Source organism: Myotis daubentonii, chromosome 2 (genome assembly GCF_963259705.1).
Source record: "Myotis daubentonii chromosome 2, mMyoDau2.1, whole genome shotgun sequence".
In the NCBI taxonomy this organism is placed as follows: Eukaryota; Metazoa; Chordata; class Mammalia; order Chiroptera; family Vespertilionidae; genus Myotis; species Myotis daubentonii.
The window spans coordinates 163,040,513-163,112,601 of NC_081841.1; the positions used below are offsets into that span (position 1 = coordinate 163,040,513).

At 42.2% G+C, this 72,089-nt stretch overlaps 1 protein-coding gene and 1 long non-coding RNA gene across 8 annotated transcripts; both read right to left on the reverse strand.

Annotated features, from left to right (window-relative positions):
* Window positions 1-4,619: 4,619 nt before the first annotated feature.
* KCTD12 (potassium channel tetramerization domain containing 12) lies at window positions 4,620-50,410 on the reverse strand. Of its 7 annotated transcripts, none has more exons than XM_059684863.1 (3): window positions 49,184-50,410; window positions 14,827-14,852; window positions 4,620-7,568 (listed from the first exon to the last, which is right to left on the reverse strand). In XM_059684863.1, exons 1-3 carry the CDS (start codon window positions 50,134-50,136, stop codon window positions 7,393-7,395), a joined length of 1,155 nt encoding a protein of 384 aa, XP_059540846.1. In that variant the 5' UTR covers window positions 50,137-50,410; the 3' UTR covers window positions 4,620-7,392. The 7 variants fall into 7 exon arrangements, 6 of the variants coding, with proteins under 6 accessions (XP_059540846.1, XP_059540845.1, XP_059540851.1 ...); XM_059684862.1 differs by lacking the exon at window positions 14,827-14,852 and adding an exon at window positions 27,206-27,240; XM_059684865.1 differs by lacking the exons at window positions 4,620-7,568; window positions 14,827-14,852 and adding exons at window positions 25,939-26,078; window positions 27,206-27,240 and having other exon boundaries at window positions 49,184-50,408.
* LOC132228450 (uncharacterized) lies at window positions 35,939-42,161 on the reverse strand. The gene is made up of 3 exons (XR_009451350.1): window positions 41,969-42,161; window positions 37,590-40,630; window positions 35,939-37,347 (listed from the first exon to the last, which is right to left on the reverse strand). It is a non-coding gene; the product is annotated as an uncharacterized LOC132228450 (long non-coding RNA).
* Window positions 50,411-72,089: the final 21,679 nt, after the last annotated feature.

Consider the following 72,089-nt stretch of genomic DNA (forward strand, 5'->3'; position numbering starts at 1 on the left):
CACTTCCAGGGCTACCAGGTAAGGCCCATTCTACAGGCTGACCACAATTTACCTCTCTTCACTCATCTCTGATGTCACTCAGACCTAGGGTTTCACCAGTCCCACCCACCTATACCCTCAGTTCCATCCATTTCTCCAAACCACCCTGACAAAGGAGACAGTAGGTAAACCCTCAAATCAATCCTGTTGCAAGACCACCAATATATAGTGTGCCTGGGAAAACTCTGGGAACCAGAGCTGAGCTGTCCCTTCTCGGACACTGACCCTACCCTACCACTGAGCATATGTGTGGCCTCCTAATTCAGTTTCTGACTGAGCGTTCTGTTCCGTTACTGGAGGTGAAGCTCTGTCCCAAGCCCAGACACTTAACTGAGGCCCAAACAACTTTCCCAGACCATCTCTAGAAACTGTTATTCAGTTACCACCCAGGATTCTGCCATCAGCCGAAAATCTCCAAGCATCAAGCCACCAGCCACGACACGTTCCCTATCATCATTGCCGCCTAAGGATCTCCCAGCACATTAGAGATTGGGCTCAGATTTACCCTGGGTCTTTCAACATCACAATTTGAACTGCTAAGAAGAAATATGCAAACCATGTATAAAAAGCCTTGCCTTCCTTTTCTGAGGCATAAAAGGAATCCCAAATAAATGAAGATGCAAGCCATGTTCCTGGGTGTGGCCAGGAATCAAGGCAAAGAAGTGCTGAGAATCCAGTTGAACCCACTGAGCTTTCGTGGCACCTCTCTACTTATGAGGAGTCTTTCATAGTTTTGGTTAAAGTAAAATGTTTTCAACAAGTAATTTACAAGTATGTTTCTGACTACTATTCATACACTAAGTTTATAAAAACTTGGAAATAGACTATTTCTTCAGTTGGGGGAGAGGGGAAGAGACTGAACAAACTATCTCTGACTCGTGGGCATTTAATTTCTACTACAAAGTAAAATTCTACTTATCTTGTTCATTTATACCTCAGACCTCCTAACACTCTACAGTTGTATACCATATATAACATCAGTATATATGAGTATATTTGAGCAACTGACTGTATAAGAGAGAGGTAATTATGGTTGCCCACATCCTCTGCTAAGGTCAGAGCACTGTTACTGCTACCAGAGAAATTAGGGGGTCCAATTTCCCCGACACAAGTGGGCGTGGGGTGGCTCTTGTGATATCTTCAAAAAAAGAATATTCTAAGATTCACATGGGAGAATGAATGGATTTTATTGGCATGGAGTTATATTCCTCAGGTTGCAAAGCCCCGTGCGCTTTCACTCAGTCTTGGAAAAGAAGGGCCAGTATCCATGTTTCAACTGGATCCAGTCCAGCATCCAGTTAACTAAAGTCCATTAGTCCATCGTGTGGAGTCCCCATGGCCCACGGGCCTTGTGGGCAAATGCGGAGGGGTGTTCCCCTGCAGCTGGAGTCCCAAGGGGACCAAGAGCCACAAGAGGGAACGCCCTTTGTTCAGAAATTTAAATATCAGAGTTTCACGTGCTTGCAGTGGCCAAGCTTATTCTGGCCAATTCCCTGTTCCCAGGTGTGATTGGAAAACAGGTAAGCACCTTCCCAAGTCACCAGACCTTATTGAGCATGCGTCTGTTGTCCAGTTTCTTCCCCCGGTGATTTGCAGGGAACAGACTTGGAGAGTGTTAAATTAGCAAAGCTGTATTACCTAGTCTTCCCTTTACTCCTTTCCTGTTAAATAATAAACAGATTATGCCCGGCCGGCATGGCTCAGTGGTTGAGTGTTGACCTATGATCCAGGAGGTCATGGTTCGATTCCCAGTCAGGGCACATGCCCGGGTTGTGGGCTCAATCCCCAGTGTGGGGCATGCATAAGGCAGCCAATCAATGAGTCTCTCTCATCACTGATGCTTCTATCTCTCTCTCCCTCTCCCTTCCTCTCTGAAATCAATAAAAATATATTCAAAATAATAATAACCAGATTATTACAATAGTATCACCCCACGAATTTACCATGGAGAACAAGGATCTTCATCACAGTTCTGGTAGAACCAGGATTCCTGGCAGAAAAACTTTTTTAATACTTATCTTACTATGCAGTTCCCTCTGTTAAACTTATGGTTCGGCCTATTATTCTTTTTAACTTGAGAAACAATTTTTATTCACCCTGCTTTCATATTTTGTACATAGAGATGGAGACATTAAATTCTAAGTACAAAAACTCTTAAAATGAATAACAATTTAATTGTTGAGGGCTCATAAACCTTAACAGGTGAGTCAATTTTTGATAATGAGGTTTGAAATGAGTTTCAATTTTAAAATTACAACTAATTATGCAAAATAACAAGAAAAAAAGTATACACACACACAAAGAAGTTTTTGTTTTATTCTTCTAATTCCCAAAGGGACACAGATACTACCTATCAATCAGTTTATTTCTGGGTAGCATGTAAGTATGCCAATATTTTCCTCACATTGAAATTTTGAGGGGAGAATGGACATTTTTCTATTAGCTTCAAAAATTGAGGAGGGGAAAATGGGGCAAAAAAAAAAAAAGACCAAGTGGAGATATATATATATATTTGCAGAACAAAATAAAGAGTTGATGTGTGTGTGCTGCAGAAAAAAATTAATTATACCTTTTCACCACGCATCTCAGGAGTTAACTCAATGGTGTGTGCTTTTTCTTTCAATGCAATTACTATATTATATTAATTTAATTTAATTTCTTGGGGTGACATTGGTTAATAAGATTATACAGGTTTCAGCTATATAATTCTACAATACATTAACTGTATATTATATTGTGTGTTTACTACCCCAAGTCAAGTCTTCTTCATCACCATTTATCCCCCCTTTACCTTCTCCTACCTCCCTCCACTTCCACTTCCTCTGACAGTCACCATCCTGTTGTCTGTATCCATGAGTCTTTCTATTTTTTCTGTCCTTCATCTCAATTTTTAAAAATATTTTCACAAAAGATTACCCTCTCACTTAAAAATGAGAAAGCTGAGCATAAGCAAAACTGTATTTATTCCATGTTTCATTCTCTGAAATAAACATAAAGCTACTTTTCACCTTGACACAGTAACAGTTAAACCATCACAGAAAAGAATTCTGTAACCTCTCTGTCTTAATTTGGCAACTTAATCTCCAAGATTCGGTCTGGAAGACTTGCTGACCAAATTTTTTATGACCTATTCCTGGAATTATTTGAAAGGAAATAAAACATATCATCACACTGAGTAATTTTTCTTTCTGGAACACCAGAAGATTCTATTGAACACCAGTGTCCCTCTGGAGATAAATTTAGCAAAGATGCTTTGACCAAAAAAATCTTTTTCTGGCAAGATATATAAGAAGAGATATGAAGCAGTAAGTATTCATTTGTCCTTTTCCCCCCTACGGTGACAATGTAAGAAGGTTTTATCTACCTGTATTCTTGATTGCAGCATAAATTTAAGATAAGCTGTTCCCCTTGTAGAAAATCCACTTGTAGATGCTTTGGCCCTGACACCTCTGATCCTCCAAATTTTTGTTCTAAAAATAAATTATTCATGCTCAGAGAAAATTTGTCACAAAGTAATGCACACATGGAAAGTGTGAATATAACTCAGCATTTTTTCCTTTAAAATTAGTCACTCCAGAAGAAGAAAAACTATTAAACCTTGCCCTAAATACCAAGGTTTTTACTTCAGCAAAATATTTTGAGATTCATGAGTGAATCAAGTAGGTAATGATTAGATTTTAAATCAAGGACGACAAAGCATTAGTAAAAATGGTGGAGAGCAAAGACGAGAGATGAACAGATAATACCAGCAAAACTACTGCTCACAAACAAGTATTTTACTTTTGTGAAAGCTTCAAATACAGTCATACTAATTTGCCGGGAGCCGGTCCATGCTTGCTGTTTCAAGGGACCTGGCATATATGGCATACGGTTCTTAATATGTTTGCTCCCCTTAGCGCTGTGTGTTTTAACCAAGGTCACCTCTCCGAGAAAGGTTGAATCCCCAGGTTGGGATTTTCCCCTGAAGTTAGGGAGGGAATAAAACCCCTCAACTAAGTGCCAGGCGGGTAATTAATCCCTTTAACTACGAACAATCATGCTTAAACTACATAATCTTTTCTCCCTGGAATGGAGATAAGAAACGCCCTAACCTTTGTAATAGAGATTGATAGGATTGAATCAACTGGTATAAATACAGTTGTAACAAGACAGAAAGACTCAGAACTCAGGAGACAGAATTCAGAAGACAGAAACTCTCAGAACTTAGAACAGGATCAAGAAGACAGAGCCTACACGGAGCCTAGAGACAGAAGAACTTCGCTGGAGAGAGCATACCGGAGGATCCTGGAGAGGGACTGGCCTCGGAGCCTAGAGACAGAGCCTAGCGGGAGAACATGGCAAGGGATCCTGGACTGAACCTGACTACAGAGATTGGCAGGAGAACCTGACTGGAACCTGGACACTGAACCTGACTGGAGTACCTGTACAGAACCTGGCTGGAGACCCTGACAAGCGAACCCGGCTATGATGATCAACTGAACGCTATCTCTGTATCGTTCCTTCTTCGCCGACTCCGTCCACACCTTTGGGGACCCCTGGACCCGCTGGGGTTGGACCCCGGCACTAATTCGATTTGATTACAATGACAGTTTCTCTATATGTCAGAGTAAAAATAATCAAATAGCTTTGCCTTTAAACATCTTATATGTTATCAAGAGAGTATCAATTTATACCTTTAGTCTTGGAACAAGATTAGATTTTCAACCAGAATGTGACTAGCAGAATCATAAAGATTGAGGAGAAAGGTACATTCACTTTGAAAATATACTGCTCCACATTTTCCAAATTCCCTAGCTTACTTTGTTCTTGCATCAACAAAGCATTTCAATCTTGTCTGACTTCCTTCAATAAAACCAATGAAACATTACATACACAGACCAGCAAGACTTATTCTTTAGAAATGTGAAGCTTTGGTGTTAATCCTAGCCAGAATGTGTGCTCCCACGGACAAGTAGAAATCTATGGGCAACGGGGTCAAATACTTCTTCTCCAACAGCGTTTCGTCCTTCTCCAACTCCAGAGCAAAGACCTTTTTGAGTGAAGTTGCTGAATAGATAGGCTCAGGATAAAGGACAAATGCAGACATTTTTGTAGAACTGACCTGTATTTCTTTAAGTGAGAAGCAAACTAATTTAGAATTTGAATGTAAAAGTCAAAGAGATTTATTTTTCTTTTTTTTAATGTACTTTTCAGCCAATTTTTGAAGGAAATATTACTGGAATAAGACCTATGAATTTAACATATTGAACTAAGTAAATTCTGAAAATATATTTTCATACAATTTGTTTATATTTCCCATGTATTACTTTCTCTCATTTTTCTATCTCTTTCTTTGTTAACTTTCTACTCTTCTCTCTTTTATTTTTTTCTTTATACCTATCCTTAGTTTGGGGATATTTCCAAGATTCAACCTTCTTCCAATTTCTTTTCTCTCCTCACTTTATATTTCATAGTAGGGTCCTGTTTGTTTATAATAGTTATCACATTTGGTTCTCACAGCCATCCTATGACATAGTCCTGAAATTTATGATTACCTTCCATTCCACACCTACATGTAACATAGAAACTCACAAGAATTTTCCAATTGCTTTTGCCCCCTGTAGAGACCACACAAACAGGAACCTGTCTTTTTCATCAATGTGACCCTAGCAATTAGCATAGTCTGTAGAATCTATATATATAAAACCCTAATATGCAAATAGACTGAACAGCAGAACAACCGGTCACTGACATGCGCTGACCACCAGGGGGCGCACGCAGAACATGGCAGGCGTGGGCCACAGTGGGATGGGGGAGCAGGTGAGCGGGGGTGCCAGACCAAGGTGGGGTGCCAGTCGCTGTCATCGGGCAAGCTTCTGGTGGTTATTGAAAATTCTTTGCTCCCACGCACCACAGTCCCACCTGGCACTCGTGCCTGCTGCCGGCACCGGCCCCGCTCGCACCCACTGCCAACGCCCGGTTCTGGTCCCAATCGCTCAGTGCCATCAGCAGGTGCAAATGGCGGATGCCGGCCCCTATCGCCCCTGAGATCTTCTCCACCTCCCCCTGCTCCTGACGTGCAATCAGGGCAGCAGCCGCTGCTTGCACCTGCTGATGGTGCTGGCCCCACTCGCACCCATTGCTGGAGCCGGCCCCAATCACTCCGCACCATCAGTGGATGTGAGTGGGACCAGTGCCATCAGAGCATGGAAGTGATGGCGGCAGGAACGGGGCTGCCAGCAGACAGGGGACCAGGGGCATGGCAGGAGGGGCGAGGCGGGGATGTGGAGGATGGGCCGAGACCCAGTCCTGTGCCCACTGCAGCCTCACAGCCCACAGTTCCTTTCAAGGTGCATGAATTTGTGCACTGGGCCTCTAGTATAATATAATTATACATATGTGAACAATGTAATATATGCAGTAGATTTAATAAATGAATGAATGAAATCTTGCTTTACTTTTTATATATGTACTAAAAGCCCAGTGCATGAAAGCCGTGCATGGGTAGGGTCCCTAGGCCTGTCCAGCGATCAGGGTCAATCTGTGGGGTGACCAGTGGGGCAATCGGGGGACCCCTGCTGGCACCCGCCTTGGCTGGCCTAGGGCCTGTGGGCTGGAGGCAGCTCCTGTGGTGAGAGTCTGCCCCATGGTGGTCAATGCACATCATAACGACCGGTCATTCCTCAGGTCATTCCACCTATCAGTCTATTTGCATATTAGGCTTTTATTATATAGGATGAGGTGTTACACTTTTCAAAGTAGTTTTTTTTTTAATATGAACTTATCTGATGAATACAATATTTTATGAATTGGAAAGATCAACTACCTTGGTTCCCATTTTTCTGATGAAGAAATTATGGCTCAGAAAAACTGAAGAATTCATTAATAAATTGTCAATAGTAGCTTCAAGCTTAGAGCCTTAAAAATATCAATTTGAGAAGAATTTTGACTCCCATGTAAACCTGTGGACTATTCTTTACTGTAAGATTACAGTTAGGGGAAGTGAGTTATAGTTATACATTCTGATAGTGTGTACCTGTTGATGTCATGTGTGCTAGATTATTGGGATGTGGGGGAAAATCTTATATATTTTTGCCTTTAAGCAGTGCATTGAATTAAACCTAACTATTCAGTTCCTTCTAAATTTTAAAATATATAGTTGAAAGATCAAAGCTTTCGAATATTATTTAGGCCAACAGTCCCCACATCACTATTCCGAGTTAACACTCCTTTAAATTAAAAATATTCATGACCTGAAAAATTCCTAACACTGACATATGTGTTCATACACGTGTGATGCACACACTGCTTCTTGCAATATTCATCATGAGTCACCGCCTTGCCTTTTGGCCTCCAGATGGCCCATTGTTGTGTTCACACTGAACTCCAAGATGCCTCTTTCCTAATTGCTGGCTGCCAGAGGGAGCGGTTTGTGACAGCTGTTCCTCCACGGTCGATTGCAACATTCCATTGCTTGGGCCTAAGTTTCAATATCATCCTCAGGTTCATCTTCTGCTTACCTAGTTCACAGTCAGACACTTCTTGACTATCTATGCAGAAAGAGGAAAGGGCAACAATCATTTAAAATATCAGCATCAAAGAAAAGTATTTGAAAGAACAAGAATGATTATACGAGGTGAGATCTGTGATATCAGTATTTTGATTTCTAAAGGCAGCAACAAACCACAGCCCCACTTCACTGTGCCTTCCACTCTCATCTATTATTACAGTAGGTCTAATTTTATATTGTAAATATTTTATATTCTTATTTTTGTTATCTTTAAAATACATTTTTTTAAATATATTTTTATTGATTTTTTACAGAGAGAAAGGGAGAGAGATAGAGAGTCAGAAACATCGATGAGAGAGAAACATCGACCAGCTGCCTCCTGCACACCCCCCACTGGGGATGTGCCCGCAGCCCAGGTACATGCCCTTGACCGGAATCGAACCTGGGACCTTTCAGTCCGTAGGCCGACGCTCTATCCACTGAGCCAAACCAGTTTCGGCTTTAAAATACATTTAATGCATTATTATATAAGACATTGTACTTAATCTTATGTAATTATTATACTTAATAAGTGTATTATTATATATTTTAATTATTTACTCTGTCTCCCCAGAACTATTCAGTGGCTAGAGATGGACTGCTAATCTGTTGATCTGCCCTGCCTTGTATATTCTGCTCACTCATAGCTTCTGCCTTTTCATCTTCCTCATCATTCCTGCTTCCTCTTGACCTTGGTTTGTCATGATCCTCAGGGCGCCAACACTAACGTACTCCATGGCTTTCTTCTAAGCAATCTTTCAGTTTCTGCTCCCACAGATGACCTCTCCCCTACCATTATAATTCACAGATCACATTCCTGACAGACAGAATTGAGATGGCACACACAGCTTATCTTTGGAGGCCAGAACATGGTGTAGGCCTCTGCAAAGCCTATGAATTGTCTGTCTTTAGGACAGGTGCCCACCGCTGGGACAATGAGCCAAGACTGGAGATAAGAATCATGTTGTGCCTAGCATGGTCATCTAAGAATGTTTCTCATGGGGAACTATAGCAATGTTTCCTCTGTAAGGAGATGTGAGTACATGCTGACATGTCTAGGAGAGAAAAAAAGTACATTGGCAGAAAAGAGAGCAGAGACAGATGATTAGAGTAGGCGCTGTCTTGCCCACCCTTGTGGAAGGAGCAATCAGCACCATCAATGACTACAGCGTGAATCGCTTCAGACCTGTACTCTGTCACTATCAGGGACAGAGAAGACTTGGAAGCTCTAATGGTTACAATAATGAGAGGGATTGAGTCAGAGATGATGACAGTTATTCATAGTATTATTATGAATAGTATAAACATTAGTATTCAGTGTTCATAGTACTGTCCTGATCCCTCTTATTTTATTTTATTTTTTAATTTAAATTCTTTATTGTTTAAAATATTACATGAGTCTCCTTTTTCCCCCATTGACCTCTCTCTGGCCGCTCCCATCGCCCCCCCCCCCACAGCACATGCCCTTACCCCCCTACTTTCTGTGCCCATTGGTTATGCTCATATGCATGCATACAAGTCCTTTACTTGATCTCTTATCCCCACACCCCCCGCCTTCCCTCATAGGTTGGACAGTCTGTTCAATGCTTCTGTGTCTCTGGTTCTATTTTTGGTCATCAGTTTATGTTGTTCATTATATTCCACAAATGAGTGAGATCATGTGATATTTATCTTTCACTGACTGGCTTATTTTGCTTAGCATAATGCTCTCCAGTTCCATCCATGTTGTTGAAACTGGTAAGAATTACTTCATTTTTTTACAGCAGCATAGTATTCCATTGTGTAGATGTACCACACTTTTCTAATCCACTCATCTGCTAATGGGCACTTAGGCTGTTTCCAAATCTTAGCTATTGTAAATTGTGCTGCTATGAACATAGGGGTGCATATATCCTTTCTGATGGGTGTTTCTGAGTTCTTGGAGTATATTCCTAGAAGTGGGATCACTGTATTCTTTTATGCTTACATTAGGTTGAAGACCCTTCAGAAATGTTTATAATCTTTGGAGGAGAAGGGGTTTCGCCAGAAGTAGTCCAAATTCTGGTGTAGTTTTTATCTACACCACAAACTAGCTGCCCCCTCTGAATTCAGCTCCTTGAGACTGTGGAAAATTGCAGCGAGAGATTTAAATGATCTCAGTGAGGTCAATGTGGGCCCTTACAGACCATCCCTAACTGGGGAAATGTTGCTGGACTGAACTCTGACAACAACTTCACTGTGGCAATGGCATCACTGAATAGACAGATTTTATCGCCAATGGGTTGGTACAAGGCTGTACCATTGGTCAGTAACTGCTCACTGTACGTGGCTACTTACATTTAAATGAAGTTAAATTCAATTAATTGAAAATTTACTTCTCAGTCATATTAGCCAAATTTCACGTGTTCAATAGCCACATGTGGCAAATGGCTATGATATTGGACAGCACAGATGTAGGACATTTCTATCATCACAGAAAGGTATATTGGATGCTCACTGTGATGTTCAGGGTGAAGGGAATGGGGACATAGTCTTATGACCACTTTCCTTACAGAAGGATGACCATAAGATTTCTAGAAATATACTTGTGAAGAGAGCTCCAGGAAAAAGCATTTTGAGTCCCTTGCCTCACGCACTGAATTTTTCAAGACGTTGACCCATTTCCTAGAAAGTAAAATGAATATGCTGTAAAATAGGGTCAAAGCACTAGAGTATGAAATCACCCTTGCAGTACTAAGCTCTATTGTATTATGAGAAAGGTATGTCCAGATATTGGGGCACAAGTGGGGTGCATAATTCATCAAGGCTCTTATAAAAGCCACAAAAAATAAAAAAATTGGTGATTTTCCAGAGAAATCATATGAGTCTCTGAGAAAGATTTTTTTTTCATAGCTGGCTAAAGGAAACAGCTAAGATGAGGGACAGCAACTTTCAGGAAGGAAAACCATGCCTGGAATTTAATAGTTGGTGAGCCTTCTTTAAAAGGCAGTCATGTTCTCACACAATACTAAGGATTCCTACCCAGGCGTTGGGAGATGTGAGAAACTTAACCACTTCAGCAGGACAAAGAAAAAAGGTTAGAAACATTACAGGACACAATATAATGAAGAAGACTTGATAAGTAACTGGAAGTTGGAGAGTTTCTGGACCTACAATTTCCAGCATTGACAGTTACAATTACCTCAGGACCCCACCACAATCAGAAGGGACAAGAGGCAGATGGGGCCACAGGAATGTGCTGTACTGACGTGAGGCCAGGTCCTCACATTTTTTATTGTTTAGTCAACACTATTCTGAGTCACCTCCTTTTACTCTTTTAACCTTCTCATAAGGGGAAAACGCCTAATTATATATAATTGTAGGCTAAAATACTTATTTAAAAATTTTCATTGTAATATTTATCAGTCAAATTATTTTAACCCTTTGGGTTGGAAACTGGGTGGCCCATAATTAGTACATATATCCTGGTTTGCCTCAACGGTTTTGGCTTATGTTGTTTCTCAGAAGTAATTATTCATACAGCCCCCTTTCATTCACAAAAGTCCTACTTTGGACAATAAATAGGTGATTAGCTACCCATAATGTTATTCTCTAAATGTGTTCCAAAATGCCAAGGGCAAAATGTGTTGTTTTTCAGAGGCCTCTGTGTTTAGTGCCACTTTCCATGTCAGCAAATGTCACCTTGAAAAGACATTACTTCACCAAGTTGGCATTGTTGACCATTTTCAAAACTATTTCATTTCGATGCCTTTTTTAAGCTCTCAAATTCAATTTTAGTGTCAGTTTTGCTTAGCACTGTCTTCTTCCTGTCCTTCATTCTTCAAGATTTTTTCCCCTTGAGTTTTCTATTTTCTTAGCTCTGTTGTCTATTTTTCTACATTGACTGTAATGTGTGGCTCCTGTTTGTGGCTCCTAATGTGTGGCTCCTTTCTCCCCACATTCAATTTGTCTGTCATGTTCTAAATGACTACTAGTATTTTTGAGTAGATGGTAGCATTTCACAAACAACCGCTGGTAGAATGTGCAATACCTGATAACTAACCTTTTATCTTACTCTAAATATGTTAAACTTGGCCTGATAGGTTAAAACTTCTAGTGCCTTTACTAGTAAAAGCAGTGGCCTGTTGGTAAATGTTTACTAACCAGCTTGGGGTGAGGGGAGTTGGCGCATGGGTGGGGGAACAACCTCATTGTGGTGTTTGCTGATTACCGTGGTGTAAATAACTCCACCATGGATGATTTTAAGCTACCAACATGGCCTTAACCAATGTGTGAAAGTAGCAATTGCCTCTGATTGAGCCTGTGCAAGTCAAATCCAGCAGACCACTGTAAAATCCTTTACAGAGATACAGAAATTAAAGTTCTGAAAAACAAATCACTTCATAAATAATTATTCTAATTATTTGAATTTTGTTTTGTCATAAAAGCTTATATTGAAAAAATATATATATAAATAAGCTTATATATGAAGCTTATTAAATAATAAAATAAGCTTATATTGAAAATAAGCTTATATATTAAAAATAACATCTAAGTTCTATTTGGTAACTAAGCATTCAGAAGAGGCTATTTCAGGTACATAAATGTGCCAGGTAAACAAACTTGGCTCTATCCCCCCAAAGATTACTCTCAAACTCCACCAACATTATTATGTGAGGGTTGGACTCCAGGCTCCATGACTGCCTGACTAAAGCAAATCCATGGGCTGGAAAACTTTCATGAGCTGGAACTGAGCCTCAGGGTACAGAGTAAAAAAGTCAGACACAATCAGAGCTAAGAAACACCTTACTAGTTATTGAAAATCCTTTAGCATTCAGCAAATTTATAAGATTGCCTTTCCTTTGTTCTGAGAGCTTCCAGAAGACATAAAGGTTACATTTGGGATCAGTGATTTTTTTCACAGATCTAAGCATTATTTTTATTCAAAGCCAATCTATAGCTTTGTTTAGTCCTAGTGGTTTAATATATAAAAGAAACTAAAGTAAGTTAAAAGTGGGAAAAGTCCTTTGAGGAATAAATAGTTTAAGAACTGCTCACATTTATATAAATGTTTTAATCAAGTGTTCGAGATTCTACACAGACTGTACTAGCTAAAGACACCCAGTGAAGGGTAAAGCAAATATATTTTAGAGAACATTCTGTGGCCAACACAATGTTACATCTGAACCTGAGATATTTGGCCTAGGGGGAAAACCTGAAGGCTAAAGATGTACTGATCCCAAAGTCATTAAGATAAGTGTCTTTGAGAACATTAGCCATAGATTTTATTGTATATTTTTTAAACCCATATCTTAAACTTGATAGCTAGTAGATTAAAATAAAATAGACTCTGCTGAAAGTCTTAAGTTGATGCACCATCTCTAGAAAAGGTTCATATTTATCATTAAACACTGTAATAAAAGCACTTTATAAATATTTATTTAGCTTATTAAGGGCCCTGTGAGCTATATATTATGATCCATATTTTACAGATTAGAAAACTAAGACTTGGGTCAGTTACTTATGCAAAGTCACACATCAAGAAAATGCCAGAATCTGAGTTCGAACCAAGCACAACCCAGAGCACATATATTTAACCAAATCGCTGCCCTGCCAAGAACTTTGAAATCATTTTTTGTTCTTTGACCCATTCATCCCATGGCAACAAACCTATCTCAAGATAATATGTCATAGACAGACACAAATACACAATAAAAAATTGGAAGCAATTTAAATGTTCAACAACTGAAGAATATTCAATGATCTATTCATACAAATAGAATGTATTCATAATGTATGTTTTATGAGATGACAACTTGTCAAGAAAAAGGAGGTCATAAAACAGAATGTATAGTATTTTGCTATCTACACTAATAAAAGAGAAAAATGGTAATTGGCGTACGACGATACCCTTTTCATTGGCTAATCAGGGCTATATGCAAATTAACTGCCAACTAAGATTGGCAGTTAACTGCCAACAAGATGGCGGTTAATTTGCATATGTAGGCACAATGCAGGGAGGCGAAAGGGAAAGCAGGAAGAAACTCCCTGCCACTGACAGTGATCGGAAACCCAGGGAGGAGCTAAGAGCTGGGGGGCAGGGCAAAGGCGGCCCTGGGGCCGCCTTTGCCCTGCCCCCCAGCCATGATCAGAGAATCAGGCGCCTTTGCCGCCCTGGCCAGTGATAGCAGGAAGTAGGGGTGGAGCCAGCGATGGGAGCTGGGCACGGTCTAAGCTGGCAGTCCCAGGAGCTAGGGGTCCCTTGCCTGGGCCTAAAGCGGAGCCCACGATCGCGGGACCGCTGCAGCTGCAGGTCCCCGCTGCCCGAGCCGGACGCCTCAGCCAGAGGTGTTAGGCCTGGGCAGGGGCGGAGCCTGCAACCGCGGGGAGCTGGGGGTCCCCTGCCCAGGCCTGACACCTCTGCCGGAGGCCTCAGGCCTGGTCAAGGGGCCGATCCGGTAATTGGTGATAGGAGGGTGATGAGGGTCAACTCCTCTGGCTGAGGCATCAGGCCTGGGCGGGGGGCTGAGCCGGGGATTGGGGGGATATGATGGTCCCCTTGCCCAGGCCTGAAGCCTGGGTCAGAGGCGTCAGGCTTGGGCGGGTGGTGGAGCAAACGATCAGAGGGAGATGGGGGTCGCCTGCCCAGGCATGATTCCTGGGCCAGAGGCCTCAGGCCTGGGCGGGGGCCAGAGCCAGTGATCGGGGGGAGATGGGGGTCCCCTGTCCAAGCCTGACACCTCTGGTGGAGGCATCAGGCCTGGGCAAGGGGCCGATCAGGTGATCAGAGGGTGATGGGGGTCTACGCCTCTGGCTGAGGCATCAGGCCTGGGCAAGGGGCAGAGCCAGCAATCGGAGGGGTCTGGGCGTCCCCTGCCCAGGCCTGATGCCTGGGCCAGAGGCATCAGGCCTGGGCTGGGGGCAGAACCAGTGATGGGGGGAAATGAGGGTCCTGTGATTGGAGGGTGGTGGGGGTCAACGCCTGAGGGCTCCCAGTATGTGAGAGGGGGCAGGCTGGGCTGAGGGACACGCCCCCCCCACACCCAGTGCACAAATTTTGTGCACCGGGCCCCTAGTATAAAATAAATATATATGTGGTTGGGGGGAAAGCTAAAGGAAAAACATAGCTATATGTTATCTCTCATTATTTCTGTGAATTAGGATCATATATATTTTTTCATTCTGCATCTTTTCCACTTTTGTAGTTTTTGTGATGAATAGATATAATTTTATAATGAGGAAAGAGTCATTTAGACATTAAACAAAAGCATATATAGGATGTTCAAAAAATGTATACACACTTTGAATGTTTTCCAATGGGTTAAATCTGAAAAAAAAAAGAAAGAACATCAATTGAGCTATCAGAAGAAAAGTGTATACGTTTTTTTTAACACCCTGTACATAGTTCTCATTAACACATCTCATGAAGGAATTGTTGGAACTAAGAGTCAGCCCAGCCGGTGTGGCTCAGTGTTTGAGTGCCAACCTATGATCTAGGAGATCATGGTTTGATTCCCTGTCAGGGCACACGCCCAGCTTGCTTCGGGCTTGATTCCCAGTAGGGGGCATGCAGGAGGCAGCCAATCAATAATTCTTTTTCATCATTGATGTTTCTATCTCTCTCTCCCTCTCCCTTCCTCTATAAAATCAATAAAAATATTTTTAAAGGGTCAAAGTAACTAGGATAGTCAGATGAATGGGAAATAAGCTAACATTATCAGATCTGGAAATTATTTTAAAAGTTCTGAAATACACAGGCAGGGAATGCCACACCTGACACAGTTCTGGCTGAGGAACGAAATGCATGGGGTTCCCAGCTAGGAACAGAATAGAGGCACAAGCCAGCTCCATTGTCTCTCATTTCCCTCATGGCCAACATGCTTGAAAGAGTTGCCTTTCTTCCCTACCTCCACTCCCCTCTCCCATTTACTCTTTAACTCATAACCTGGTCTGATCCCCCTAATTTCCTCCCCAGAAGTGGCTCTTACCACTTCCATGAATGTTCACTTTGTTATCCAGCCCAATTGTCACATTTAATCCTTACCTTAGATGAATGGCCACTCAGCTACAATTGACCCAACTGACTCCTTCCTTGTGCATCTCTTCACTTAAATTCTGTGGCAGGTACACTCGTGGTTGTCTCTCAAGCTGCATTATTTCGATCCTGTGCGCGTACACCTACTTCCCTGGTAAGAGTGTCAGTTGTGTCCAGGTGTGGGACAGCAGGATACTCCGAGAAAGCAGGCCTTTCCCCCAGCCTCAGAAGATGAACCATGTTGGCCTAAAGCAGTAAAGAAAATATCATTCCCCTTTGTAGTTTTTTTAGGAATTGGTATTGGCCAATGGAACCTGAGGATAAGTTCTTTGCATGCACAATTGCTGTCTTTGAACTGAGGTTTTTTTGTGTGTTTTTTTTAATATATATATTTTTTATTAAGATATTACATATGTGTCCTTATCCCCATGTTACCCCCTACCCCCCTGTTGTCCATGTCCATTGGTTAGCCCTATATGCTTGCATATAAGTCCTTTGGTTGATCTTTCCCCTTTACCCCCACCCTCCCCTACCTTCCCTCCAAGGCCTGACAGTCCAATCAATGCCTCTCCGTCTCTGGATTAGTCCTTGTTCATCAGTTTATGTTGTTCATTATATTCCACAAATGAGTGAGATCATGTGGTGTTTATCCTTCTCTGACTGGCTTATTTCACTTAGCATAATGCTCTCCAGTTCCATCCATGCTGTGGTAAATGGTAAGAGTTCCTTTTTCTTCTTCCTCTTCTTAAAGAATACCTTTCAGCATTTCATATAATGCTGGTTTGGTGGTGATGAACTCCTTTAGCTTTTTCTTATCTGTGAAGCTCTTTATCTGACCTTCAGTTCTGAATGATAGCTTTGCTGGATAAAGTAATCTTGGTTGTAGGTTCTTGGTATTCATCACTTTGAATATTTCTTGCCACTCTCTTCTGACCTGCATGGCTTCTGTTGAGAAATCAGCTGACAGTCATATGGGTACACCCTTGTAGGTAACTGACTGTCTTTCTCTTGCTGCTTTTAAGATTCTCTTTTGCTCTTGGCATTTTAATTATGATGTGTCTTGGTGTGGTCCTCTTTGGATTCCTTTTGTTTGGGGTTCTCTTTGCTTCCTGGACTTGTAAGTCAATTTCTTTCACCAGGTAGGGGAAGTTTTCTGTCATTATTTCTTCAAATAGGTTTTCAATATCTTGCCCTCTCTCTTCTTCTGGTATCCCTATAATTCTGATGTTGGTACGCTTGAAGCTGTCCCAGAGGCTCCTTACACTATCTTCATATTTTTGGATTCTTTTTTCTTTTTTCTTTTTCGGTTGGGTATTTTTTGTTTCTTCGTATTTCGAATCTTTGACTTGATTCTTGGGATCCTCTTGTCTGCTGTTGGATCGCTGTATATTATTCTTTATTTCAGTCAGTGTATGCTTAATTTCTAGTTGGTCTTTTTTCATATCCTCCAGGGTCTCACTAAATTTATCGGCGGTTTCCATAAAATTCTTGAAAAACCTTATAAACGTGGCCTTGAACTCTATATCCAGTCGTTTGCTTTCCTCCATTTCTGTCATTTGTGACCTGTTTCTTTGTCTCCGCATTTTTTATGCTTCCCTGTGTTGGTAGAGTGGCTTTGTGTGCTAGGTGTCCTTTAGGACCCAGTGGCTCAGCCTCCCCAGTTACCTGAGGTGGACACTCTTGGTGCACCCCCTTGCGGGCTTTGTGCACAGTCTTGTTGTAGTTATGCCTTGATTGTTGTAGGATCACTGGGAGGAATTGACCTCCAGGCAATTGGCAGTGAGAATCAGCTGTGTCTGCAGTGGGAGAACTTCTGTGCTGAAGACACCCTTCTGGGGCAAGACTTGCTTCAGTGGGGCTTTGGTGCTCACTGAGTCTGCCCCCTGAGTGTGTCCCTTATGGATCTGAGGAGTTGTAATCTGGATGGTCCCACTCTGACCACTGGGTACACTGGCTCTTGGATCTAAGGAGGTGCTAACTTAGCCTCTGTCTGAGGTTACCCAGCAGTAGCTAAGAAGAGAACTGCAGATTCCCCTTCCTTTTTTGGAGTTTGGAGGTGCCCAGATGAGGCCCAGCTGTGAAGCAATGCAAGCTGATGTGGGGCCTTGGACCTTCTCTTGGAAGTTCTGGGTCTCTCTGGCCCAGCTGCAATTTGTTAGGTAATTTTCAGGTTGCAAAGGGCCAGGGCATTCATATGCAAAAGCCTCTGCTGCATGGGGCGGGGTCTCAGGGAATCAAAGGGCGGAGCCAGCAGCTATGGGAGATCCTCAGCCCTGCCCTAAGGGGCCGCGTGTCTCAGTGTCCCGGTAATTGCTGCAAGCACCTCTGAGGGAAAGCCGCCCTCATGTTCTGAGTTCTGCCTGCTGCCAGACAGTCCAGTTTCTCCCCGTATGAGTCCTGGGTCCCCAGAGACTTCCCGGAACCGGAGTTCAGAGCAGTCGGGAGCTTGTGACTCCCTCCTGATTCAAAAAGATAGCCACATCCTCAGGTGCCCGCCCCTTTCCACGCGCGCTCAAGCCTCCGTACCTCTGCACTTTACTTCTGCACCTCCTCTGAGTCTATGTGTGCTTTTCTTTTTCCTTCTAGTTGTAGAATTTCCACTCAGCCAGCCTTCCTGTAGTTGTGGATAATGTCAGTTTTGTCTTGTCATTGTATTTTTGAAGTTGTTGTGGGAGGCAGCAATTTCCGGTTTTTACCTATGCCACCATCTTTGTTTCTCCTGAACTGAGTTTTTGATATTTGATGCTGTGACAGCCTTTTTGTGGCCATAAGAGGAAAGCCAGGACAATCACCCCAAAAACTAATATAGAGCCTTAACATGGAAGAAGTACTGAACTAACAAATTCCAGAACTATCGACTCCCAAGCTAATACATATATATAAAAAGAGGTAATATGCAAATTAGCCAAGATGCCATAACAGTCACAACCACTCAGGAGGAGGCTGTGCGCGCAGGTGGGCAGGAGGGGACTGTTGCGCCATGAGGCAAGCCACAGATGGTGCAGGCCCACAGAGAGCAGGGTGCAGCATGCCCGCAGAGAGCAGGGAGCAGGGAGCAGGGCTGCCTGCCACCCTCAGCAAGCAGGCAGGCCCGCAGAGAGCAGAGAACAGGCCTGCCAGCTGGGGCACACCAGCAGTCCTGCCTCTGCACATGAGCTGCAAAGGAAACACCTTTTCTGACTGCTTATTGGCTAAGCTCCCAGTATGTCACTCGCAGTGTTCTTGGTAACTTGTGTAATAAGAATCCAACAAGGTGATTTAAGGTTTTTTCACCTCACTCCTGGAGGAAAAAATGAAGGTCCGCTGCTAGAGGGGCTAAGAAATGTCATATCCTGCCCTAGCTGGTTTGGCCCAGTGGATAGAGCCTCAGCCTGTGGACCGCAGAATCTGGGTTCAATTCTGGTCAAGGGCATGTACCTAGGTTTCAGGCTTCTCCCAGGTCAGGGCTCATGCAGGAGGCAACCAATCAAAGTGTCCCTCTCACATTGATGTTTCTCTCTGTCTTTCCCTCTCTCTTCCATGCTCTCTAAAAATCAATGGAAAAATAGCCTCAGGTGAGGAAAGAAAGGAAGAAAGGAAGAAAGGAAGAAAGGAAGAAAGAAAGAAAGAAAGAAAGAAAGAAAGAAAGAAAGAAAGAAGAAAGAAAGAAAGAAAGAAAGAAAGAAAGAAAGAAAGAAAGAAAGAAAGAAGAAAGAAAGAAAGAAAGAAAGAAAGAAAGAAAGAAAGAAAGAAAGAAAGAAAGAAAGAAAGAAAGAAAGAAAGAAAGAAAGAAAGAAAGGAAGAAAGAAAGAAAGAAAGAAAGAAAGAAAGAAAGAAAGAAAGAAAGAAAGAAAGAAAGAAAGAAAGAAGAGAGAAAGATCATAGCCTATGAAAGAGACATCCTGAAAATGCCTAAAGAAAGTTGTCATTTTTTCGTGGTGAAGGAATTGGAGTCCATGTTGACGAAAACACCTTGGTGGCTGAGGTGGCCAGCAGAGGCGGCAGCAGTGGGGTGATGGGGGTGGCACCTTCCCCTGATCAGCCCAGTTGCCTCCTGCAGAAAGAGGCCAGACTGCAGCTTAGGCCCGCTCCCCATGGGGAGCCGTCAGTAGGACACCCCCTGAGGGCTCCCGGATTGGAGAGGGTGCAGGTGGGGCTGAGGGACCCCCTCCCACCTCGTGCACAAATTTTGTGCACCAGGGCCTCTAGTGAGATCATAAAAGCCCATTGTTTCAGCCACTCTTGGTTAGATGTTCAGTTCCTTGCCACCAAAGATATTCCAGTTGATTCTGATGTACAATCCTGGACACCCTTCTTCATCCCGCCTACCCTTTGGGCCTCTCCTGAACTCTTGAATGCTTTGCATGTCAGTGTTCCAGTTTCATCTTTGGCCTCCTTCTCTTATTATTCCATTCACTTTCTCTTTGTGCTTTTTTTTCCCCATTTGGATGATTTTCACTATGTGCATTTATTACAGTTTACATAAATATTTACTGAAAATAAGCTATGAAAGAGATCCTGTTTTTATTTTCTATGCTCTGGAATATGCCAATGAACAGGACCATTGAGGTCCCTGGACAAGAAAGAGAGGAGACAGGGATGGAGGGGCAAGGGTAGGAGAGGGTTTGAGATTAAGGATCTTCTCATGAGATCTACTGTACTATATAGTGTCTATATTTAACAATTTGGTATTATAAATTTAGATATCTTTGAAAAGGAGAGATCCCAGGCAGTGTTTTTATCATAGAAGAAAGTAGAGGAAAAGGAAGCAGGAGGAAATGTTTGCAGGAAATGAATATCTTATTACCTTGTTTGTAGTGATGTAGTGTTTGTATACATTAAATATGTCCAGTTTATAATGTACCTCAATAAAGCTGTTTTTAAAAATACAAAAATACCAAAAGAAAAGTCTCTTTTGTGAAATGTTCAACTCTTTTGCATCATTTTCCATGAATTTTCTTTTTCATGTTGATTCTAAGGAGTTTTTTATTCTAGACACTATTCCTCTTTTTTTATTCTCTATTTTTGCATAGTATTGGATTTTTTTTTTTAAGTTTATAATGGTCTTTATTATCCATGAATGAGTGAGATCATGTGGTATTTTTCCTTCATTGACTGGCTTATTTCACTTAGCATAATGCTCTCCAGTTCCATCCATGCCATTGCAAATGGTAAGAGTTCCTTCTTTTTTACAGCAGCATAGTATTCCATCATGTAGATGTACCACAGTTTTCTAATCCATTCATCTACTGATGGAAACTTAGGTTGTTTCCAGATGGATATTTTTTTCTTAAAGACTTTATAAAACTAATGGTAAAAGTTTATAGTGTTCATTGTAGAAGGGCTTTTTCTTTCTTCTAAGTCAGTTTTGGGAATTTATATTTTTCTAGGAATTCATCTATATTTTATAATGTATTAGCTTAAAGTTTTCTAAAATATAAAATTATAGCTAAAAATTCCCATCTGTACATCTTTGGTTGTACCCCATGAGTTTTTATATGTAGTATTATTTCTGTGTGATTCTAAATATTTTCTAATTTCTGTTATGATTTCTTCTTTGACCCATGAATTACTTAAAATTTTTCTTATTTCCACATGTATTGATTTTTTTTCTATGATCCTTTTGTTAGTGATTTCTAATTCATTAATTTGTGGTTAGAAGAGTATTTTGTTAAGTGAAACAAGCCAGTCAGAGAAAGACAAGATTCACATGATCTCACTCATATGTGGAATCTAATGAACAAAATAAACTGTTGAACAAAATAGATCCAGAGACAAAGAAGCATGGAACAAACTGATGAATCTCAGAAGGAAGGAGCAGGTGGGTGGGTGGGTGGGTGAGTGGGAAGAGATTAACCAAAAAACTATGCATATATGCATCAACCATGGCCCTAGACAATAGGGTGGTGAAGGCCTGGGGCGAGGCTTGGAGGCAGGCTGTAGAGGGTCAGTCAGGGGAAAAAGGGGGACATTTGTAATACTTTCAACAATAAACATTTTTTTAAAAGAAAGAAAATCCCTAGCTGGTTTTGCTCAGTGGATAGAGTGTTGGCCTGCAGACTGAAGGGTCCTGGGTTCAATTGTGGTTAAGGGCACATGCCAGGTTGTGGGCTCAATCTCCAGTAGAGGTCATGCAGGAGGCAGCCAATCAATGATTCTCTCTCATCATTGATATTTCTATCTCCCTCTCCCTTTCCCTTCCTCTCTGAAATCAATAAAAATGTATTTTTAAAAAGAAAGAAAACATGCTCTGTATGATTTAATTTTTTTCCTATTTTATTTTTTATTTTATTTTTTTATTTATATATATTTTTTATTGTTGACAGTATTACAGATATCTCCCATTTCCTCCCCCCCATCCCCTCTCCTCCCTGCCCTTAGCCACCCACCCCCACGTCTTCACCATCCTATTGCCCGTGTCCATGGGCTATGCATATAAGTATGTAAGTTCTTTGGTAATATTTTAAATTTGTTTAGATTTCCATTATGTATCAATTTTTATAAATAACCCATCTGTTTTTAAAAAAGTATATTCATCAGTTCTTGGATGTCCTATATGTGACCATTGGATCAAATTTGTTAATATGTTGCTCAAAATTTTCCCTCTCCTTGTTGGTTTTGTTGTTAGCGAATTATATTACTTACTGAGACAGAGGTGTTAAAATCTCCCACTGTGGCCACACAGTTGTTTCCTTTTCTTCACAGTTCCAGCAATTCTGCATTACTTACTTTGAAACTGTATTATTTGGAGCATCAAATTTTAAATTGTTATATTATTCAAGAGATTGAACATGGTGTCTTTATGTCTAGTAAGGCTTTTTTGTCTTAAAGTCTATTTTTTAATAAATTAATACAGCTGCATTTGTTTTATGAAAATTTGCCTGATTTATCTTTTTCCATCTTTTTCATTCCAACCTTTATTTGCCATCTCCACTGCTTTTTACATGATTCCATAATACTACTACCACTATAGTGTTCTAATTATAGTTTTAGCTTCAAAACTAAGATTATTCACATATCAAAAGAAACAGGAAACAGAACTGACATCTCTGGAATTATGGTTTGTGGTTTTGAATATCATTGGTTTCCCATGGTAAGCCCTATTCTTTCTCTAAAGAACAGTTCTTGTTTTCACTGAGCTCATGGGCTATGCTGGAAAAACATACATGTGTGGGTGGGTGCCAGGGCAGGAAGAGGGAAGATGCGGCCAGGAGAGGTAGAGGTTCGTAAATGATGCTCAGTGTAGGGTGGATATGGCGAATCCAAATGCCTTCAAGGGCCAAACAGCTAACTTAAGCAATCACACAGATGGGAGGGAACTGTCTGGACTAGGGATCACTTGCCCTTCTAACTGTCCTTGATCAATTTTTTCCCTATTTGAATGTTGCCAGATATTTTTCAGGAGAAACTTAAATCTAGATTTGGGTGGGAAATCTACTGATTTTGAAAATTAGCAGCTAATTCTTCTTCTTCTTTTTTTTAATTCTATGCAGGTCAAATAAATCACATCTGTTACCTTCATTTGCAAACATTCAGCTCCACCTACAAATCCTGGAAGAGATTTCATGTAGGAGGAAGAAAACAACTAAAAACGTCCTCCAGCCCTGAGAATCTTCCCAAATGGGCTAACCCACTCCTCTTCACAAAGAGAAATTCCTCCCAAGAAACATAAACCGAATTCATGTCCTAGTTCTTGAGAAATGGGTTTTTTAGATCCTTGGCCTGGTCACCTGCCACAAGCAGCATCATACGCTGGCTGTCCCCAGGTAGAAACAGGAAGTCATAGGAAGCAAGAGTGGGGCTCACCCATGAAGGGTTATCAAAAAGTTTCTACCAAAGCAAAATCCAGAACTTTGTCTGGGGCCCCTGTTGGCAATCCTATGCCAATGTCCAAATTTGAAATAAGCTCACTAACTTCAGTCTGAGAAAAAAAATGTTGTGTGTTTGGGGAGGAGGCGGGAGGAGGGCGGTATAGAAGCCAATCTTAGAAAAAAATATTTTTTTTTAAAAAAAGAGAAGGAAAAGACAAGATGTCTCCTCAAAAAAATATTACATGTATGTGTGTATATGGGTATCTATGCAGGCATATGCACATGAAAGTCCTTAATTCTTCTGCTCATTTGTTATTATTTCAAAAGAATAAAATATTGGTGAAATATCTCTAAGCGATCTACACTCAGTACCACCAAGAGGAGGTGGTTCAATGACTAGCCAAACAAAGTGTTCTTTAAAAACAAAAAAAACAAGCTTTGAGTCCCTGCTACTTATAGTATATGTTATTTTATATGGTGCTTAAAACAAAACTAAGAAGTATTTTCAAGAAACCAAGATGGCGGCATAGGTTAACGCAGGAGATTGCTGCCTCGAACAACCACTTTAAAAAACAACTAAAAGATGGAACGGACATCATCCTGAACCACAGGAAGGCTGGCTGAGTGGAAATTCTACAACTAGGAGGAAAGAGAATATCATACCCAGACTCAGAGGAGGCGCAGTGCTGAAGTGAAATACTGAGGTGCGGAGTGCGCGCGCGGAGCGGGCTGGCAGCGGAGGGCGCGGTTGTTGTTTTCAATCAGGAGGGAGTTTCAGACTCTGAGCTCCAAATCCAGGCGAGTCTCTAGGGATCCAGACTCAAACGGGAGAAGCGGGACAGTCTGGCTTTGGTCGGAACTCTTTCTCTCCGAGGTTTGCAGTGGTTGCTGGGACTCTGTGAGGCAGAGCCCCTAGGGACGGAACTGAGAGCAGCCATAACTGCTCGCTCAGCCCGCCCTGTAGATCCCCAGGGACCTGCCCCGCCCAAGCCCTGCACAGAGCCATTTGCTGGATAGCCTCAGGCAAACGCTAGATTAGCACCGCCCTAGAGATCCAGCACAGAAGCTCTCCCACTGCAGACACAGCGGACTCTCATAGCCAGTTAGCCTGGAGGTCAAATCACCACCGGCATTGCCGACAACAATCAAGGCTTAACTACAAGACTGCGCACAAAGACCACTAGGGGGTGCACCAAGAAAAGATAAAAAAAAAATGCGGAGACAAAGAAACAGGACGCAAATGTCAGAAATGGAAGATATAGAGCTCAAAACCACACTTTTAAGGTCTCTCAAGAACTGTCTAGAAGCCGCCAATAAATGTAGTGAGATCCTCAAGAAATCTAATGAGACCCTCAATGTTGTGATAAAGAACCAACTAGAAATTAAGCATACACTGACTGAAATAAAGAATATTATACAGACACCCAACAGCAGACCAGAGGAGCGCAAGAATCAAGTCAAAGATTCAAAATGCGAAGAAGCAAAAAACACCCAACTGGAAAAGCAAAATGAAAAAAGAATCCGAAAATATGAAGATAGTGTAAGGAGCCTCTGGGACAGCTTCAAGCGTACCAACATCAGAATTATAGTGGTGCCAGAAGATGAGAGAGAGCAAGATATTGAAAACCTATTTGAAGAAATAATGACAGAAAACTTCCCCCACCTGGTGAAAGAAATAGACTTACAGGTCCAGGAAGCGCAGAGAACCCCAAACAAAAGGAATCCAAAGAGGACCACACCAAGACACATCATAATTAAAATGCCAAGAGCAAAAGACAAAGAGAGAATCTTAAAAGCAGCAAGAGAAAGAAACTCAGTTACCTACAAGGGAATAACCATACGACTGTCAGCTGATTTCTCAAAAGAAACTTTGCAGGCCAGAAGGGAATGGCAAGAAATATTCAAAGTGATGAATACCAAGAACCTACAACCAAGATTACTTTACCCAGCAAAGCTATCATTCAGAACTGAAGGTCAGATAAAGAGCTTCACAGATAAGGAAAAGCTAAAGGAGTTCATCACCACCAAACCAGGATTATATGAAATGCTGAAAGGTATCCTTTAAGAAGAGGAAAAAGAAGAAAAAGGTAAAGATACAAATTATGAACAACAAACATACATCTATCAACAAGTGAATCTAAGAATCAAGTGAATAAATAATCTGGTGATCATAATAGAATCAGGGACATAGAAAGGGAATGGACTGACTATTCTTGGGGGGGAAAGGGGTGTGGGAGATGCGGGAAGAGACTGGACAAAAATCGTGCACCTATGGATGAGGACAGTGGGTGGGGAGTGAGGGCGAGGGTGGGGCGGGAACTGGGAGGAGGGGAGTTATGGGGGGGGGAAAGAGGAACAAATGTAATAATCTGAACAATAAAGATTTAATTTTAAAAAAAAGAAGTATTTTCGTCTTATAGTGAGTAGGCTGAAAAAACTGAAGCACAAAAAAGATAAATCACTTGCCAAGGTCGCAGATTTAATAAGTGTTCGTTGCCAGGATTCAAAACAGGGTCTTCTGTGTGGAAATCCTGTGCTTTGTGCTCTGGCACACCTCCTTTGGCTGACAATCAGATGAGAACCTCAGCTCCAGCACCGAATTCTTAAATAGCCAAGACTCCTGACCAAGTGTGGGAGCTGGGCAATGCCCATGTCAAAGATTCAAAACTGCGTGAAGTCAGAAATGAGCAGCAGGACTCACAGTGTGTAGCAAAGGCAGGAAGGACCACTGGAAGATTAAAGCCTGAGTTTTAAAACCCTGTGATTTCTCACCTTCCCCACAACCCAATGCCCCTCCCCTTCTCTCCACACACAGACCAAGCACCCACATTACTTCTTCAAACATAAAAGACATTTTATCCCAAATTCAAAGAGACTACTTTTCTATTTCCCTTCATTTTAATTTCCTTTCCAGAACCCAACCACCCATGTAATCACTTTAGCTTGGTAGATTTCTACTTTAGATGATATTATTTTACTATCCTTCTTCTTATGTTTTTAGTATGTAGTATTAAGACAGGTAAGTCAATATGTATTGCCTTAGATAAAGAAAACATGCTCCTTGTATACATTAGAACATCTTAAATAACAAAAATGTTCTATATGCTTTTATCATAGTTTCACTTAACAAAATTGCATTTACACCTACTTGGAAACACTGATCACATAAAGCAAATATTCATAGCATGCTATTCTGTCACATCTTTCGACTGGTCATATGATAATTGCATTGAATTAGTTGTACAAGAAAATTCAGTGTTTTCTTCTGGATAAAAATAAATAAATAAATAATGAACAAGAGGGTGGGTAATTAAATTAATTCTCATTCTCTTCAATATGCACAATATAACATTTCACAGGGAATTGTGATAAAGGAGATTTCACTGGAAAAAGAAAATCCATAATTCATATGCCATCTCTCTCGTCAATTCTCACATTGACCCTTCAGAGCAAAGCCCGTAATTGTTCTTCAGTATTTTCATTATCAAAGGTTTATTTTATAAATAAAAATTATATATGCATAACCCATATCCCAACATAGGAAAATTTAACTTATTCTTGAGCTTTGTTAGAGGTTTGAGGATCCATTCTGAAGTAAACAGCTCTCCCCTCTTATTCTGATATCAGGCCCACCTTGGTCACAACTGCTCTGTATTTCAGAATTCAAAAGGGTGGTGATAAAATACTTGAGAGTAAAGACATTGTCTTATTTGCTTCAATCAGTATCTACCACAATGCCCTGAAATAAATTATGGAAGAAAAAGAGAGAGCACATGAAAACTATAAACTCCTAGGTACTTACAAAGAAAATTAAGATTTAAGTATAGATTTTCTCTGCCCATGGCTCAAACCTACCTTTGCAGAGAGCTCCCATTTTCATCAGGAAGGTACTAGAGAAAACAGAATCATTTACATTTAACTGAGAATTCATTCAATAATTGCTATAAAATATGTCTTCAAAAATACATGTTTATGATATCTTTAGCAAATGCATTGGTGCAAATAGTACGTATTAGAATTCTTTGCAAAAGAAAACCATTCAGTTTTTCCAACTTGATTTATGTTCTAACTTGTCCTCTTTAAGAGCAGTTAATGTTATATGAGGAGGTCAATGATTATAAAAGGAGTTATGTTTTCTAATTTCATAATAGAAAAACTCATGAAGTGCTTTTATAAAGAACATTTTTTAAAATCTCTAACAGTTTGTTTCATCCATATTTCTAGGATCTTTGACCAAAGCCAAAAATCCATTAGCTTTTCTTGAAACATTTCACTGGACATCACAACTTTATGGAAATAGACTTCCCCAAGGGCCCACATTATCCTCAGTGATACCTATAAAACAGAGCCTCATAATTAACGAACTGGCCCCAGTGAATCCCAAATAACAACAGAGGAAGTGTAGGTGAAGGCTGACAGTGTTCTGCTATTGGCCAAAGAGAATAGGATGTCACAATTGTATTTTCCCACTTCAGTTCATAATCATAGTAATCTGTAACTCATACCAATAGCCATTCCATAGAGTGTAATCCAATTCTAAGGTATCCTGTACAACACAATTTATGTTGATAAAATACAGTGGGTCTATCTCTCTCATAGAAACTGGAAAGTGGAGTGAAATGATGAAATTATAAATGTTCAATATATAGCAGATAATATTCTCTCTCCTTCCTGGGATATTGAGTCTTCCAGGTTACTTGTTCACAAGCGTTTTGTCCCATGTCTGCGACCTCCTTCAGGAGATCAAATGATCCTGCTATTCACCTACTCTTCTGGTCCCTACTTGCCCAAACAGTCAGGATTCAGTAAAATAAATGGATCATAAATGAGATACCAAATGAAAAATATCAAGTAAATTAACAATTCATTTCCCGGGTCGGGGGGACTAAAAACACTGACACTGATATACTAGAATAACTAACAACCTGTCCAAGGACCACAGGATAGATTCTTTTATAGACTATATTAGTCTCCTATAACTGTGTAACAAATCACCACAAACATGGTGGCTTGAAACAACAGTAATTCACTCAGTCCAGAGGCCAGATGTCCATAATCAGTTTCACTGGGCTGAAATTAAAGTGCTGGCAGGGCCACATTTCCTCCACAGACCCTAGGAAAATCCTGTCCTTGCCAATTCCTGTTTCTGGTGGTTGCAGCATTCCTTGCCCTGTGGCCAGTCTCTGCCTCTGTGGTCACAGGCCTACTCCTCTTCTGTCTGTGCTCAAATCTCCCTCTGCCTCTCTCTTATCCTGGCATTTTGGGGCCCCCAAGATAATCCAAATAATCTCATCTCAAAATCCTTAACTCAATCAACATCTGCAAAGATACTTTTATCATACTTACAGGGCCCAGGAATTCAGATGGAGATATTTCTGAGGGAGGTGGGGCAGAGGGAAGCATTTTTCAGCCTACCACACAAACCAAAACCACAGTCCAAGAATTAAACATAAGCAAAGGAAATGGTGAAAAGAATTCCAAGTTTTCCACAGAGCTTACACAATGTCCTTCTCATGCCATGACTGTCCAGTGTCACGTTCAGGGTCTCAGTCACAGTGATGTTTATGGATTAATGGATTATCTGCCTTTAGCCAACCACTGGCCAATTAAGAAGCTGGTTCCTCTACCATTTATTTAATAATAAAAATATTTATAATAGTGTCGCCAAAGGATTGGATGGGTGGAATTGAAACTGGATAACCTGTGAGTCTGGGCTCCCTGTCACAACTTGAGCCAATTAAGCAGAGACAGAGTTGAATCATATAGGAACGTTTATTTAAATGAAGCTGACGGTACAGGAGAGCAGTAGATTGTCCACAAAATCCTGCTGTCCCCTTCCCATAAGCCAGCTGCTTATATTGAGTAGAGAGTAGAACAGACAAAGATTGCATGGAAAAGTAGGAATTACAAGCATGGGGAAGTAGGCAAGATATAATGGTTATAGGTTATAGGCGATGCAGGCTGGGGCGGGCGGGGGGGGGGGGGGGGGGGCGCGCGGGTGTAAATGGCCGGCCCTCCGAGACCAGATTGGTTCAGCAACAAGGTTGCTCATCTTTCCATGATGACAGGCCATCCTCAGAAAAAGAAGAATGGATTGCATTCCTGTCCCAGGGCGGGCAACTCTCAGCCAGGTTAGAATGTGCTTTCTCTAATCCAAACAGAACAATCACGGTTAACAGAGCATGATTAATATTTTTTATAATTATAACTAGCCCCCGCTATTCTATTTCTGCCCCTAACATAATTACTCCGTCACCAGTGGGAACGGGGTCCTTGTGATATCATGAGAAAAGGAATTTTCTAAGACTGACATGGGAGAATGAGTGGTTTTTATTTACATGGAATTATATCCCTTAGTTTGCAAAGTACCATTGTCTTTAAGCCAGTCCTAGAAAATGTGCAGTGGGGGCTTTTAGCAGAACTGAAAGCAAGGCCAGTGTCCAGAGTTTCCTTTCCAGGGTGGAGCTGAGTCCAATGTAGCTTCAGGCCAGTTAAAGTCCATTAGTCCATTGTGTGGCGTCCACATGGCTATGGGCCATCTGGGAGAATACAGGGCATGTGAGCCCCACAAGCCAGAAGTGCGAGAGGGCCAAGAGCACCAAGAGCAAGAGAGAAAACTTCCTTTGTTCAGGACCTAAGTATCTCAGATTTCACACCCTTGCAGTCACCAGGCCTATTCTAGCCATTGACTTGTTCCCAGGTGTGACTGACAGGTGGGCATCCTCCCACATCATCCAGACCTTCCTGGGCACATGTCTAAACTGCCTTAGTCCAGTCTTTTCCCCCAGCCATCTGCAGGAAACAGACTTGGAGAATGTTAACTGCAGCGTCCTGGCAAAGCTGTATAAACGGCATGCCTAAATTATCTAGTCTCCCCTTTGCTCCTTTCCTGTTATCACACACCAGGTTATTGTCATGGTATCAATGGGTTGGGACAATATTCTTACCTGACTCTGGAGTAGGACACAACATATCCTCTGATTATCCTGCAAGGCTTTTTATCAAAGCATTTTAGGTTAAAAGTTGTCTGGAGACCAACAGTTTTGTTTTTTTTTGTTTTGTTCTGTTTTAATCATTCACAGGATATTGTCACTGACACAGTTACAAATAGGGAGGCGGGGTTTATTTCTAAAAAGAAAAAGAAAAAAATGTCAGGTGAATCTCCCAGAAAATATCAGTCTATCTTCTGGGTCGCTGGAGCTTGGCTTTCAGCTGCTAATGTATGTAAATGAGCCCATCCAGGGGCCCAGCTGTTGTATGTTGAAATGTGCTGATGAAACTAAATTGGGATTCTAGAGAACGCAAATCAAATTGCAAGCAAAATTACTGAAATACACCAGCCCTCCTTTGAAGCATTATAGGCCAACCCAAGAAAAATGACTAATGGCTACTAATACACAGTTCTGACAGGAATCATAAGCTAGGAAGGAAGTTGCATGTAAAATAATAATAAAGAATATTAAATTGCCACCAGGCCCTGCCAGAGACAAATGAAAATGGAACAGATTCTCACCACCAGTCATTTACTCAGTCTCTTCAAAGCCGTCCCAGGAATCTGCAGACAAAGAATGCTTTCACTCTCATTCTCTTTCTACTAGAAAGGAATGTTTTCTCCGGAAGGTTTCCAAACTGGAAAAGGCAGATAAAGGATACCCCTCTGAAAAGGCTGTGAGAGGCATCCTTCAGGCCAGTTCATCCAGGTGGGAAAACAAGCTGCCTTTACCAGCTACTTGTAGAGAATATTGGGCACTTTCTCCAAGATACTTCTGGTTTGATGGCTCTTCATTTCTTCTCTCATACTGTCATTCTCATTCTTACACCATCATACACCACCTAACAATGTTTTGGTTAATGGGACCTTATATACCATATACCACGGTGGTCCTATAACATTTTAATGAAGCTGAAGAAGTCCTATCACCTACTGACGTCACAGCCAACATGAGTTGCAGCGTAAAGCAATGCATTACTCATGTGTCTGTGCTGATGCTGGTGCAAACAAGCCTACTGCACTACCACTTGTATAAGAGTATAGCACATACAGTTACACACAGTACATGACTCATGATAATGATAATAAACGACTATGTTACTGTTTTATGTATTTACTAGAGGCCCGATGCAAGAAATTCATGCAAGGGGGTTGGCCCTCACAGCCTCAGCAGCTGCCTCAGCCCTCACAGTCAGCTGCGAGCCCTGGCTTCATCCAGAGGTCGTTCCACTCTTCGGCCCTCTGGTCTAATTAGCATATTATACTTTTATTATTATAGCCTAGAGGCCCAGTGCATAAAATTTGTGCACTGGGCAGGGGGGTGTTCCCTCACCCCAGCCTGCACTCTCCAATCTGGGACCCCTCAACTGCCCTCCCTCCCCTGTACATTAATAAGATGGTTAGCAGCATCCCTGATCTGTGCTCACCAGGTACCAGTAGCACCCTTCCCCTAGCTTGTCTCTAGACATTGCCATATGATCCCTGGGAAGGGGGAAGAATTTCCATTCCCCCACTCCATTGAAAACCACTGCTCTATTTGTCTAATCTCCCAAACTACTTCAGTGGAATTGGCTCCTCTGCCATCTGATATATATATTCCTCCTAGTTCCAATTTCACCCAAGTTTACAGCCTGTTACTCTGAGGCATCTTCTTCCTCCTGAGTTAGCAACCTTCAGCTTTGATTCAGCTTTCCAAATGATACCAGCCCCAATGCAGCTAACACAAATTTTTGTGTCTATTATTCTTAATCTTCCCATTACAGATGATAGCGTATGATTTCTCCATTACATACCTTTCTCCCATAAATACTGGCTTTATCTTATAAGCCCTGTAAGCACTAAGTTAATTTATATAACAATGAGGGTGTTAATAGAGAGCACATAGGCCAGAACCCTTCTTAACTTTAGAAATGTTAAGTTGGTTCCTAACTCTAAGCATACTTACCCTCCTGAACAAGTATTCATTTCTTACTCTCACTTGTGTAATGGGAATTATAATGTTCTTGCAAAGCCTTTTGAAATTCCAAATTGGGTGGAATTTCATTTCAATTCAATTTGAGTAGCAACTCTTAATTATTTGGGCTAATGGAGAGGGATGAAGCATCAAAAATAGAAAATTCACATAATACAAATTTAAGTACATAATGACACAAACACATATTCTCAAATTTTAAGAAATTAAAAGATCACCAAGAGTTATTAGACTGATTTTACTGCATGATTCATAACTCAACCGAATGAAGAATTGCTAATGTGTTTGAGCATTTACATCACTGGCATCACACATAAAAGGGGGTGACTTTCCATAGCTATTCATTATAATTAGAGGTGATTTCAGCGACACTTTTGGTAGGTTTACATAAGAATTTTTTATTCTCTTTATAACTTTCTATATTTCTCATGTTATCTTCATTAAACTCATATAATTTTTTTTTTAGGAAGGAAGAGGGAGAGAGCAGGAGAAGTAATGATGAGAGAGAATCATTGATAGGCTCCTGCACACCCCACACTGGTGATCCAGCCTGCAACCTGGACATATGCCCTGACTGGGAATCGAACCCATTCGTTACCTTCAAGTTACTAGGTCGACACTCAGCCACTGAGCCATACCAGCCAGGCTAAACTCATAGTACTTTTATTGTGATAAAATATACATAACATACAATTTACCATTTTAACTGTCTGTACTGCAACACCAAGTACATTCATATTGTTGTGTAGCCATCACCACCATTCATCTCCAGAACTTTTTCATCTTTTCCAACATTGACAATTTTTAGTAGATATTCCCTCCCTACTTTCTACTAATAATCTATTTAATGTTCTAAGTTAATTTCTTATAGCTCTTATTGAAATAAATGTAAAGTCTACCAAAATGATTGAAGGACAGCATCTGTACAGGTTTATGAATTCAACTTTCATATATAGAAAGAGAATTCTTCTCTTTTCATAGATATGCTTCATACATTCCCGCTATTCAATGCTTAACTAACCCTGTCCTTTCTTTATTCCTCAACAGCCCAGGGGAACTTAACATGTGCAAACAGCTTCTGGTTTCCTTGAATAGTACATAGACTACAGGGTTATTGATAAGACAAGTATGTCTTTGTATCTGCAAAATTAAATTTTTATTTTTAACAAATATATTTCACTTTGCTTTAAAAGATATTATGGACATTGGTTTAATTATATTAAGACAAAAGTATGCTCATCCAGTTGCTGTTTTTAAGCCTTTAGCTTTTACAATAGACTGTCTCTGGTTTAACAGATGCAAAATATTAACTACAAAGGAAGATAGGAGTTTCTTAAAGCTTTATTAGTAACGTTTATTTTAACTTCACTTAGTCCTGGCTTTATTAATAAACTTTATTTTAGCATCTCTTAGTCTGGTTTTATTAATAATGTTTATTTTAGCTGTATGTATTTCATAAAGACCATGGAAATTCTTTGGAATGTAGCATACTATCCAACAATCACAAAAGTTCAAACTTCGAAATTAAGAAAAACGTTTCTTCATTGTTTGGTTTTTTTATAAGAACTACAGATACTCTCATTTTCTGAGAGACAATGACTGAAGTTAATGGTGGTGATAATCATATCTCCAAGATCAATTTCCTTTTATAGTACTCTAGCCCTAGTTATAAAACTTCCCTATATAGAAGCGGCATGTCACATTTAAAGAGTAAGTTTCCCATAGTTCTTCACTATCGTGTGGGGCAAATTTAACTCAACTTTTTTAAAGAGACGGTGACTCCCTTCTCTCTGCTCTTTCTTGGCTAATGACAATTTCTGGTTAATTTCCTGTAGCTAAGTGAAAGCTAATATTGTCCTTTTAACTGGGCAGTCACTGATAGATTTATCAGTTACATCTTAGTTTATAAAATAGAGTGGGTTAAAGACAAAGGTCAAAAGTTTCGAGCTCAAGACTCTTTTCATCTGTTAGAATCAGAAACTAAAACAAAAGTATTGATTTCCCTTACTTTCCTCACATTGAGTAAAATCTAGAATTAAATTACATAAAACTTTATTGATAACTCTTCTAAGACTCTGGGAGAAGGAAACTACACATTATAGACAAGAAATAGAACAACAATATAATGAAGTTTCACTATTGTGAAACCTTGTTATAGTCACTTTGGCCTGTTCTAACAAAAATACCATAGACTGAGTGGCTTACATAACAAACAGTTATTCCACATAGTTCTGGAAGCTGGAAAGTCCAAGATCAAGGAGCTGGCAGATTCAGCATCTGATCAGGGGTCACTTTCTGATTCATGGATGGATGTCTTCTCTCTGTATCTACATGGAATAAGAAAAAAGAGATCTCTCTGGAGTCTCTCCTATAAGGGCACTAATTCCATTTAATAAGGGTTCCACCCTTATGACCTAAGGCCCCATGTCCAAGTACCATCACATTGGGGCTTAGAATTGCAACATATGAATTGGGGGGACGGGGGGGCGTGTTACATAAACATTCAACCTATAGTATTGCTGCTGTTTCTTGCACACATTTTAAAAGTAACATTCTCAGATCTAGTCGGCAAAACTTTGACCTAACAGCTGTGTTTCTGACATAAACTTGGAGAGAACTTATACTTTGAAAACACGTGGTTCTGAAACAAACACAGGGAAGCAGCCAAAATGCAGAGACAGAGAAACATGTCACAAATAAAAGAACAGAAGAAATCTCCAGAAAAAGAACTAAATGTAATGGAAGCAAGCAAACTAATAGGTACAGAGTTCAAAACAATGGTTATAAGGATACTCAAAGAACTAAATGAGACCTTCAAGGAACTTAGTGAGAATTTCAAGGAAATTAGTGAGACACGAAAAAGGACCAGTCAGAAATGAAGGATACATTAACTGAAATGAAGAGTAATTTACATCTTCTACTCTACCATTGGAATCAATGGTAGAGTAGAAGTCATCAAGAATCAAATCAGTGATTTGGAATGTGAGGAAACAAAAAAGACCCAATCAGAATAGCAAAAAGAAAAAAAGAATCCAAGTATATGGAGATAATGTAAGGAGCCTCTGGGACAATTTCAAAGGTACCAACATTCACTTCATGGGGATGCCAGAGGAGAAGAGAGGGAGCAAAAAATTGAAAACCTATTTCAAGAAGTAATGACAAAAAAATTTCCCATACCTGGTGAAAAGAATAGACAAGTCCAGGAGAGTACCAAACAAGATCAACTCAACGAGGTCCACATCATTAAAATGACAAAAGTTAAAGACAAAGACAGAATCTTAAAAGCAGCAAGAGAAAAGTGGTTAGTTACCTACAAGGGAGGACCCATCCGTAAGCTGATTTCTCAACAGAAATTTTGCAGGCCAGAGGGAGTTGCAAGAAATATCCAAAGCGATGAATAGCAAGGACCTACAACCAAGATTACTCTACCCAGCAAAGCTGTCATTTAGAATTGAGGGTCAGATAAAGAGTTTCATAGACAAGAAAAAGCTAAAAGAGTTCATTACCACCAAACTAATATTACATGAAATGTTGAAGGATCTTCTAGAGGAGGAGGAGGAGGAGGAGGAGGAGGAGGAGGAGGAGGAGGAGGAGGAGGAGAAGGAGGAGGAGGAGGAGGAGGAGGAGGAGGAGGAGGAGGAGGAGGAGGAGGAGGAGGAGGAGGAGGAAATATGAACAATAAAATGGCAATAAATACATACCTATCAACAACTGAATCTAAAAATCAAAATAAATGAATGAGGAATCCAATGAATAAAATAAACTGATAAATAAAATGGAATCAGTGGCATGGAAACATGGAACAGACTGAGAAATCTCAATGGAAATGAGGGAGGGAGGTGAGAAGAGATTAGCTAAAGAACTTATATGCATATATGCATTACCCATGAACACAGACAATAGAGTGGTGAAGGCCTGGGGATGGCAGGGGGTGGAGGACAATGAGGGGAAAAAATGGGGGGGCAGGTACATCTGTAATACTCTCAACAATAAAGAATAAATAAATAAATAAATAAATAAATAAATAAATAAATAAATAAATAAGAAAACATGTGGTTCTAAGCAGAAGAGAAAAAAAGAACATAGCAGCTAGTCTAAGGTCAGAACATCATTGCACAGATCATTTATTTTTTTTAATAGTCCTTGCTACTATCATTTTAAAAACCCACAACTCTCACCAGCAGAACATTTGGAACAGTATACTCTAGCATTTCAGGGAGATCAAATTTCTTTTCTACAGCTCTTAAGAGGCACCTCTTGAAATTTTCCAGTTAATATTTTCAAAACTCTGTAACAAATAACAGCCCCAGAGAAAAACCTATAATATGACTGTCAGTGAACTTGACTTCCATCATAAAATCAAAACATTGTCAAGCATTTCAGGCATTGAAGTAGCTACCACCTAATAACTATTTGGAAAAAAAAACCCAAATCAGTTTGTCTCATATCAATCTCTTTGACTTTCAAGTCAAAAAAAAGGATAGTCGTTTTTATGTATTTACTTATAAAACTGTAGTCACAATTCCTCCAAGAAATATATCTATAATAATAAAAGCATAATATGCTAATCAGACCAGACAACCTTCCGGATGAAGCCAGGGCTGCGAGGGAAGCCCCGGTCCCTGGTGCCTGCCGGCAGCTGGAGAGAAGCCCAGATCCCAGGTGCCTGCCAGTGGCTGGAGGGAAGCCCGGGTCTCGGGTGCTAGAAGGAAACCGGTGCCAGCAGCTGGGGGAAGGGAGGCCTACTCTTGCACAAATTTCATGCATTGGGCCTCTAGTTTATGTATAAAGAAGAAGTATTGATTCTTGGTAGTGTTACCAAAAAAAAAAGAGCAAATTTTAAGTTAGTTCTTTTTTCTTCCTAATACATAAAAAAAAGGATAAATTAACATGAGCATTCATTCATTCAACAAGTTTTTATTAATGATCTATTATTTGCTAGGCACTGTGTTGAGCTTTAAGGCAAATATAAAGAAACAGGCACTTTTCCCCTGCCTATGAATGTGCAAATAGATGTCAAAAATGAATGAAGTCCTAACCGGTTTGGCTCAGTGGATAGAGCGTTGGCCTGCAGACTGAAAGGTCCCAGGTTTGATTCCAGTCAAGGGGATGTACCTTGGTTGCGGACACATCCCCAGTGGGAGGTGTGCAGGAGGCAGCTGATCGATGTTTCTCTCTGATCGATGTTTCTAACTTTCTATCCCTCTCCCTTCCTCTCTGTAAAAAATCAATAATATATATTTTTTAAAAAATTGAATGAAGACTAAAACTAAGACCACGCCATAAAGTAGAAGCAAACAACCCAAGTCACCCAGGAGTCTAAATTCCTACTTTCATTTCCTTCAGGTTCCGCATTCTACCCTGTGATTTTTAGTCAATGCTTTCTAAGGAAGAAAGAAAAAGGTTGAACAAAAAGTTATTTCTTCCTTTTCCTTCTGTACACAGAAATGAGAGCTTGCTCTTGCTTTGGATTCTTCTCCTCACTCACCCAAAAAGTATTAGCATGGAGAATAATAATGAATTAATGAGGAATAATTTATAAATAACTTAAGAAATGTTATCAGTCACTATCATAAAGGAAAAGTCCAAAATCTAATTTTAAAATTTGCCATTATTATGCTTCACCCTTTTCACTTTGAAAAATGGGGGGAGGGGAATTGTTCTTAGTAATTATTAGGTGCATTTTTATTGATTGCAGGAGGAAAGATAATGGTCATAAAACTCCAAACATGAAAAAGGTATAAGGCCCAACAATACTGTTTTCTGTGATACCTGATTGTTCCAGAAATAAAGGCCCTTTAACTGGCAGTTCATAATTTTGCTCTCTGTTGTTTAAGGAAAGGAAAACACCTGAAAGGAGAGGGCTATGTCTCAAATATATTAGGGGCTCAATTAATGACTGTTGGAAGCTGAAAGAATGCATTGCTATTTCGGGATTCTTGATGCATTAGAACCAGTGCTCTATAAAGTACTTACGATTGACTAGGTCTCACTAAAGACTCCAAATGTCTCTTGATGAGATCTAAAGATTAACAGGAGAAAAGAGTTCCTCATTGAAACAAGGTGTTCCCTATATTATTGCAAACAAATATGACGGGCGTGTTTGGGCTGAGGTCTCCTCTCAGAGTCCCACAAGGAGGGGGAGACTTGAACCGGTTCGTGCAAGTAGGAGGCGCTTTCGGGATTAAAGAATAATGAAAGACAGACATAAAATAGATTAAAAGTGTGGGCTGGGTGTGGTACCAGCCCTCTGGAGGGACAGAACACACAGAGAGAGCCAGCTCTGAAAGCTGATTTATTATATACTTGAATTACAGGAAGTTACATCACATCAGGGTGGGCCTTTGACATCATGAGATCCATCCCCTTAACACTGGGCGGGAGAGTCAGACTGAGTGGCGTCCAGTCTTTGACTGGTCCCGCCCTCAGGGAGTGGCTCTGCCCTCCCCCTGAGTCCCAGCTGACATAAATTAAGCCCAGTGTATTCTAACGGCCATTAACAACAAATCTCAGGTAAAACTGCATGACAGGTTAGGGAAGTTTTCCATCATTATTTTTTAAAATAGATTTCAATTTCTTGCTCTCTTTTCCTCCTTCTGGCACCCCTATGATGCAAATGTTGGTACACTTGAAGTTGTCCCATAGCTCCTTACACTATTCTCATTTGGGAGGGGGGCCAGGGTTCTTTTTTCTTTCTGCTGTTTTGATTGGGTGTTTTTTGCTTCCTTATATTCCAAACTAGAGGCCCAATGCATGAAATTCACGCAAGAGTAGTCTTTCCTTCTCCTGGCTGCCAGCAGGCACCCAGGACCTGGGCTTTCCTCAGCCCTGGCTTCGTCCAGAAGATCGTCTGGAAGGACATCTGGAAGGATGTCCAGTCTAATTAGCATATAATGCTTTTTATTATTATAGATAACTATTTTGATTTTTGACTTCACCCACTTAACTGTTGATTCCCTGTAAATTATTCTTCATATTAGTTATTATGTCCTTCATTTCTGACTGGCTTATAGTATCCATGTTGTTGTTTTTTATGCTGTTGAAGTTTTCTCTCTAAGTTCATCTACTCTTCCCCTGAGTTCATTGAGCATCCTTACACGGTGTTTGGAACTCTGCATCTAGTTGATTGCTTGTCTCCATTTTGTTTAGTTATTTTTCTGGAGTTTTGTCCTGTTCTTTCACTTGAGACATGTTTCTTTGTCTCCTCATGTTGGCAGCTTTCCTGTATTTGTTTCTATGTATTAAGTAGAGATGCTATGTCTCCCAGGCTTATGTAGTAGGTGTAGGGTCCAGGGACACAACCTCCCTGTTTACCCAAGCTGGAGTCTCCAGGTGCACCTCCCTCTACATGATCTGTGTACACCCTTCTGTTGTAGTTGGGCATTGATTACTGTTGGCACATCAATGGGAGTGATGTACTCCAAAGTCCATTGGCTACAAGGACTGGCTGCAACCACAGTGGAGAATCAGCTTTATAGGAGCCCACCCCACAGAGCAGGACTTAATTCAGAGAGGTTCTGCTGCCCACTGAGTCCAGCCCTTGAGTCTGTCACTTGTAGAGGTGGCTGGGTGGTGTTTTGATGTGGTCTGAAGCTATCCACCAGGTGTGCTAGCTCTGGGCTGCCTGAGAGGTGCAAGCCAAGGTCAGCCATGGCCTATTATCTGCCCAGGACGATCTGAAATAAAACTATCTGCAGATGGCTGCTACTTGTGCTGGGCTTAGAGGTGTCCAGGAGAGGCCAGGCTGCTAACTAAGGCTGGCTGCTACTAGTGCTGGGCCTGGGGCCACTTGGTGAGAGGTACAGGGCAAGATGCTACTTGTTTGAGAGATTTTAGGAAAGTCTGAAGCATAAACCAAGACAGTCCATTCACATGGAAATACCACTGGAAATAGATTAGGTGGGCCCACAAGTTACTGGGGCAGGTCTCAGGAAATCACCAGGACAGGGTGAACAGGGTAAACTATGTTTATGGAGACTCAGATTTGGCACCTGCCAGCTCTGTGGAGGAGGACTCAGAAAGAAAACAATGGCCTCTTCCAGCACTTCCACCTGGGAGAAAGCTTCCCCTCCAGTTCTCACCTTATGCCAGACAATTCAATTATCCCCTGTATGTTACCAAACTCTTTCAAGCTGCTGCCCCAGCACTGGAACTCAGAGGGTGTAAGTCTGAGTAAGTCCATATGTGGGCCCTTTAAGAGGAACTGCCTGGGACTCCAGCAGCCCTTTGTCTCACTCAGTCTCAATACCAGCTGGTTTTTACAGCCAGAAGTTATGGTGACTTCTCTTCCTGGCACTGGAACCCTGGACTGGGATGCCTGGTGTTGGGCTGGGAACCCTCCCCCATCAGAGAAGACCTCCGCAACCAAGATATTCCTCCTAGTTTTTATCTGCCACATGTGTTGTGGGACCAGCCTGTTATGCCTCTATGCCCCTCCTACCAGTCTCAATGTGGCTTCTCCTTTATATCCTTAGGGGTAGGATTCTAGTTCAGCTAGATATCAGGCAATTCTGAATGATGGCTGCTCTGTAGTTTAGTTGTAATTTTGTTTTAAATATATTTTGTTGATCTTTTACAGAGAGGAAGGGAGATGGATAGAGAGTTAGAAACATCGATGAGAGAGAAACATCGATCAGCTGCCTCCTGCACACCCCCTACCGGGGATGTGCCCACAACCAAGGTACATGCCCTTGACCAGAATCAAACCTGGGACCTTTCAGTCCACAGGCTGATGCTCTGTCCACTGAGCCAACCAGTCAGGGCATTTAGTTGTAATTTTGATGTGGTCGTGGGAGGAGGAGAGTACCACATTTACCTGCACCACTATCTTGACCAAAAGCCCAAAACTATTCTTTTCTATGTTTTTAGGCATACAATTACCATTGTGTTACAATTGCCTACAGTATTCGGAATTGTGACATGCTGTACAGGTTTTCTAGCCCAGAAGCAATAGTCTGTACCAGTGGTCAGCAAACTGGGGCTCACGAGCCACTTGCGGATCTTTGGCCCCGAGTGTGGTTCTTCCACAAAATACCACGTGCGGGCGCACACGTACAGTGCGATGGAAACTTCGTGGCCCATGCGCAGAAGTCATGAGCTGCAGTTTGCCGAGCCGCAGTTTGCCAACCACTGGTCTATACCATGTAGCCTAGGTGTGTAGTAGTCTATACCATATAGGTTTGTGTAAGTGTGCTTTCTGATGTTTGCACAATGATAAAACCACCCATCTAGTAATGCATTTCCCAGAATATATCCCAGTCATTAAAAAGCACATGACTATAATTCCTCAACTCATATGTACAAATCTCAATTAGCCTGATATTCCAGAACAGTATACTCCATATTTATCCTAAAGATTCCCATCTCTTTCTAATTCTTCAAGAGGTGCCTCATTAAGAAGTATGGGATACATGCCCTAACCGATTTGGCTCAGTGGATAGAGCATCAGCCTGCAGACTGAAGGGCATGTACCTTGGTTGTGGGCACATCCCCAGTGGGGAGTGTGCAGAAGGCAGCTGGTCGAAGTTTCTCTCTCATCGATGTTTCTAACTATCTCTCTCCCTTCCTCTCTGTAAAAAAAATCAATAAAATATATTTTTAAAAAAAAGAAGTATGGGATACATTATGGCTCCTCTTTATATACTATACTAGTGACCTGGTGCACGAAATTCATGCACGGGGGGTGGGGGTTGGGGTGTCCCTCAGCCCAGACTGCACCCTCTCTAATCTGGTGCCCCTCGTAGGATGTCCGAATGCTGGTTTAGGCCTGATCCCACAGGCCTAACCAGCATTCGGACATCCCCCTTGCAATCCAGGACCGCTGGCTCCTAACTGCTAACCTGCCTGCCTGCCTGCCTGATCGCCCCTAACCACTCTGCCTGCTGGCCTCTCGCCCCCACTGTCCCCCTTGCTGGCCTGCTTGCCCCCAACTGCCCCCCCCACTGGCCTGCTCACCCTCAACTGCCCTCCCCTCCTGGCCTGATCGCCCCTAACCACCTCTGCCTCCGCCCCGCCACCATGGCTTTCTCCGGACGGACATCCAGAAGGTCTCCTGGTCTAATTAGCATATTACCCTTTTATTAGTGTAGATTCCTAAAAAACAAGTGTTGGCCATAATTATTTTTTAAAAAACTAGAATAGAAATGGAAGGAGGAGGAATTTCAGAAATAGAAAAAAAGGGAGGTGGACTTTTCCTCAATATTAAATTTATATAAAACTTCATACTTGTATACCTAAAATGATTCTAGAGTTTTTTCATAGCACCATCTTCCCCATTCCCTTGAGAACTGCAAGTGAATCCTAGTTTCCATAGCCCCTAAAGAAAAAAGTACCTCCAGGTGATTTCTCTCTTAGAACAACTTCATCCAAAAAGAAAGCCTGAGATATACTAGCATATATGTAAAAAGATATTCAATACAGTACGCTTTGGAGAACCAAAATACCTGGAAACTTGAACACCTATCAAGAAAGGACTGGTAAGACAAATTACAGCACATCTGAAATGGCATGTCATGAGGAGTATCATGCAGCCATCAAATAAAAGGAGGTAGATCATTGCTATGTGTTCATGAATGTGTATGACAGGAAAACTTGTCCCCTTTGCCCTTCTACGTTCTTTGGCTGATCTAATAATTAAATTGACATAAGACATTAATAAGAGGAAAGAGCTCTCTCTGCTAATAGCTTTCTTCCTATAGGCCCCTTGTCTAAATTATGTCAGGCAATTAAGGGAGAGGTAAGAAGCTCTTCTTGAGTCTGTTGGGTCTCAACTGTCTTCAGCTCAAAATAATCCACATGCCAAAGTGTATATTATGAAACAGACTGCCCTGAACCTCATCACAGGCACTCCAAGAACTCTAGGATATGTGGTTAAAAGAAAAAAGCAAGGCACCGAATAGAAGTAATTCCTATTGAACAGAATAAAGGCAAGGAGTCCATATATTTGCAGATATAGATATAGATATAGATATAGATATAGATATAGATATAGATATAGATATAGATATAGATATATCTATATATGATATACCGCTGGCTGACTGGTTACCCCTGGGAAAAAAAAACAAAGGATTATTGAAGGAGGAAGATTTACTTTTTATTAGTCTTGTATTGCTTAAATTTTTCACAAATTAACTTGTGTATGTGTGTTTATTTATACTCATACACATGCACACTTTTAAAACAAAAACTATCTAGAGGAAGTACAGGCGAAAGCAAACCGGAAAGGCAAAGCCTGGCTCACTCTCCCTGCCCGACTCACAGCTTCCTGGGCCAGGACCCAGCAGACCCAGGCTGGTGTGGCCTGGTTCCAGCTTCAGAGATTTCTCAGTCTGGGAGGCACTGTGCTTTCTTGCAAGAGGAGGGACATCAATGACTGGAGGGGATTCAAGAATGCACCCCTATATCCAAAATGCAGAACCTCCCCCAACATTCTTTAGAGTTTTACCTTCATGAATTGTACTTTTTATTAAGACCTATCTCACAGTTTCTATTTCCTTTTCCCTACAAACTTTTAAGAGGTCATCTCTACCTACATTCCCCACGTCCAGAATAATTTGCATATGTTGCAAAGATTGAGGTCAGGGAAAATGTTTGTGAAAAACTTCCCCTCCACATTGAGTACCAAACCACCTTGACAACAGGTGTTCTTGACAATAAACTCTGAGGAAACAGCTTGTTGACTACTGGCCCAGCTGGCCAATTGCACAGTGAAGAGTTCTTCGGATGGAAAACGTTAATCATTAGCCCCACAACAATTTGGGAAGCATTTCCAGTATTCAGAAAACCCTTTAAATGAAATCAGACCAGTGTGTAAGCCAATCCATACCCAGGAGCCAAAAGAAATAAAGGAGTGAATGTTTTATTCTTTAGTGTTTAATAGAATATATAACAAGTCACATAATCAATGATTCATTACTCACACACTGGGAGGAAAACAGTATCGAGTATTTCTGTTATACAACTGGTTGTGAACAGGGAGAACAAAAATCTCTAGAGCATTTAGATAGTTGAAGAAATTCTCACTTAAACTTTGGGCATGTCTACAAAGACTTCATCAGTGCCTTTCTAAAAATATAGAGGGATATTTTTCTTGGCTTTCCATTTTGTTAGAAAATTCTAGTAATCGTATAATCAATTTTTTCCCTTTCCCCTTCTCTTTTGAGAAAATGGCTCTATGATATATGACAACATTTTTAACAATCTAATAATTCCAGATAGCTCTGTGGGAATCTTACATTGTTTAGTAGATAAGTTTTTCAGATGCCTGGAAATAATACATAATTTACATCTTCAAAATTAACATCCATGATGAATGTTTTAACCTTTTATCATTAAATGTCACTAATGCTGCTTGTGTGGTCATAAATGAATTGTCATCAGTTGTTTTCAATAGTAATAGCAAAATCTGCCTGCCTATAAAGTCACAAAGACAGTTGTATAATAGTTTACATTACAATTAATGTTTACACACGTCAAAATACATGTAAAATTAAAAACTTGGCTTGGGGGGGGAAATCACAAAATGTATAAGGTAACAAGACTTCTTAGTCAACTAGAGTCCATCTTCCTACCACACAAAATGATACTGTAACGTAGATATTCTGGTTGAATTTCTTCCAAGTTTCAAGGGCCCCAGTAGAAAAATCTCAATCTTCAAACTTTAATACTCTTAGATTTTTATTATCCAAACTTGTGACAAAGTAAAGTTAACTTCAACATAACTTGTTTCTGGCTCTAGGAAACCCTATTTCAGGTAGTATAGCCAGTGGAAACACAAGAGTGTTTTATTTATTTCTCAAGAGACAAGATTAGTCATCTAAGAAAACTAATTGAGTTTTTAAATGACTTACAGTAAGGAAAAAAAAGAGAGAGAGAATTCCAAAGGGTTTACTTTGGTAGGTTTATAATACAAATATTCAGTTTACTATTTTAGAAATTTAAGTCAACTGAGAAAAGTATTTATGATTTAAACTGTAAAAGAAATTCTTAAGGAATTCAACCCCTCCAGTCAACACTTTCTAAATGCTGCAGTATAATTTAGCATTTTTCATGTGGAATACAAAAATGTTTGAATCTTAGGTTAGAATTTACCATAATTTAAAAAGTAAGAAGTTATCAAAGCTTCACCTTACATGGCTTCAATACAATAGTAACATTCCATAGAAAATTCCAATGAAAATTGGAATATGTTATGAGCATGGCCAGTTGCCTATTTTGTCTGAGAATTCACAGAGTAGGCATTTCCTCAGAGAAGCAATAGGCCCCATATATATGGTTCTGGATTGACAGAGAAGACAATTTTGGCTTGTATTGTAAATTATCACTTTGTGATCAATACAAAAAGCCAAATACAAACACAAGAACAAAAACAGTACTGAAGAGGAAATAAAAAAAACAAACATTAAGTCTCACATCTTCAAGGAATATTTTCCACAACATATAATTTGAAAAATTAGAGTGAATTGGTTCATATTCTACATGTATTAAAAAACAGACAACTTGTTAAACACTAGGCGCAAAAGCATTAAACATGGTACCTGTTTTTTTAACCACCACTGTCAACATGTATTCTTTTTTAAAAAATTAAAAAAATTTTAATTTGTTATTAAAATCTAATGTCACTCAGTTGTATTTAGGAGTCAAATGGTTATTAAAGCCATTACATATGTAAATGCATGTACAGTGAATCAGGATAATGCAGTCATAATTACCTGAATAATTTATGACATTCTCCCAAGTTATTTGAGTGGTGTCTTCACAGGGTTTATTCAAATCTCAATATTCCATCTAAGCTCACAGGTAACAACCAACAAACACTGTAGCCACTTTGTAGTCCTTCTCTGTCCCAAAGCACAAGGAGGGAAGGGCCCAAAAGTGCCCCTGTCAAGTCATCCTTACCTGTTATACTCTCTACCGAATGTAAAATGAGTTTCTTACCCAGCCTTTACTTTGGGCTAAAAGTAGAATGCTCTCTGGTATCCACTCCCAACTTTAGAGGGGACAGTCATTCCTTGAAAAAGAAGTCACTTTACTGTTTCTAACCATTACATTCCCAGTCTTTCAGATAATGAAATGGGGGAGGGGAGCATTACAGGGCAGCAAGGATGGGGGCACAGTAAAATTGGTATGGAATAGTTCAACTCAAAGTTTTATAAGATAAAACTTATGACTTACGTGGCAGAGACAAAACTTTAGCGGTTTCCCATCACTCCTGGAGTTGTGCAGATTTAACAAGGAAAAATCAGAACCTCAGAGTCTTGCCATATGTCGGTGGTTTTATCTGGCCCTCTAAGATGTTCTCAACTATGTGATTTTTGTTGAGTAATCTAACAGAATACCATATGGGCAGAGAAGTCTCTGTGACACTCATATTTGGCCAGAGAGCAACATTTCTAAATCATTTCAGGCTTGAAACAGAGATAAGTTCTGATGCATTACCTAGTCTGAGATCACACTCAACAGGGAGGCAAACACGGCTTCCTGGCTGTCTACTTCCACTTCCCTTAGGATTACTGTCTCTGTATATAAAGCCAACTTTACCTTTCTAAAAATGCAACCACAATAAAAGACCTCAAAACTTTCTCTATCGCAACTAAAAAAAAAAAAAAAAAGAATCAATGGATTAAAAATACAGGTACCTTGATTTAAGTAAACAGCTAATCGACATATTAGTATACAACTAATATCCAAGCAAAACAATACGGAGCAAACTCAGTTTTATAATTATGAATTTTTTCCTAACCCAATTTCTTCATTGATAAGGACATAAGAAACTCATCAAAACCTGTTGCTTAGTATAAACACCATCTGATGCAAGTTACTGGGGGCAAATACAGGAAATATTACAGCATTAGTGAATGAATTAAAAAACTAAATGATTTGTGTAAAATGTTTATATATGGTATATACATATTGGATCACATGAGTCTAAGAATAAAACAGTTCCAATTCTTAACATCTGTTATGGACCTAGTAAGATACAGTACAAGATTCATTTTTAAAAAGAAGGAAAAATAGCGCTAATTTGAACAGTGAAAAGAGACTCTTACAAAATCTTAAAAAACATACTCCAGAGGAAAATGCTGAAATAAATGAAAAAAGAAAGGCTTCTCAGTCATCACAGAATACTCAAAGGAGCCTCACAGCATGGAAGATAAGGATTCACTTCCTTTCACGTATGGTATAGACGGGATATGCAGTGGGAATTTATTCCATGTTAGAGAAAAGGTGTAAGGCAACCAGGTCTCCTTCTGTTTCCGTTGCGTTTACCCAAAACACCATTTTATGGCTCAGCTCACTTTTAACTGCTTGTCTTCATTTTAAAACATCCCCTTTTACAGCTTTCTACAGATGGGCAGCCCTTGGTGTTTCTATTTCTCTGCAGCTCTGTCACTCACAAAGATTCCACCTTCACTTCAAATAATCCACATACAAGAATGGCATTTTCTAATTTTCAGGTTTGCCCAGAAGTCAACATTGACTGGGCTTGGGAAAAGTAAGGGTTTTTAATAAGAGATCTTAAGTCTAAGTAATCAAAATCAAACACATTTTGTTTGCTCAAGTAAATAAGATTTTTTTTTTAAATTCAGGATGTATTATCAACCAGAAAATAAAGTTCAATAATGTAAACCCTACTGGGTAACTCTTTGGTTAGGTTATATAAGTATTAGCAACTTCTAAGTTTAGGACTCAAAACAGTTCAATCAACTGCCAGTGAAGAGTAGATGCTATTCATCTTTATAAAATGCTTTGTGTGTTTTTGTGTACTTTTTTTTCCTTAATGTGCATGTACTCAAACGGATGGTACAAACTTCCAACTTCCAAATAATAAATGAGTATGTCTGTTCCTCCCTTCCCATCCCTCCTTCTTTCCTTCCTCCCTCCCCACCCCACCCCCCAAGTCTTAAGAGCTACTGCCATTCACTGCAAGAATACTTGGGCTTTCCTAATCCCCAGGACGTGCATTACTACCCAGCTCCATTGAGTACTGCCGGGGTGACTCCCCCGAAGAGCTTGGTGACTCGGGCTGTCCTGCCCCTGTCAGCTGCAGGACTCTTTCTCCCTCTTGCCAAGAACTGCTGCCATGTCCACCCGTCCAACCACGGGCTTCCTGCAGTGAGCGGAGGAAAAAAGGTGCCTCCTCAGGCTGGAAGTCACGTTCTCCGAGTAACAAGTTTAGGCCACAGGCGAAGGCCTTTATTTCTGCGTGGAGAAGATATGATCCTTCACTGTGCCAGCACTAGATTCTTCTCCTACATCTACCTGTAACTTTTCGAAACTTTATTCATTTACAGTCACTGAACTGCCTTCAGGGGATCCTCATTCCAGGTCCAGTCTTTCATCCAGCCTTCTAAAACTCTACCTTTGAAGAGGGCGAAAAACACTGTCCCCGGTGTTATCGATTCTCATCTCCTAAACCTGGAATGAGTCATAAGGGCTTGAGAAGATTTTAAGAAATCTTCTACACGCTGGACAGGGTCCAGTCAAGTTCTGAACAATTCCATCATTCCCAGGTACTTGGTGACTCTGGACCCCACTACCCCACTAGATCCAGACTGAAGGGCAAACTGGGGGAGGGGTGGTCTGAGGCAGGGGGCAGAGGAAGCAAGGGCGGGGGGAGTATATCTGGGCTCTCTCGGTTAAGTGGGGTCCAAAGAAGACGAAAAAGCCGAAAGGGTTTGCGGCTCCAGGTTCTCAAGTGGGAGACGAGGAGGACTAGCCCAGCTACTGGAGGTGGGGAACAGGGGGAACAGGAGGGCGTGGGGTGGAAGGGGAGTCTAGAATCCTCTGCCGGGCGGGAAGGAAGGGGGAATGGGTGCGCTGGAGTCGGGAGGGGGTCTGGGGAGCTCACTCCCTGCAGAAGACGTACTCGGTGTAGCTGGTCCAGATCTTGTCCTCGCTCTGGTCTGCGCTGGCGAAGGCGCAGGTGCCCGTGGAACTGCACGCCACCATGTGGAAGCCTGACTCGGACAGCTTGTCGAAAGCCTGCTCCAGGAAGTTGAACTTGAGGTAATAGCGCGAGGTGTAGCGCTCGGGGGGCCGGTCGGGGTCCCGGCTCTCGTTCAGGGTGTCCCCGAACACCTCCTTGGCCAGCGAGGTCTTGCCGCACACGGTGATGCGCGCCACTCGCCGGAACTTGGCGTCCGCCTGCGCGTCCCGCCCAATCGTGTAGGAGCCGCGGTAGCCGATGGTGATGTAGCCCGAGCGCCGGCTCCCGTCCAGCGACTGGGACGGCGTGAGCAGCGGGCCCGCCGCTCCCCCGGACGGGCTGCGGCTAGCCGGCTCCAGCGTGGGCGACGGCACCCCGGCCGAGGCGCCCTCCGGCTGCTCGGGCTCCGCGTAGCCCAGCGACAGCAGCTCGTCTCCCAGCGAGCCCTCCTTGGGCACCCCGCGCCTCGGGTGCGGCGGGGGCCCCGGGCCGGGCTGCTGGGGCGCCCCGAGGCGGCGCACGAGCTCGGGCAGCTCGAAGTACTCGGCCTCGCGCTGCAGCCGGCTGCGCTCGGGGAAGTAGTCGGGCAGCACGAGCTGCAAGTCCCGCAGGTAATCCAGGATGTAGCGGAAGAGGAAGCCGTCTCGGTCCAGAAAGAAGCGGCCTTTGCTGTCCCGGGCCAGCTCCTGCGGCTGCTGCTGCGTGAACATGCGCCAGAGCAGCGAGTCCGGCACCGACACCACCGTGCAGCGCCGAGTCACATAGACCTGGCCCCCCACGTTCAGCTCCAGGATATCGGGGAACAGCGGCGGCTCTGCCGAGGAGGATGAGGAGCCGCTGCCGCCCCCGCCGCCCCCGTTGGGTAATCCGCGGGTGCTGTTCGCCAGAGCCATGGCGAAGAGCTGGCCGGGCTGGGGTAGTGCAGGGAGCGGGGCCGCGCACGGGAGCTGCAGCCGCCTTTCCGGGACGTTCGCTCAGCCCGGAGCCCGGGAGCCGAGCGGTGCGAGCGCGCCGCTGTGAGCCCGGGGAGCTCCGGTGCGCTCCGCCCGCCTCGCCCGCGCGCTCCAGGCGAGTGCCAGGTCGCGCCCCGCGCGCCGCTTAAGTAGAGCCGCCCGCTCGGGGCGCCGCGGCGCGCAGGAGGCGGGGGCGGCTGCGGAGCGGCGGAGCCTGGCTCCCCGGGGCGGGAGGGGGGCGGGGGAGAGGGGAATCGATTTGCATTTTAAACGCCGAAGCCGCGCCCGGCCGCTGGCTCCACCCAGACTCGCGAGCTCGTGGGGGCGGGCCGAGTACCGGTTTTCTCTCCTCCCCACCCCGCGCTCCAGCCCCTTCCCACTCCCGCCCAACTTTCTTTCTTGACCCAAGTAAGCAGACACAGCTGGTGCAGGCCCCTGCAGAAGGGGAGCCTGCTTCGGAGGGGTGGTCCCCACACCCCCTTCCCGTCCCAGCCCCACCCGGCGCCAGGGGACACTGGAAGGAGGACGTCAACTTCCCGGCTCCCCCGCGTGTGGAAGTGGGCGGCGGCCTCCGGAACCCGCCGCTTTCAACACTGGGGCTGTGGCACTGCCCTAGTCGGTGGTCGCGTTGCTGAAAGTTCTCGGGAGACAAAACATCTGCAGATACGAGGGGGCCGCCCCAGCCCAGCCACTGGGTTCGCATGGAGGAGTAGCCAGGAACCCCCCCCCCCCGCCCCCCTAGAAACAAAAAGCAAGCTAGCCTCGGTGACCTGCCATAGGACGCTCTCCGATGGTTTACTTTCTGGGTTAAGATCGGGCAAACGCATTGGTTGGGAGACCTCTGAATTGGAGGAAGTAAGCGGAAATGGCAACGGGGCACTTCGGTGAAAAAAAGGGAGTGACTTCGCTGTGCCTTCCCGGGAGAGCGACCTCCTCCCGCAGCCTCCGCCTCTGAGACCCGGCGGAAAGAGTCTAGCGAGGCCAGGGGAAGGCTCCGTCTCCCGGTCCCTCTCAACCCTTGCTGAGTCGCGCCATAAAACTCAGAGGTTTTGCGGATCTAACGAAATTTACAAAAACTACTTTTCGGTCCCTGCGTTGTTACCCTCCCAAAGGTCCAGGCGACCCTGCTCTCCTGCGCGCCTGGGTCATTCATTCCGTTCAGTCCTTTCCAGGTTCCCTCTACTCTCAGGGCCTTACACTTGAAGGCCTTTTCCTAAATCGCCTCTGGCCTTCTAAGGCCTGCTCCCTGCACATTGGCATTCACCTGTCACATTGCAGCCCCGGAAGACTCCGCCTCCCCCAGGATGCCTTCCCTGGCTCCCAGGCTCTTCCGGATTGCTCCTTCCACGTGCCCCGCCTGAAGCGCAACTCATTGTGAAATTTCACATTTGTGATTATCTGATCTCTGACTTCGGTAAATAAAGTGTTCCTGAGCGCTGCAGGAAACAGGCACAAAAGAGGGTAGTGAAGGATGTTAAGAAACCACCAGGTCAAGGAATATTTGTTGTGCACCTGCTACTTCCCAGTTGGTAAAGAATGCAAGGTTGAACAAGCCCCCAGGCAGCATTCAGTGTAACCTGGGAGGCAAAGGGTCAGAAGTCTGAGCGGGGATCAGACCAGCTGGAAGTACAGACCTTCAATCAGGGGTGAGATCTTTGTTCTTGATAATAATGTTTGTTTACCCTTTAGTGTAACTACCCACTGAGATTTACAGTCTCCTCATGATTATGTGTCATTTTTATTTTGAAACGTTTATGTCTGCTGAACAATTATTCATGTCACTGTGCTGAAATAAGATCAAGCCTCACGCTAGTTCACTTAATTGCAAGTACAGATTTTGACACTGAGTATATTTGATCACTCTTTTTTTGTTTGTTCTCTGTGATAATAGATGACATAAAAATTCCAAGTTCCAATGCTGAATTTCTAGGTGGTTGTGCTACTACTACTTGTATCAGTGGCACCGGATGACAAAACCAGTCTCTTTTCTATGAATCTAAGAAAAGGCTTGTTCGTATCAATTCTGTACTTATTTTTGTACCGTTACTTTGCTCGTTATATCAGCAATCCCTGTCAGGTCTGCCTTCCGAACACTTCCAGGCTATTAACATGTGGCACCACCTCCCTGCCACCACCTGGACCAAGCCGCCTATTGCCTCTTGCCTGGATTAGTGCATCCGTGGCCTCCTAACTACTAGTACTTCCACCTCTGCCCCCTACAGTGTTGTGTGTGTGTGTTTATCACCAGAACAAAGAAGGGATCCTATTATAACCTAAGTCAGATCATCTCACTCTACTCAGTGCCCCTCCATGGCTTCTCATCAGGTAAAAAACCAGCCCTGGCTGCCTGGCCATTTCAGCTCAGTGGTTAGAGTGTCAGCCTCGGGGACTGAAGGGTCTTGGGTTCAGTTCCGGTCAAAGGCACATACCTCAGTTGCAGGCTCAATTCCTGGCCCGGGAGGCAACCAATCGATGTTTCTCTCTCACATGAATGTCTCTCTCTCTCTCTCTCAAAATCAAGGTTGGGGGGGGGGGGCGATATCCTCTCATGAGGATTAACAACAACAAAAAAGAGTAAAAACCAGAGTCCTTTCAGGGGCCTACAAGACTACATGATTGGCACTGCCCCACTAGTACCTCTCAGACCAGTGGTTCTCAACCTTCTTAATGCCGCGACCCTTTAATACAGTTCCTCGTGTTGTGGTGACCCCAATTTCATTGTTACAAATTGAACATAATTAAAGCATAGTGATTAATCACAAAAACAATATGTAATTATATGTGTGTTTTTCGATGGTCTTAGGCGACCCCTGTGAAAAGATCGTTCAACCCCCCAAGGGGTTGCGACCCACAGGTTGAGAACCGCTGTCTCAGATCCATCTCCCACTTTCCCAGGAGCTCCCTGGTTTTAACCACATTATTCTCCCACTTTTCTCAGGACCTTTGCACTTCCTGTTCCCTTTGCTAAAAGTCTGATTTCCCCTTGCCCTTATCTTCCTCACCTTGTTCAGGTGCCTCCCTTCTCACCGTCTTCAAGTCTCTGCAGCCAGACCCTTCCTTGATCACCCGTTTAACATAGCACAGCCCCACCCAAGCAGCATCCCCTTCTCTGCTTTATTTATTTATTGTATTTCCCTGCATTAGAATATAAACTTCAAGAGATTTGGTTCTGTTTGATTCATTACAACAGGGGCCCCCCTTATCTGCCATTAGGCTTTGCAGGGTTTCAGTTTGAAAATATTAAATGGAAAATTCCAGAAATAATTCGTAAGTTTTAAATTGTGAGCCATTCTGAGTAGTGTGATGAAATCTGGGACCTTCCCACGTCATTCCATCCAAACGTGAGTCATCCCTTTGTCCAGCCAGCATACTCACTCAGTATTCGCTACCCACCTGTTAGTCACTCAGTAGCCATCTCAGTTATCAGACTGCCGAGGTATCACAGTGCTTGTGTTCAAGTAACCCTGATTTTACTCAATAATGGCTCCAAAGTGTAAGAGTTCTGATGCTGGAAATTCAGATATGCCAAGGAGAAATCATAAAGTGGTTCTTTTAAGTGAAAAGGTGAAAATTCTCGACTTGAGGCATTTTATCATCTCACATCATCACAAGAAGAAGGGTGAGTACAGTACAATAAGATATTTTTTTGAGAGAGACCACATTCACATAACTTTTATTATAGCATATTATTAGAATTGTTCTATTTTATTATCAGTTGTTAATCTCTTACTGTGCCTCATTCATAAATTAAACGTTATCATTTGCATTAAAAAGCAATATATATAGAGTTTAGTTTCAGGCATCCACAGGAGGTCTTGGAATGAATCCCCCATGGATAAGGGGGCGGGGGGCGGCAGGGAGTACTGTGCATCCCCAGTGCATAGAGCAGAACTGGCATATAATAGACATTCAATAAATTTCTGTTGCTTACTCATTTGCTCCACGAATATTTATGAAGGGTCTACTATTATGTTCCAGGCAGTGTGTTAAAAAATAATCTCTGCCCTCTTAGAGCTATATATCTATAGATAAGTAAGTTCACTTTAGGTAGAAATAAATGCCATGAAACATAAAACTTGAAGTGAGATAGAGGGCCTGAGTGTGGGGATACTGCTTTATACAGACTGGCTGAGAAGGCCTCTCCATGAACGTGACATTGAGCTGATAAGAAAGAGAGAGCCATGGGAATTCTGGAGGAAGAGCATTCCGGGCAGAGAGCAAAGCAAGTTAAAAGGGGTCTGTTAGAAATGAACTTGATACGTCTTACAGTAGAAGTTTGTGTATTGTATCATCTGCTTATATCCTGTGAATCTCCAGAGGACCCTTGAAGAGATCAGTACAAGCTCAAATGTGAGAGATACTGCATGCCTAGACCTAAGCAGCATACTACTTTCCTGCTCCACTTGGTGTAACTTTCATCCAATGTAAGCTAGCCCTACTGCAGGAAGTCATTGGTGTTTCCTTATAGAAGTCTTCCCTGTGGGTAAGAGGCATAATAATGAATGAAATGTGCTAAATGAGATTGAAAGAATAATTTCCTGGTTGATTTTGTATGTTCTTTTTTGTTTGTTTTTTGTTTTTTTGCCTGGTTGGTGTCATGAAATTCAAGAGGAATTATAATTATGGAACGTTAATTATGGGACTTAAGCACCTGAGTGCTTGTTTATAAGGGAAGGAAGGACAAAAAGAAAGCCATAGTTTCTTCAATATGTTAAATATGCTCATTGTCAGGGGGCAGTGGAGGATGTGGGAAACCGCAAGTGACTCTGTGTACTTTCTTAATAAGAGACAGAACTTTGTGTTTTTAACCTGAAGGGTGGGGTACAGAAAACATCTGGGGTTCCTCATCTCATCTGATTGGTTTCTCCTCCCCTACCTACTGCCTTCTCTTCCAATCAGCTTCCCCTCTCAGCCCACCCCTAATTCATTTAGTAAATATCTGTACAATAAAGATTTGACAAAGGAATGAGGAAGATTAAGAGAAATATAACGTTAAATGGGGAGGAAGAACTGGGGTGAAATGAAGTGAGCGCCTCTGGGAGTGAGTTAATTTATGTGAAAGCGACCTGTAAGCTGTAAAACGCCATTCAAGGGTCAGAATCATGAATTTCCACCACCTATCATGGTGCCTGACAAGTCTGCTCAATTAATACCGTATAAATAAGTGAATGGCAAATGCATTCAAATGAATGCTGTGAGGAAAGAAGAGACAAAATTAGAAATTGCCCCAAATAAACATTAGTTTACTTATCAACCTCCCAATGTGTATGGATCTTCTCTGTGTGCAGGCTTTAAAAATCATTGACTTTTTGCATTCAGAAGGAGAAAGGGATTGGAAACAGAGAATTAAATAACATTAGTTTCAGTAAATCAGGGGATAAAGTTATCTCAATAAAGATTTGGTAAAAGGTATGACAATACTTAATCTTTAAAAAAGAGAGAGAGAAAATGCTATATGAGTGACATTGCCAAAATAGTAGGTCTAAAAAATAAAGAAAAACCCAATATTGCTATTATATTATTTGTATACCTAATAGAACCAGGGGAAACAAATGTTAGTAATGCTATAAATTTTAAGAATTTATTTTCATATTCTTATAAATAGTATTTAAAGCTTTTCCAGGAAACAAGTAATGCTATAATAGCAAACATTTATATAGTACTTACTATTGTGTCAGCCCTGTTAATAGAATTATCCATGTAATAGCACATTTAATCCTAACAATAACTCTATGAGGTTGGTTCTATTCTTACCCAATTTTGAGAAGATCTAATGAGCAAATGATAAGGTAAAGCTGAGATTTTAACCCAGACAGTAAAACTTTAGAATCTGTGCTTTTAGACACTATTTTTCACAGCCTCTCACTTCTGTAAGTGTTTTATATCTGTATATATAAAAGGCTAAGCAACCATCCAACCATCCGACCATCCGACTGGTAGCTATGAACACCAGGGGGAAGATGCTCAACACAGGAGCTGCCGAGCTGCGGTGACTTGGCAGGGGTGGTTCTCAGGTGATGCACCCAGAACCAGAGAGGAGGGAGACCCATTCCAGGGTGCATCACCTAAGAACCACCCTCTCGCAATCCAGGACCCTCACAATCTCAGGGGATATCGAAGAGCTGTTTTCAGCCTCATCCCTGCAGGCCAGGCTGAGGGACCCCCCTGCCGGAGGGACCCCACTCACTGCAGATGACCTTCAAGCCTCTGCCCCGCCCCAGGTGCGACAGGCCAGAGAGGGACTGTGGGAGGTTGGCTCCAGGGCATGTCCCACCCTTCTCTCCCAGACCCACCCCACCGGCCACCTTCTAATTAATTTCCTTTCAATGTGCACGAATCCGTACACCGGGGCACTGGTGTATTAATAAATAGGTCCTATTATTTTTCCCCACTTTTCAGATGACAAAGCCAAAGCAAACAGAGGTTAGATAACCTGAACAATAAAACACAACTATTTATCCCTACTACGGGGCGGAGAGGGTTTCCTAACATCCATGTGGATATACCTACAGCATTAGTAACAAGAAACTCAAAGTAGTCACGGTGACAGAACTAGGATTAGGAAGGAGTTAAGCCCTTGGCTCTCATTTCTGTCTTCTATCGATGTCGCAATCCTGCCTCAATAAGACTCTGTCTCCAAGGACATATTTGAGCCACAGATAGAATGGACACAGTGTTGTCCTCTTACCCAGTGCAGTCCTACACACAATAAATCTGATTTTATTTCTGGCTCTCTAAAATGCCATTATGGTTTGCAAAGCACCAGGTTTCTAGTATGTTTATTCGGTTTTGTTCTGATCTCATTAACGCGAGGCAAGGATAAAGTGAGTCCATGGAAACTGCTGAGATCTGTTTTCCAGTATTCAAAGCCAGCAGTGTGCACTGTTCTCTGGGGCTTGCAAAAGTGAACCAACGTCTTCTACTGTGGCTTTACCTACCAAACTGGGCATACATGTCAAATGGGGCTTTACGTGTCAAACATAACCTGGACCTCATACACACGGGTGATTCTGGAATTTCTGACCAGCTCCAGCTCATTATCAGCATCACTGATATTTTCTAAGAATTTGAAGGCCTTGGTTTCCAATTGTGGTGTTAAACTTAAAGGTTACCTATGAATGTATTCTCACATTCTATTCTAGTGCTCCACTATTCTGAGGGTTTTCATATTGTCAGGTTCGCTTGACTATCTCAGCAATGCCGGGTGGTTATTACTCAACAGTGTCACAAAGGAAGAAGGAAGCTCAGAAAGGTTAGGCGGCTGACGCCGCAGGCAGCACCACAGTGCAAAGGGCGCCCCTGGGTGGGCTGGGATGCAGGGCTGTGATAGATGCTTTCTGGCTCCACATTCGGTGCTCTTCCCGCTCTCCAGCAGCCCCTATCGAATCGACTCAATTTAACGCCTCAAATGAGGCCTGTCACTCATAATAATCACCTTGGAGACTCTATGCTTATTTGAGAGATGTCAGAACCACTCACCGTTTCTGGCATATCTGATTAGGAATTTTCTTCAGAGCCAGTTTACACAAGAACATCATACCATTACTTTGTGCTTATGCCAAATTGTGGATTGATCTCTTTTTACAAGGCTGTGAAACAGGGCACCTCGCTGCAGGACAGCCCACATGCCTGGGAATAAATGAGGACAGAGCCAGTTTTCATGAGTGTGAAGCCAAGGTGATGATTATCAGGTAGTCACCTTTTGACATTGGGCTTTAAAGATCTCCTCCCTGGAGTTCTCTAATGTGCTGAATAGTATTGAGTTTAGGTTACGCAGAAAGAAGGGCTGATTCAACTGCGGAGACTTTAATATGTGGTTCCAGAAAGTCTGCGTATTTTTTTCACTGTGAGGTTTGGACAAGAAGCCAAGCCACTGGCTAGACTATAATGGGCGACTTCTTATGTAATTGTAAGATCATTTGCTTGATATAATTAAGGGGGAAAAACTATATTTCCCCAGTTTGCTTTCCAGTTACTGCAGAAATGTGCATGATTTTTCACAGTAGGGAAATGGCCTCAAACTATGCTAAACATTAAATGTATATTACTTAATATGATGTCTTTTCAGAAAATAAGTTTCTTTTTCTACAATGAAGTATAGATGAGAAAATCATGGGCTTTGGAGTTGGATAAACCTTTATTCTTCTCCTGGATTTGTTACTTTAAAATCTAGGATATTGAGCAAACTTATGTAAATATTCTGAACTTCAGCTCTTTATCTTAAAATGGAGCAAAAAAAACCAACGTCCTTGTAAGATTAAATGAGATGATAAAAAGTATTTCACTTCACATCATATACATAAGTTTCTGCCTGCGCTTCTGTCTTTTTTTTTTTAAGAATAGTTGGTATACAATATTATATTAGTTTCATGGGTATTTTGATTCAACATTTTAATACCTTGCATTGTAATCACCCACTAATTTTAGTAATCATCTGTCACCTTGCAACTTATCACAATATTATTCACTATATTCCTCTTCACCTTTTTTCCCCATCACCCACCCCTTCCCCTCTGGCTACCATCCCTTTGGTCTCTGTTTCTATGAATCTGTTTTTGTTTTGTGTGTTTGCTTGCTTTGTTTGGTTTTAGATTGTGCATATAAGTGAAACCATATGGCATTTACCTTTCTCTGGCATATTTCACTTAGCATAAAACTCTCTAGACCAGGGGTGGGCAAACTTTTTGACTCGAGAGCCACAATGGGTTCTTAAACTGGACCGGAGGGCCGGAACCAAAGCATGGATGGAGTGTTTGTGTGAACTAATATAAATTCAAAGTAAACATCATTACATAAAAGGGTACGGTCTTTTATTTCAATAGTTTTATTCATTTCAAACGGGCCGGATCCGGCCCGTGGGCCGTAGTTTGCCCACGGCTGCTCTAGGCCCATCCATGTCACCACAAATGGCCCAAATTTCACTCTTGTATGTTGCTATGTAAGATTCCATTGTGTATCACATCTTTATCCACTCATCTATCAATGGGCACCAAGTTTGCTTCCATATCTTGGCTAGTATAAATAATGCTGCAGTGAACATAGTGGTGCATATATCTTTTCAAACTAGTGTTTTTGTTTTCTTCGAATAAATACCCAAGAGTAGAATTGCTAGGTCATCTGGTAGTTCTATTTTTAGTTTTTTCACACATCTCCATACTGTCTTCCATAGTGTCTGCACTTCTGTAACCCAGTTCCTTCCTCAGTGTGCTTACCTTGGCCTTCCACTGGTTTTCCTTATCTTTCTCTTGGATGACGTTGCTTCAGCAGTATCTAAAACGGACAAGGTACATGACATTTCAATTGCAGTTCCCCATTCTTCCCAGTAATCACTCATTTCTAACACAAATTTTCTCTCTGGTTGAAAATTTAATCAAAATCCAGACAGTTTGGAACTCTCCGTTTCAGAACTTATTTCTCAGCCTAGACTTCGCAACTTGAGTGACAATCAGTAAAATTGTTTACTTTTATCTAATTAGAAATTTGGCAATGTCTTGGAGGTAAAGTCTGGGGGGTGAAGGGCAGGGGTGCTACAAAGGGGCCTAAAAACAAGTGTCCTTAGACTCCAAAGAGAGTGGCTTCCTCTCTGCTCCCAACCGAGGGGCCTGAACCAGGAAATGATGAAGAACTGAGCCTAAAACAGGGCACAGCAGCCAGAGCACCAACTGCAACAGCAACTGTGGTGTCTCCCCACAGCTCCCAGGCTGCAATGGGTCCTCAGAGAAAGAACACATGTGCACGCTGCACCGGAAACAGACGCTTTATATGATTGTAGCAGATGTTACCGGAAGGCATGTCAACAGCACAAGAGCAGGTTAGCTTCTCTTTACATTGTATTCAAAGTGCCTCCAAATATTTATGAAGTGCCTGCTTATGTGCCTGATCTTGCTGGCCGTTGTGGATGGCTGCCACCGGTCCCTGGCCCAGGACATTCTGCACAGCGTCAGCGTGAGTGGCCGGCAATGGCAAGAGCCACAAACAGTTCCACGTGTCACATGCGAAGATCATAAGGAAGGAAGTTACCTTCCCGTGTAAAGCAGCGTTCTCCAAAGAAACAGAACCAATAGGATGGATATCTATATCTATGCATAGACATAATTGCAGAGAGAGAAATGGTTTTATTTTAAAGAATTGACTTACCTGATTGTGAGAGCCAGTAAGTCTGAAATCTGCAAGGCATGCCAGCTGGCTGGACACTCAGGCAAGAGTTGAAGTCTTGAGTTTAAAACCTGGATGGCGGGCAGGTGGGAAGGCTACACACTCAGGCGGGGTTTCTATGTTACTGTCTTCAGATGGAATGCCTTCTTCCCTGGGAAACCTCAGTGGTTTTTGTTGTTGTTGTTGTTGTTGTTGTTGTTGTTGTTTTCCCCCTCAGTTTGTTGTTCTTACGGCCTTCAATTGATTGGATGCGGCCCACCCACATTATTCAGGCTGATCTCCTTTACTTAAAGCCAACCAGTTGTAAATGTTAATCACATCTTTAAAATATCTTCAGAGCAACATCTAGACTAGTGTTTGGCTAAACAACTGGGCACCATAAGCTAGCCAAGTTGACACATAAAATTCACCATCATACTCTTTAAACAGTGTTTCATTAGAGGTGAAACAGCTGCCTCTGAGTAAAGATGCCTGTCCATCAGCAAGAAGCCACGGCTTCCGAAGCTGTAAAGAACTGACGCTACACTCGTGTTTAATGTAAGAGCACCTGCGATTACAAGTGTAGCCCAGAGTCACTTCGTTCTTAGGACCAAGTGGATTTTCAAACAGACTTGTGGGACCCAAGCTGTTTGTTAACAGGAGCCACCTGAGTGGTTCCACTCACAGCTTTATTAGTGAATAGGGGTGAGGGAGACCCTAACTTTATTCATTGTGCCATGAGCAGAATAAACTAGGTGTTTGGATGCATTGCATTGGGTACCTAAATTAGCTCCCTTACTAATGAAATTATTCTCTTGGTTATGCATCATTTATTGACTCTACTAAAGGGGCATGAAGAATCATAGAGGAAGGAAGCATTTCATGACTAAACTGACAAAGTCAAGTCCCCTTCAAAAATAACTTTTCTGCCCTAACTGGTTTGGCTCAGTGGATAAAGCGTTGGCCTGCGGAATGAAAGGTCCCAGGTTCTATTCCAGTCAAGGGCATGTACCTTGGTTGCAGGCACATCCCCAGTAGGGGGGTGTGCAGGAGGCAGCTGATCAATGTTTCTCTCTCATCGATGTTTCTAGCTCTCTATCCCTCTCCCTTCCTCTCTGTAAAAAAAATCAATAAAATATGTTTTTTAAAAAATCACTTTTCCGACCCACTAGTACCTTTAATCTCTAGGCACTATATGAGCCAAGTGTAAAAGGATTGACCTTTTCTACCCATAAATGGGAGACAAACAAATGTTGTTCTGCTTTCCAAGGATAGAGAAAAGATGGATCCCAGAAAATAGAGACTGGAAAACTTGACATTCCTTTTCCAAAAAACTCCAGAATGGGTTATTAAACTTGGCTTAGGAGCTTAAAAAAGAGAGAATGAACAGTGACTTTTAGGAGACAGTATGAGGCAGCTCACCTCGAATCAGGTCAAACAAAAACCTTTCCTCCTTGGGCAGCATTGGTAGTCTCAGGAGTCCATGTTAGTACCGGAGACACAGTATATTGTATTCTTGCCAGGTATTTGACAGTCCACTCATGATCTCTTTTTGGACAATTTAGGGGAATGTAGGCTGTATAATGATATCAATTAGAAACATTGGGGTGGTTAGACAGGAGTATTCAAAGATTGTTGATGGATAGAATGATGTTGAGCTGTAGAGAAAGGGCTGGGAACAAGATTCTGTGTTATCCCTTCTCTACTGAACTTTTATAAGCAAATTAAATGAATATGTAAGAATCATGCTGATAAAATCCATAGATGACACAGATCTTGGTGGGCTGACTAACCCAACAAATATGGAATTAACATTCAAAATTATGCACATGGGCTTCAGCAACAAAGAGAAACAAACAAGGAGGGTGTAATAAGCATAAATGTACAGTCAGGAAGCTGCTTGGGATGCAGTGTCGCAGAAGTTCATGTGAAAATTTATCTGGTTCTCTGAACCAGCTGCAATTTCAAGAAGCCTGTCCGTAACATGCACGTGAACACACACACACACACGCACACACGCACACACACACACACACACACTGAATAAAATTATCTTTTAAAAGTTGGAAAGGACCCTAGAAATTATTTAAGTCAAATCCTTCATTTTAAAGGTAAAAGTTGAGCATTCAACAATAGAAGCACAATAAGTGATAGTAAAACTATATCTAGTATCGATATATGTTTCATTGTGGAACTCACAATCTTAAGAGTAATTTTATTTTGGTTTTGATTTGTGGTTCCCTGATGATTAGTGATATTGAGCCCCTTTTTATGTACCTATCGAGCATCTTTATGCCTTCTTTGGGGAAATATCTAAATGTCTATTTGATTTCTTTGCCCATTTTGTAGTCATTTTGTTTGTTTGCTATTGAGGTATAGAAGTTCCTTTACATTTTAGATACTAGATGTATGGTTTGCAAATATTTTCTTCCATTCCATGTTTGCCTTTTAATTTTGTTTATTGTTTCCTTTGCTATGCAGAAGCTATTAGTTTGATGTGGTCCCACTTGTCTACTTTTGCTTTTATAGTCTAAGTATTCATCAATGGATGAAAAAAGAAAATGTCTTGTATACATAAAATGGAACATTATTCAGCCTTACAGAAAAAGGAAATCATGTCATTTGGGAAGTGGATGAGCTTGGAGGACATTGTGCTAAGTGAAATAAGTCAGACACAGCAAGACAAATGCCACATGGTCTCACTTATATGAAGAATCTATAATAGTTACACTCATAGATGCAGAGAACAGAATAGTGGTTGTCAGGGGTTAGGGGAGGGGAAACAGGGCATATTAGTCAAAGGACACAACAGTTCAGTTACACAAGATGAGTAAGTCCTAGAGATCTACAGTACAGTATACTACGTATAGTTAGCAATACTGTATAGTAATCTTTTTTTTCTTCATACAAAGGTTCCTTTTATTTTAATTTAATTTATTGGGGTGAAATTGGTTAATAAAATTATATCAGTTTCAGGTATACAATTCTAGAATACATCATCTATATATTGTATTGTGTGTTCACCACCCCAAGTCAAGTCTCCTTCCATCACCATTTATCCCCTGTTTACCTTCTACCTCTCCCAATCCCCACCCCCTTCCCTCTGACAATCATACCTAAAGTTTTGTTAAGAAGGTAGGTCTTATGTTAAGTGTTCCTATCACGAATAACAATAAAGAAAGAAAGAAAAAAGAGTTATTTTAATAGGCAAGGGTCATTTCCAGGAGTGTAAGTGAGGTGTGAGAAATCCAAAAACAAGATAACAGCAAGATTTCTTTTTTTTTTTTTTTTTTAATTTTACTCTAGACCAGTGGTTCTCAACCTTGGCTGCACATTAGAATCATCTGGGAATCTTTTTAAAATCCTGATTTGTGGACCTCATCCTCCGGAAATTCTGTTTCTTTGTTATGGGGTGGGGCCACAACATTAGTAACAAAGAAACAGAATTTCCGGAGGATGAGGCCCAGAAATCAGGATTTTAAAAAGATTCCCAGGTGATTCTAATGTGCAGCCAAGGTTGAGAACCGCTGTGTTAGAGGCAGAAGACAGCTGCATTCTTTCCAACACCAAAGGGCAAAACTAGGACCTACAGGTAGGAATTACTAACAGGAAAAGTTCAGGTTTAGCTTAAGAAAAACCTCTTGGACAACTACAGCTACCCATTGATGGGAAAGACCACTTCCACAGGAATTGGGTTCCATTCCTGCTGTAGATCTAAGCTGTAGGCCCATGGAGGCAGGCGGTGTGGAAGGGCTCTATGACTTAGGTTACGAAGCTGCACTGGATGACCTCTACTTCCTTTCTATCTGTAAGATTCTGTTCAGCGACTTCTTATGCAAAAATGGGTGTTTGGTGTTTTTTTCTAATTTTCTCTCCCATTTTCAGGGATAAAAATGTGATTTAACACCTCTATATTAGAGAAGTTATGATCATAATCAATAGCTAGCATGTCTTATGTACTTCTTATGTGCCAAAATATATGGCAAACATAAACCAGTCATGTCTTAAATATCTGAATACCCAGAAGTTAGCAGATTTGAAAAAATGGCATAATTGTCTTCTTGTTGTTAAATCTTTAACTAAATGTAAGGGCAATACTCTCACTATTATCAAATATTTCCAAAGTGTTTTATAATTAGTTTTATTCATTGATTTAAATAAATCCAACTATATAAGTATAACAGGTGAACATTTACTAATAAATCTACTTTTATAAGCACTTCACAGTGGAAGTACAAACCTATTAAATAATACAGCACCAATCTACATGATTTAAATCATTTTATTGCACACATAGATTTTTAAAATTTTATTGGTTTCTCACCTGTTCATTCTACTAAAATCTTGTCTTATTTAGCCCATATGCTGGATAAAACTTGGAGCCATCATTCATGTGGCAAAATCCATAGAATTGCATGATGCAGAGTAAAACCAGAAGATAAAATATGGACTTTAGCTAAAAATAATGTATACATATTGGTTCATCAATTGCATCAAATGTGCCACACCAATGCAAAACATTAATAATAGAAGAATTTGTGGCATGGGGGGAATATATGGAAACTCTGTACTCTCTGTTCAAATTTTCTGTAAACCTAAAACTCCTCTAAGAAACAAAGTCTGTTAATTTAAAAAAGTGAGCAGTCAAACATTCACCAGCCCTCTGATTACTTGCCCTTGGGTCAGGCCCTAAGAGGATCTATCACCCTGAGTTCATATTTGCTTGTTGAATAGCTCATTCATAGAGATACAGAAATGCTAAAGATAGGAAGAAACATCTTTCATTTATCTCAGAAATTATCCCACTGTGTGACTTAGTTACAATCTTGATGTTTAACTTTGCCCTACCCAATCCTATCTAATAAAAGAGAAACATGGTAATTAGCCGTACGTCCGCTACCCTTCCCATTGGCTAATCAGGGCGATATGCAAATTAACTGCCAGCCAAGATGGCAGCCGGCAGCCAGGCAACTTGAAGCGAACATGAGGCTTGCTTGCTTCAGTGACAGAGGACTCCAACGTTCCCCGCCTGTTGCTGCTGGCCTCTGAGCTTGCAGTTTGAAACATTGTTACAAATATAGAAGCTAAACAAAACCCCAGAAACCTGCTTTCAGCCAACTGGGATCTCAGAGCTGGAGTAGATACAGTGTTTCGATTATAGAACCCAAATAAACCAGGTAGCTGCTTTCAGCAGCAGAGGCCTAAGAGCTGGAGCCAGAGCTAAAGCTGGCCCAGAATTAAAAAACTAAAAAGAAAAAAAGGAGCAGTTGGGAGCTTCAGTCAGCCACCAGCCTGAAAACAGCCCTCAGCCCCTCACCCAGACTGGCCAGGCACCCGAGTGGGGACCCCCACCCTGATCCAGGACACCCTTCAGGGCAAACCAGCCAGCCCCACCCATGCACCAGGCCTCTATCCTATATAGTAAAAGGGTAATATGCCTCCCAGCACCGGGATCAGCGGAGCCGAGAGGCCTCCCGGCACCAGGATCAGCGTGACAGGGGGCAGCGCCCAAACCCCCTGATCGCCCTGCGGCTCTGTGTGTGTGACAGGGGGCGGGGCCACAACCTCCCTATCTGCACTGCTCTGTGTGTGACGGTGCGGCGCCCCAACCCCCTGATCGGCCCTGCTCTGTGTGTGACGGGGTAGAGCCATAACCTCCCCATCGGCCCTGCCCATGTGTGTGACAGTGGCGGCGCCCCAACCCCCTGATGGGCCCTGCTCTGTGGGTGATAGAGGGCGGTCCCCCAAACCCCTGACCCGCCCTGCTCTGTGCATGACAGGAGGGAGCTCCCCAACCCCCTGATCGGCCCTGCTCTGTGCATGACAGGGGGGAGCTCCCCAACCCCCTGATGGGCCCTGCTCTGTGCGTGACAGGGGGCAGCGCCCCAACCCCCTGATTGGCCCTACTCTGTGCATGACAGGGTACGGAGCTCCAACCCCCCTGATGGGCCCTGCTCTGTGCGTGACAGGGGGTGGCGCCGCAACCTCCCTATCGACCCTGCCTTGAGTGTGACAGGGGGCGGCGCCCCAACTCCCCAATCAGCCCTACCCTGAGCGTGACTGAGGGTGGCATTGCAACCTCCCAATCCGCCCTGCTCTGTGCATGACAGGGGCGGCGCCCCAACTCCCCAATCAGCCCGACCAGGGGCTGCACCTAGGGATTGGGCCTGCCCACTGCCACCCGGGAGCAGGCCTAAGCCAACAGGTCGTTATCTCCCGAGGGGTCCCAGACTACAAGAGGGCACAGGCTGGACTGAGGGACCCCCCTCCGTCCCGAGTGCACAAATTTTTGTGCACCGGGCCTCTAGTCTGTATAATAAAAGCCTAAACAACGCCGAAACCAGTTTGGCTCAGTGGATAGAGCGTCGGCCTGCGGACTGAAGGGTCCCAGGTTCGATTCCGGTCAAGGGCATGTACCTGGGTTGTGGGTACATCCCCAGTGGGAGATGTGCAGGAGGCAGCTGATCGATGTTCCTCTCTGATCGATGTTTCTAGCTCTCTATCTCTCTCCCTTCCTCTCTGTAAAAAATCAATAAAATATATTTAAAAAAAAAAAAAAAAGCCTAAACAACCACTATGGTGGAACGACCAGAATGACTGGTCACTATGATGTGCACTGACCACCAGGGGGCAGAGGCTCAACACAGGAGCTGCCCCCAGGTGGCCAGTGTGCTCCCACAGGGGGAGCATCACTCAGACAGAAACCGGGCTCACCACTGGCAAGTGCAGCAGCAGTGGCAGGATCCTCTCCCACCTCCCTCTGCGGCAGCAATCAGGAGCAGTGAGCTGAGTGGTAAGGAACAGCGAGCAGGGAGGCGGTAAGGAGCAAAGGGTCCAGGACTGCGAGAGGGATGTCCAACTGCCAGCTTAGGCCTGATCCCCAGGTGTGAGAGGGCACAGGCTGGGCTGAGGGACACACACACACACACACACACACACACACACAGTGCACAAATTTTGTGCACCAGGCCTCTAGTTGAATATAAAAGCAGATGTCCTTAAAATATTCCAAGGACAAGGGGAATGTTGTTCCATGGATAAGTGTTTTATACATATTTGGATCACCTGATCCTTTTTCCTGAAACAATCTCCATTATCCTCCTGACTCTAACCAGAATTGATATTGACCCATCCTAGCTGCCCTAAGTATCCGAGGATGCTCGTCTGGTCAGCAGAGGTAGCTGTCTCCATTCGTTAGGTGCTTATCACACGTAAGGCACTTTGGTGGGTTCTGGGGATGCAGCTATGCCTAAGGCAGACAGAGTTACTGTCCTCAGTAGAAAATGCAGACATTAAACAAAGTTTACAATAAGTAAACAACCCTGGGTTTATCACATTCATAATATGCACTCAACAAACACTGGTTAAAAGAATGAATGAACTCATCTGATTAAGAAAAGAACATAGACTCCGTTAATTGTTTTCTTTATACCATCTAGGAAGTGTTTACTAAGAACAAATAATATCATAGACAGAGCAATGTATGCATAGTCAACCTGCTTATACTGAATCTCTTTAAAATACTGGTACAGTCATTGAGTTAATATTGTATTTCAGATAAGCCATATTTTTAATTTAAAATAGTTTCCCTAGTAAGCAGCTTCTACTGACCGAATAATTACTATCTATGAATGCCTCATTAGGGAACTTTAGGAAGGCTACGTGTTAGGTATTTAAATGTTCTGACCAAACCTCGGAGGTTCGATCACGAGGAGCAGTGAGTGAACTCGGTCTTTTTGTGCTACAAGCAGGACGAGAAGCAGCAACACAGCTGTCCAGAAGCGTCAGAGCCACTGTGCGTTTCCTCCCACTACTTTCAGCTTTTCCTCCCACTGCCTTCAGCTCCTCCAATAAAGCTAAGCATTGAATTTACCCAGGGAGGGAGTGGAAAGTATAGTAGACAAGGGAGTGATTCCACTGATGGAATGAACCCAATCTATGCAAGGCAGGAAAAGAGGACATGAGTGGGGATTTCTCAAAAATAGCACTTAAAAACATGGGATTACTCTTTAATACTCTTTTCTCCTCAAAGGAGGTGCTCAGGGCATCCATAGGGCATTAAATGGGATTTCTAATCAAGATGAAATCCTTGGAAAATCACTTCCCACCCTTACTGTCTCTCAGTCCCTCTCTAGCTTCCATTATAAACATTACATGTCTGACCCCTGCAGCTTAGCGTCCACCATGAGAGCAGGGCCTGTCAGCTTCTAATGGAGTCGTCGGTATTTCTTCCTTAACCTTTGTTAAGACTTGCACTCTTGCTTGTGTGAAAGAGGTTAAATTGCTAGATTTGATCATTATTTCTATCTATTTCTGTCTGGCTAAAAACGAATATTCCAAAGTTAGAACAAACAGCAGGTTCTCGTTCCTATAATTAAATAAACCTTTATCAGGGAAACTAGACTCAACTGATATGAGTAAAATAAAAACTGGTGTTGATTTTATGCCCAGCTTATGCTTGATCCAATTCGAATGAAAGGGAGTAGATCTCACCACCCCTGACTGTGGCGTGTGCTGGTGGCTCAGACGAGGTGGGCAGCACCTGTCCACTCACCTGTCCCCAAAAGTCTCTCCCAACACTTTCACATCTGTCTCTTTGCTCAAAACTTGGTCATGTGGCCACATGCAGCACAATGGGCAGGTGGGAGCACTCTGTCTGCCCGACCTGCAGGCAACGGACAGCAAAGCCACAGCAGGTGCAGCAACACACTATCCAGACCGTGGAACCTTTCTGTCCACTTAGCCTCAAGGCCTGTTAAGTCACCAAAAGATCTTTCCATTCATGTCTGCCATTATGTCCAAATGAAAGATCACCTATGAGCTACCACTGTGTCATTTTTTCCGTTTATAAATCTGATTCTCCCTCTCCTCCTTAGCGGTTCCACTTTACCCTGAACGTTAAGCCTCCACAAATAGAGGCCAGTTTTTTTCTTACTTTTGTATCTGAAATGCATGAACGTGCCCAATAAAAGTTTGTTCAATGAATAAATGATTGAATGAGTCAGTGAATGAACAACTAAACTGGATAGGTGAATCTGAGGGGAAAAGTGAATATATCTGTTCCAAGCATTAATTCGCCCAGTTGGCTTGTTTTAGTTTTTAAATCATAATTTATTTAGCTTTGAATTATTTCCTGTCTTATCTTTTGTCCATTGGTGAGAGAAATTTTAAAGTTTCAATATTTCGAATTGCTGGATTTAAAATCAGATGTTGAGTAAAACATATAAATCTCTTCTCCAGAGGGCCCAGCGGACATGAATGTGAAGGAGGTTTATGTCCTCTTCATCTTCAGAAATGTGTACGGTGCATTCACAAGCAGTGGTGGGAGAACCACTCCCAGGAAGGTTAAACAATCAGGCGTTCCTAGCCATATCAATCATCGGCTTGATCTATAGCAAGCATTCAGCATGAGACCGCAGACAAAATCCGTGTGTTTCCTCCTTCAGAGATGTACTGTCTACCAATAATAATACCCTGAGTGATTAGTAATATATAACCAGTAACTTGGAATTTTGTATTTTTTTATTTCACATGTAAAATTGTTTAGTTACTGCAATATGTGACCTTATCGTGGACAAATCATGGGTATGCCAACTGTCTTTTGAAAGAGATGACAACCCTGTAGCTTTCTTTAATTGCAAATTCATCAGCAACTAGAGGTATCGACAGTCTTTGGTTTTCTGAAATGTGGTATGGGATGATACTACAGAAATCAGATATAAATTTCACTTTTCACAGTGCTTTGTGCTTAGCCAACCACTTTCAAAATACTGTATGGTTACAATTATGAGTAAATACTTGAGGTAAAATTGTATCCTGTATTAAAATAGTAGCCAGGACTGAGAGAACCAAGATGGCGGCATAGGTTAACGCCGGAGATTGCTGCTTTGAACAACTACTTCAAAAGTGAAACCAAAAAACGGAAGGGACATCACCCAGAACCACAGGAACGCTGGCTGAGTAGAAGTCCTACAACTAGGGGGAAAGAGAAACGCATACGGACACTCAGAGGAGGCACAGTGCTGAAGTCAAATTCTGAGGTGCGGAGTGCGCGGAGCAGGCTGGCGGCGGAGGGCGCGGTTGTTGTTTTCAATCGGGAGGGAGTCGCAGACTCTGAGCTCCAGATACAGGCGAGTCTTTAGGGACCCAGACTCAAACGGGAGAAGCGGGACTGTCTGGCTTCGGTCAGAGCGAGTGCAGCTTTCTCTCCGAGCTTTGCAGCGGGTGCTGGAACTCAGAGAGGCAGAGCCCCTTGGGACAGGACTGAGAGCCACCATAACTGCTCTCTCCGGCCCACCCTGTTGATCCTGTGCGACCCGCCCCGCCCAAGCCCTGCACAGAGGCATTTGCCGGATAGCCTCAGGCAAAGGCTAGATTAGCACCTCCCTAGAGGACAGAAGTTCTCTCACTGCTGACACAGCTGATTCTCATAGCCACTTGGCCTGGAGGTCAAACCCTCCCTGGAATTAGCTACAACAATCAAGATTTATCTATAAGACTGCGAACAAAGACCACTAGGGGGTGCACCAAGGAAGCATAACAAAATGCGGAGACAAAGAAACAGGACAAAATTGTCAATGGAAGAAATAGATTTCAGAACCACACTTTTAAGGTCTCTCAAGAACTGTTTAGAAGCTGCTGATAAACTTAATGAGATCTACACGAAAACTAATAAGACCCTCGATCTTATATTGGGGAACCAACTAGAAATTAAGCACACACAGACTGAAATAACGAATATTATACAGACGCCCGACAGCAGACCAGAGGAGCGCAAGAATCTAGTCAATGATTTGAAATGCGAGGAAGCAAAAAACATCCAACCGGAAAAGCAAAATGAAAAAAGAATCCAAAAATGCGAGGATAGTGTAAGGAGCCTCTGGGACAGCTTCAAGCGTACCAACATCAGAATTATAGGGGTGCCAGAAGATGAGAGAGAGCAAGATATTGAAAACCTATTTGAAGAAATAATGACAGAAAACTTCCCCCACCTGGTGAAAGAAATGGACTTACAGGTCCAAGAAGCGCGGAGAACCCCAAACAAAAGGAATCCAAAGAGGACCACACCAAGACACATCATAATTAAAATGCCAAGAGCAAAAGATAAAGAGAGAATCTTAAAAGCAGCAAGAGAAAGAAACTCAGTTACCTACAAGGGAATACCCATACGACTGTCAGCTGATTTCTCAACAGAAACTTTGCAGGCCAGAAGGGAGTGGCAAGAAATATTCAAAGTGATGAATACCAAGAACCTACAACCAAGATTACTTGATCCAGCAAAGCTATCATTCAGAATTGAAGGTCAGATAAAGAGCTTCACAGATAAGGAAAAGCTAAAGGAGTTCATCACCACCAAACCAGGATTATATGAAATGCTGAAAGGTATCCTTTAAGAAGAGGAAGAGGAAGAAAAAGGTAAAGATACAAATTATGAACAACAAATATGCATCTATCAGCAAGTGAATCTAAGAATCAAGTGAATTAATAATCTGATGAACAGAATGAACTGTTGATTATAATAGAATCAGGGACATAGAAAGGGAATGGACTGACTATTCTTGGGGGGGAAAGGGGTGTGGGAGATGTGGGAAGAGACTGGACAAAAATCGTGCACCTATGGATGAGGACAGTGGGTGGGGAGTGAGGGCGAAGGGTGGGGCGGGAACTGGGAGGAGGGGAGTTATGGGGGGGGGGAAAGGAACAAATGTAATAATCTGAACAATAAAGATTTAATTAAAAAAAAAAAAATAGTAGCCAGG

Excerpts from the sequence above, each read along its gene's own strand:
- KCTD12 (XM_059684862.1), bottom strand. The coding sequence starts at position 50,136 with ATGGCTCTGGCGAACAGCACCCGCGGATTACCCAACGGGGGCGGCGGG. Across the intron at positions 27,241-49,183 it reads ATCTGGACCAGCTACACCGA|TACCTTCCTGATGAAAATGG; the intron begins GTACGTCTTCTG and ends TGTTTTCTCTAG. Across the intron at positions 7,569-27,205 it reads AATGGGAGCTCTCTGCAAAG|ATAGTCAAGAAGTGTCTGAC; the intron begins GTAGGTTTGAGC and ends CTTTCTGCATAG.